Source organism: Cuculus canorus, chromosome 6, assembly GCF_017976375.1.
Source record: "Cuculus canorus isolate bCucCan1 chromosome 6, bCucCan1.pri, whole genome shotgun sequence".
NCBI lineage: Eukaryota > Metazoa > Chordata > Aves > Cuculiformes > Cuculidae > Cuculus > Cuculus canorus.
Window position 1 is genome coordinate 3,893,271 of NC_071406.1, and position 72,089 is coordinate 3,965,359.

At 39.7% G+C, this 72,089-nt stretch overlaps 4 long non-coding RNA genes across 6 annotated transcripts in view; 1 reads left to right on the plus strand and 3 right to left on the minus strand.

Moving 5' to 3' along the window:
* Positions 1-6,234, minus strand: part of LOC128852513 (uncharacterized) — an 11,136-nt gene extending 4,902 nt beyond the window's left edge. For both annotated transcript variants that reach the window (XR_008450388.1, XR_008450387.1), the window contains exons 1-3: positions 6,153-6,234; positions 5,380-5,553; positions 727-847 (exon numbers count right to left, since the gene is read on the minus strand). This is a non-coding gene — a long non-coding RNA (uncharacterized LOC128852513). The remainder of the gene's footprint in view (positions 1-726; positions 848-5,379; positions 5,554-6,152) is intronic.
* Positions 6,235-17,283: 11,049 nt separating this feature from the next.
* Positions 17,284-40,297, minus strand: LOC128852549 (uncharacterized). The gene is made up of 6 exons (XR_008450479.1): positions 39,974-40,297; positions 37,565-37,766; positions 34,735-34,836; positions 23,028-23,161; positions 17,528-17,653; positions 17,284-17,417 (listed from the first exon to the last, which is right to left on the minus strand). It is a non-coding gene; the product is annotated as an uncharacterized LOC128852549 (long non-coding RNA).
* A 7,348-nt stretch (positions 40,298-47,645) lies between these two features.
* On the minus strand, positions 47,646-49,589 carry LOC128852570 (uncharacterized). The gene is made up of 3 exons (XR_008450524.1): positions 49,525-49,589; positions 49,057-49,114; positions 47,646-47,722 (listed from the first exon to the last, which is right to left on the minus strand). It is a non-coding gene; the product is annotated as an uncharacterized LOC128852570 (long non-coding RNA).
* Positions 49,590-51,464: 1,875 nt separating this feature from the next.
* Positions 51,465-58,216, plus strand: LOC128852587 (uncharacterized). Of its 2 annotated transcripts, XR_008450559.1 has the most exons (5): positions 51,465-51,600; positions 52,450-52,527; positions 52,932-52,993; positions 53,768-53,879; positions 54,731-58,216. It is a non-coding gene; the product is annotated as an uncharacterized LOC128852587 (long non-coding RNA). The 2 variants fall into 2 exon arrangements; XR_008450560.1 differs by lacking the exon at positions 52,450-52,527.
* The last annotated feature ends 13,873 nt before the right edge of the window (positions 58,217-72,089 follow it).

Consider the following 72,089-nt stretch of genomic DNA (forward strand, 5'->3'; position numbering starts at 1 on the left):
CTAAAGTAACTCTACTCCTATCCAAAGGAAACCTGAATGTCAGAATACTCAGCCAGTATATTCCAACGCGACCTCAAAGAGCACTGGATAAAGATGCTCCCCAACACACCCTGGTCATAAAACTAAGGGTATCACGTATTCTGTGCTGTAGTCTTATATTGTCATTCTAAAAGTTTAGTACATCTCTGAGCCCCATCATTTCAGAAGCCCACACATAAAGATGCCTGCTAAAAGAGCATTTAAGAAAATATTTGAGCAACAGCTAATATTTCTTCCTACCTATCTTCATGCCCGTGCTACTCAAACCAAGTCACATCTTTATAATGCACAGTAAGAAAACACAATATATAGTAACTCATTTTCTGACCTTTTAATATTTCTGTCATTGATTGTCAGAAGTAAGGACTGCTCTCTATCCTAAGGTGATGGATTATTTAATTAACTATTGACCTTTTCAGTATCAGATGTTGACAATGAATGCGCTCCTATGTAAGCTGCCTCCTCTGGATGCTGTTGAGTTCTCCATCGCACGCAGATTTTTCTCACATTTTGATTTTAAGCTTAACATTTCTATTATGCTCATTTAAAAGCAAGTCAAAGTCTTGTATTTAGTGAGGAATATTTTCGTGATCTACTGCTTTGAATTTTCTTTTGAATGTCAGCTGTATTTATAATAGTATTTATACGAATAATAACATAAATAAAAAAATAATCTCTACTGCTTACCTATTGCTTAGGTTCCTGGCGGGCTTTCAGGACAACTTCTTCTGCACCAGCAGGCAAAGAAGCCAATACTGAAAGGGAAAATGCTCATCATCTGTGCACACGGGTCAAGAGACGTCCCAGACTAAAAATTGTAAGAATCACTTGATATTATACTTTGCCTTTGGGCCCAGCAAAAACTCCAGCCAGGAACATGACATTTCTACCGAGCACCTTTAAAAAGCAAGCATTTCACTCTTTCCCACACGATAGGCAATGCAAAGCCTTGTTTACACATAAGAAAACTGAGACTTAAAACTTTTTCTCCCAAAATAAACAGAAAAGGATCCAGATCTTCATCCTGAAGACCTGGGATCCCAGTGTTCCTCTCTCAGCAATTACATATTCAGCTACAATCTTTTTATGAGTGAACAAGGTATTTTCCTCCACAAGCACGTTGTTGGATCTGAACACTGAACAAATGATCCATGCCTCCAGGTTGTCAGAGAGATTTACATGTGACTACACAGCAGTTTGGGTATTCCGCTGTGATTTCTCACCAGGGCTGAGCGAGATGATTAATCTAACATATTCTTGATAGAAACCATCCAGCATTTCTCCAGGAAAGAAAAGTTTGTAGCCTGGCACACCTTCACAATATCATGTGCTAACTTCACCCGTTCACTTAGAAAACAGTTTTTTGCCAAACACAGCACCAGATAGAATTTTTAGAAGCCTTTTTTGTGTGTGTGCTAAATGCACATTAGTGTTTTTTTCAGCATTCCATTTGCCTAATTATTTTGGCACCTATATAACCATACAAGCATTTCATAGGAATAAAGTCCATCCCTGCACTAGCGGAGAATAACAACTTACAACTCCTAGAAAGGTTGTTTCCAAGAAATAATCACGTTCCTCTCTTTCTTTTAAATTATTTTTTTGCCTGCAAAATTAACAGTAGCAGACATGGCAGTAAATATTCCTACTGCTGACGGGTTTGTTCAGTGGGTTTAATCAGAAGCTTTCCTTTTACATCAATCAGCTTTCCCCAAAACCTAAGAGAGGCCCCTGCACGTGTCATTGATATACCCAGATAGTGGAGTTATAAGTCTGATTTTTTGTGATGTTAATGCAACATTATGATAGATATCTATTAGCTGGGAGAGCGGAGCAGCAGACAGACTCCAGTGCCTTTAATAGCGGCTGCTCTTTCTTTGTCAGTGTCAATCCATGCTGGAATCACAGGGAATGAGCAAATGTGACAGGAGAGGACCGCACCAATTATGGATGAAGGGATACTATCTACTCCCACTGGTTGATGTGATTTATTCGACGATCCTTCTGCATTTACAGAAGAGCAGATTGTAGCTGCTTATGAAGTGACAAATAGTGCTCAATGACATTGACTGACTTGTCTGATCAATTTAGCTTGTCTGAAAAGTAGCCGTGAATTGCTGTCCTTGTTGAATGACTGTAAGAAGGGTCCCGGTTCAACTTTCCCCTATGTGAAACCTCAAATGCCGTTCGAAAACTGATAAAGATAATTTACTTCAAACAAATAACACTACAGTCCCCTACAAGGAATGAAAAATAGTAACCTTTCCTATAGCATAGCTTTGAAATGTATTTCACTTAAAGAACGTTTTGTCATTGAGACAGCGTCAGAGGAACATTTTAATTCTTTTATAAGTTCTTGAATATTTGATATATTTTGGTGGAAAAGCAATGTATCTGACAGAGGGCAAAGAACTGGAGTTTTCTTGCAGGAACCAACAAAGCAACTTTTCATGTTTCTAGTAAGGTTGCCAACTGTCCTGATTTTATTGAGCTTTGAGTCATTGGATTCATTTTTAAATTCGGAGCTCTTGGATTCTGGTAATGATGTAATTCAGCTTTTGTATTAAAATCAAGAAAATTAAAAAAAAAAAAGGAAATTCTTAGCCTTGTAGTCAGAGAGCAACTTGAAAATGTGATTTCAGTGAACCTAATAGGATCAAAATCCAGAAGAAATTGGAAGCCAGCTTACAAATGTTGAGACTTTTGGGGTTTTTTTGTGGGTTCCAACAAGTAATCTTAAGGATAAAGGAGCCTGACAGGTCTTTATAGCACTTGGATTTGACAGCACACGAACATCTTTGAAGTCTTGCTCATTTTGATGGAGCTATTGTGTTAATAACCTAATATTGAAAACAGTCAAACTTTCAGTGATTGGTAGCCCCTCTGACAGAAGAGGTTGTTAAATGTGAAGAGGTGGCAGAGCCAGGCCATCGGGTGCAATATAATTCTCACTGCTATTAGTGAGCCTCGGCGCAACCCTTCTAACGATGCAGGAATTGCACGATAAGGTGTTACTCGGCGTGAGTAAAGACTGCAGAATATGGCCTTTCAATAAACATTGAATTAAAAAACCATTGAAAAACTGTTAACAAATTGTATTTTATCTAGCATGAGATTAGTATTTTTATAAAGTCATAATGTCATGCCCCACCTTGTAAATAATACTTATATTTCTTACACGAAGCAGGCACAGGAGTTGCCTGCAAATGGTAACTCTGTATATAAATATATACAAACTTGTGAGTGGGTCTAGACACACATATCAATATATGTATGGTCATAAATACATGTACATCAATGTCTGCGTGTGGGGCGTGCGTGTGCACTGTTCATTATATATTACAATATTAAACTGTTATCCATGCACAAGTATATTTATGTATATATTTCAATTTATTAGAGCTAGGCAGTCCTTTACAGACTTAATAAAGAGCCCCAGCATTATAAGCCAAGAACCATTTTTCCCTTTCCCTGTATTATTCAAATTTATTAAACAATATTTCACATTTGTTTGACACAATGTCAGACTCGGGACTCCTAAAGAACTGCTGCAGCTTTGGAACTGTTATGCTTTCTTGGACTTTAATCATTTTTGGCAAGGCTCCATTTCCTGTCAGAAAGTGAAACAGCTTAGGAATGTCATTTTCACGAAAGAAAACAGAGAGAATCCGAGAGGAAGTTCTCCTCCACTCCAGAGCCCATAAGATACTCAAACACACTCGCAGGAGGGCTGGAATACATCAAACATTAGCAGAGGGAAAAGGACACACTTTTCCCACATTAAAATACATGGATAAAGTTGAACTTTTGCTAAAAATAGTTCCCATGACTAATCCTATTAAGTTTTTAAAAAATTGGGCCGTTTCTCCCTTGAAGTCAAATTGTTTTTTAACTTCAGAATGACATTAGAAAAAGGCTCTAAAGTGCCTTTGCTTAAGTCAAAGTCCCTGGAAGATTATTTTTTCTTTTCTGTATCTTTTTTTTTTCTTTTTAAGTGAGATATGAAAAATGAGGATGGAAGCGGGGATCGCTTTTCTAAAAGGGCAATTTACCTATTGAAGAGGTGGGGAGGATCAGTCTCTCCCAGATCATCACTTGTGATTTACTTCTAAAAAGAGAGGCTCCCTAAGGAGGAAGGAGGTTAAAAGGAACAAATTTAAAGTAACTCTTAGCTCTGCCAGCTCAGTGCCTGCAGAAGCTGAGCACGGCCTCGGGAGAGTTGTGTAAAGACCCCCCCACTTTTGTCCAGGAATCACCTATTTTCTTCATTCCGAGGGTTACTTAAGTAGAAACCACCTTGACCGGTTGTTATGTTGAGGAAATAAGCAATGGCCAGATGGATTTAGAGAATGCAACCTACACCCCAGCAGGAAAAACACTCCACTAGCAAAGATCGTGGTTCCCACCGCATCTTGGCCACACTGGCAGTAAATATAACTAAGGACTTCTGACAACCACCAGATCCACGTACAATTTATGAACCCTATTTGAGGCTCATCTGGGTGGTTTTCTATCATACTGAGCACTCTGGTTTTATTCCAAGGCTTACTCCGTCCTTGTTTGTTTGTGCTAACGTGCTAGACAGAAACCCAAAGCTATGGCAATACCATGGCTGTTTCAGAGCTGGTTGCAAAGGAGGGTGAGGCTCCATTTCTAAAGGAAAAGCCATTCACAGCGGGACACAGAGAGAAAAAAATACTTAGGTCCTTCAAGGAATTTGACCTAACCCCAAACAACACTCATACACAACCAGGAAAGGCAGGTAAGTTTATCTGTTGTGCTTTCCCTAGAATTAGGTTAAATACCAAGTGATTTTAAGAGCCTTACAAGCATCTCAGCCCTGTTTGCTTTGGCTGCGATGTGTGCTTAAATCTGTATGTTAGCAACCCCAGGGGAACACATGCTGCCCTGTGGGATGAGCGTGTGAGCCGGATGGGACAGTGAGCCCAAGCTGGGAGGATATCCCAGCACCAAGGTCCACAGGACCCAAACACAAGAGGCCCAGAAGAGCACATCCAGCTGGCAAAAGCTAAGCAGAGCGTGTTATCTGATCTAGCGGGACGTGTTCCTGCCCATCACAGGGGGGTTGGAACTAGATAACCTTTAAGGTCCCTTCCAACCCTAACCATTCTATGGTTCTATGACGTGTCTTGAAGCAAAAGACAAAATCCTAAAGGGAAAAAAACAACCCATAGTTGTGCTCAAAAAAGCACACATGCTTCTAGCTCAGGCACAAGAAATGTCAGGATTCAGCATTAACAAATCCCTTCTCCAGCTGAAGCACTGGGGAAGGAAGTTAAGAGAAAAGAAAGAGAAATGAAAATAAAGTAATGAACTCACTTAGCAATAAATCTGCCCTTTCTACAGTTTGCTCGTGGATTTTTCTTCAAATAGATGAGAACAGAGTACAAGGGGGTGAAGAGTGGATGGGTCACAGGAGTTGTCTACTTCCATAAACCTTCACAGCTCCTGGTTTAAATGCATCCTTCATGTACTTTCTGCTCGGCAGAGGTGCTAAACAGAGAGCAAATGTGAACAGCATGATCATGCATTCAAGTTGGGTCAGACAGACACACAAACACGTGCCCTTAGAGAAGGGAAAGAGGAGAGCAGGTTACGGTAGGAAAATGCACCGCCTCACGCATGCTTTTTCTCTCCATCTCTCAGGCAGCACAGGTCAGGTACAATCAGGTGGTCCCAGCTTCTAACACACACACTAGAGGACTGTAAAAATTTCCAGCATCAGCCTACATCCGCTCACATTGAAGCCACACACCCTACCGCCTCTTCAATGGCAGTAGAGTTAGGTCAATACCAAAACACCGCGCTCACCGCATCGTCCCTTCCCAGCCCCCTGAAACCCTTCTGGTGTCATTGTTTTCCTTTCTGCCCCCAGCTGAGCTTTCACGGTGCTCTCTGATGTTTCTGTGAGGAACAACTGATTCCCCCAGCCCAAACCCATGCAGTAGGTACCTTAGTCTTCCCACCACACCACTGCCAATCATCCTGACATTGTCTTCTGCCTCAGACCAGCTTTACTGCTGAATCTCTAATTCAGAACTAGGAGATGGCATTTGTTTGTTGTTAAAAGTATAACTGTGTTTTGCACTTACAATACCGTCTTGCAGCAAGTTAGTCACTAAGGAACATTTCCAGTCATTTCTTTTCCTGCACAAGCTAAAGGTTTCCATGGCTATATTCCACAGGAAAAAAAAAATAGAAAAAAAAAAGAAAAGTTCCAATTTCATGTGTAGATTAAATACTTCAAAGTCTCAAACACTCAAGCCATCACTAACACATGCAATAATATAAACTGGAATGAATTTTCAGGATGTAGTAGGCTAAAACTCAGCTTTCGGAGCGGCGGGGCTGAAGTGCACTTTGACACCGGGCTTCCCCATACCCCCCTCCTCACATTATTCCTTACCTCATCGTCTTCTCATGCTTGGCCCTGTCTGACAGCAGCTGGCAGTCAGCGATTGACACCAGAGCTCATGAATTCGTCCAAGCTACAGCTCAGTCTGCACTTCCGACCCAGGCACTCCAAGCACCACAGTGTCAATTTATATTGTCAACCTGTGAAGACAACTCATTAAATGTTCCTCCAAAAATCTCTCCATTCCTTAGCACCCAGTCTTCATTCAAAGTCATCTTTAATTTCCTGCTGCCTTCTATACTTTCCTGTCTCTTAAGGCAAATGCTGCCACTCGGTTTATCTCAGCGCCATCCAAACCCTTCACCTTCAAGAACTATGATGATAGATTGAGCATTTGTTTCTGCAACAGAGCCCATGAAATGCTGTTCGATAAACCATTGTTAAAAGGTTTGTTCATATTATGGAAGGAGTCTTCTTTCATACTAAGGGGAAGGAATTTGGAGAGTGATATCTAAATCCGGAGCTATACATCTATTTTTCTGCACAGTTAACTAGAAGTAAGGAACTAACTCACTGAACTTAGCAAGTTTAAGGGAAAAACCCAAAATGAACAACACACCATACTTGTTAACTAGTTAGTAAGATATTAAGCGACAATGGCCATGACCACTCTACTTGATATGCTGTGTCACCTAAACCCCAGTCTTTTCTCATTCCTGTTCCTACAGATGCCTGTCAAACAGTATTTCATACATTCCCCTTCACCCTCCTCCCTTCCATTGGGGATATATAGATCAGATCTTAGGAAGAAATATTTTACTGTGAGGGTGGGGAGGCCCTGTCACAGGTTGCTCAGGGAAGTCGTGGCTGCCCCATTCCTGGAGGTGTCCAAGGCCAGGCTGGATGGGGCTTTGAGCAACCTGATCCAGTGGGAGGTGTCCTTGAATATAGCTGGGGGATTGGAACTGAATAATCTTTATGTCCCTTGTAACCCAAACCATTCTATAATTCTATTTTGTCTCTCTAATTATCTTTGTACCTTCTCAATGGTGTTGCATAGACTCATCCGTTTCTCTTCCCTTCGCATCAGCTCACCGAGCCTCTCAAAGATGGTCAGAACTTCTTGCATCCTCCCCCTTCCTTTCCCACCTCCAAATTTCCATTTATGTCTAGATTTTTGCGAGCCCAACACAACGTAATGGGCAGGAGAAGGCCTGAGCCCAGATTGTTTAACAATGCCTTGAGGGGCTTATTCACCAAAGTTCGATGCTCTGATGAACAGCTTGCTGCAGCTCTAATGGTAAGGCATATAAAATGCATCATACATTAAATTTAATGTTGCCTCATTAGTCTTAATTAGATTCCTACATTACACCAGGATTATAGTTTCTTCGTGTTTATGTTTGCTCCTAAAATAAAGTCTACACTAGACAACAGTTTGGTGTACTTTCTAACTTTTGAATGAATATACTCTGAATTGATAATTTCTGGTATTCTTAACCTTGAAGAAACAGAAATTAGGTGATATTACAATTGTCTTTTGGGCAAAGAGGCTATGTAGGGTCAGTCACAAAAGAGTGGTTCTAAAGAAAACAAATCTAGTAAGCAAACATTAGAAATTACTCATCTCATGTTTTAAGTGGGTGAGGAGTGAACGGAAAGGAAAGGACTATTTGTTTCAAAGAATTTGGATGACTTTTCTGTTTCTATGGATGCTTTGATAGCTTGCTTTCATACTTACTAATATTGTCTTCTGGAGTAGGTTTTTCACAGTTTGTTTACTTTCAGCTGTAAAATCTACTTCAAGATGATGTCACCAATTCAGCTTTGGAGCTGGGCTGGAAGTTAATGTAAGAGCGGAGCATATCCTTTGATTAGATCTGATGATCTACGTCAGGACCACGGCATGTCAGAGGCTGGCAGGGAATGGAAAGAAGATGGTCCAGGTCACGATTTCCACTAATGACAAAAATACCATCCTGGCAGGTTCAGAAATGGATCTGCCAGAGCAAAAGCCTTTCAACTCAGCTGTCCTACAATGCCACCACTTTCCCCCATGCCCACTCCAGCTCCCAGCGTTCAGCATCGCCTCTGGTTTGGCTCTGCCTGCTGCATTTCAAATAATTGGTCTTATATGACAGTCCCACTTGAAATGGCATTTATATTTAAAATAAACACCTATGAATACGTGGGGTCTATTTTGTGATAAAATAGTGTATTTTTAGAAGATTAAACCAAATGGATTTTTTTTTTCCATAAAATATTTTTCTCTTAAAAGGAAAAATCCTGGTTACAGGAGAATTGTTTGAAGAATTGTATTTCTTTTCAAAACTTTTTTGTTCAAGCTGTTAATAAATTGTCAGTTTCCCATCTTTCTTCTTGCAGTTAACTTGACAAGCAATTTTAAAACACAAAAACCATTCAAAAAATAGTAATTTTTTAGTATCAAATTGAAGTTTGATTGTTTCAGACTTTGAAAGGACAGTAGCTAGTTTATAAATGTTATAATTCTTAACATTTTGGCCCAGATCTTGCCATAAAATAGTTCAGCGTCTCAACAAGCACAGAATGAAATTCATGCATGTTTATCTGTTTCTTTCCAACTAACTTCTTCGAGCATCCACAGTAATATGGGAGCAAAGAGAAGCCAATTAATATTATTACCAGTTAGTGTTCTGCTGGTATTTTTAAGATAATTTCCTTTTATGTCTCATACCATTAATTTGATAAAACTTACTAAGATTTCATTTGAATTTGCGTGTGGTCAGTCTTACTTGTTAATTAGAATTTGAGAAATATTATGAAAAAGACAGTGCAACTCTATACATTTCATTTGCTTAAGGGTTTAAAAGATATTCTTTTGTCCCGTTTGGATTTTCCCTTTTCAGAAACATTCACAGACAAATGAGTTTTTGAGGAAACATTGCAGTTTTTCACCACTTTAAGGGTGTTTATAGGAGAGCTGGGGAGGGGGCTCTTTATCAGGGAGTACACGGACAGGATGAGGTGCAATGGTTTCAAGCTTAAAGAGGAGAGATTTAAATGAGATATTAGGAAGAAATGTTTTGCTGTGAGGGTGGGGAGGCCCAGAGCACTGGGGGCTGCCCCATCCCTGGAGGGGTTCCAGGCCAGGTTGGATGGGGCTTGGAGCCCCTGAGCCAGTGGGAGGAGTCCCTGCCCATGGCAGGGGTGGGACTGGATGGGCTCTAAGGTCCCTTCCAACCCTAAGTATCCTGTGATTCTATGAAATGCATGTATTCAGTGGTCTCACCAGGTACAGTAAAATATCATTATTTCCCTTGAGATAAAATGCCTTTGCCTTTGAGTAATGACTTTGCCTTTGAGTAATCCTTTCCTTGGCTCAGGAAATGGGGAAATAGTTATGAACATTTTTAAGAACTATCTGGCTTTATAAGTAGATCAAAGTCTAAATATTTGTATTTCAGACCATACTGAAACAGTCATTTAAATGACTAAGACAGAGATTTGACAGTGTCAATCCCCAAGCACGTTAGAGTGCACATGCACTGACTTTATACAAACTTGAATTTAAACTTTACATCCAACTGCGCTACAGTAGCACCTTTTCCTTCAGACTGACATCTTAGGAAAGGCCCATGTAACCCAAAAAGGAAAAAGGTTTACATTTTCTGAAATCCCCTAATCCTGTCTTTTTGCAGTCTCTCCATAAATTTCTTCCTTTTCCTGAGGGGATAAAAAGCTCAGTGCTTTCTTCAGTTCTTTGAGGGCTTTGTCATATTCTATACACCGGCGAGGAAAGAAGAAAAAAAGGGAGCAGGTAACTCCTGTGCAAATTGCAGCTATGCAATAGCTTAAGTCCCAAAGAAACAAATAAAAACCTCAGAAATATTCGAAAATCCTACCAGTCTTCATCACAGACTCAGATAATATAAAAACCTTTCAGTAAATATGGATGAGGGACATATTGATGAGCTACTGATGGATACAGAGGAGGAAGGTAGACTGGATTCACCAAACACATACCTTTAGCAGATAATATCATGTATAATTACAGTACAGTGTAGAGCACCTGAAATAAATTTGGGAAAGGAAGGAGGAAAAAGGCATAACTAGATGATGAGCTGGCATTTATGAAAAATAAGATACTGCTGTCCAAGAACAAATCCTTGCATTCTATCTTAAAACTACACAAAGTATTTCAGAGTCAGTAAAGCCTCACAGAAATTCTGCTTTTGCCAAAAGGCTCAAGAAAAGTCAACTTTGCCTCCCAAGTGCGTTTGCTGCAAGGCAGAATGAGGCCGAGCAGGATATATCCACCTCCTCTCACCGTGGCTAATGCAACCTAAAGCTAAAAATAATAGACATTGTTGAAAAGCTAGGACTTCTTGGTGTCTTTTTTATTGCCTTGCTGCGGTGGCCTGCTGGCACAAGGACAACCAGTCATGCTGGGCTTCACCGGGACAGGCTCTCAGCATGGCTAGAGCTGAATCCATAGAGGAAGCAGATGAACCCCAGGCACCCTGTGCTGCAGACCAGACCTCCAGATGTTGGGAGGAGAGCAGCTCCTGCTCAGCGAGTGAGGGAGGAGGCAATGAGGGTGGTGATCCCGTCTCTAGGAACTGCTCTGCTCTGCGGAGCTGGCAGGAGATGAGAGGTACATTGTGCTCTGCAAAAAGCTGCCTCAACTTCCTCTGGAGCAACAGGGATCTTGGCAAATAGTGGCTGCACACTAAATCACTACTTCAAGGTTTCTGCAGGTGAGGCACAGCTGAGCACTGCTTTGTACAACGGGATAGTGCAAATATGAGTCCTATCTACCTCATCACTATCAGTCTGCACCTCTGGTTGTATCACAGCTTTTTCATTTTACTGGCTGCGGGTGGGGGTCATCTGTTGCCTTCCAGTCAGGTTTCATTTGAGACACGAGGAAAGCCATGGGACATCACCTAGAAGCAGATTAATTAATTTATTCTGCTTTTCCAAAGGAAGTTTGTATGTTTTCAGGCTCAGCCACCCTCCTTGCGTGCACATTAGCTGTTCTGGCAAGAGTGCCTCAGCCCAATTTGGTTTGAGTGACAAAAGTTAATTTTATTGATGCGCAGCCTTCTGTGATGCTAGGTAGGAGGTCCAATGATGCAAATCAAATGGCTTCTCCAAAAATATCACAGTGATTGATAATGAGGCAGTGAGGCAGATTTTTGACACTTTTGATCCCACCAGAAGCAAATGCTAAATTTAGAGATGAGAATTTAAAAAACTAATGCCATGTTGCTTTAAAAGTGATCAGTGAAAGTTATACATAGTTTGACGAAGGCTAATGTCATTCAATGATGACTTTTTTTTAAAACCCTAAACAAAACTATAACAAGGAGGATGAAAAACGGGGGAAAAATCAACTTGAAACAAATCTAGGCATAGAAATATATGTCAAATGTGCTATTATGTTTTAGCTTAACTTTTAATGGAGAGGTCATACACTGCAATTTGATTTCACTGTTGTATATTACTATATACGTATGGATACATGTCGACTATTATGTTAGGTGTATGAGGGATGTATCTGGAAACACTTGAACAAGTAAGATGACTGGCACGTACAAGAAAAGCCTTTATTATATGGCTATATTTTGTTTCATTAATCATGTATGTTCATTAACCAATGATGGCAATTTATTATGCGCTGTTTCAAGACATCTTGCATTACAAAGGTGTCATTTTCACTATGATCACCTAAAGATCTCCCAAGATGACATTTGCAACCAAAAGACCTGGCAGCTCTGTACGTGCTGCATGAACATGTACGAGAGATTCAGAAGTGTTTCAAAAAACCCCCAAACCCTGCAGTGCCACATAGTTTTCAAGATATAAAAATTAATTATGTAGCTCAAAGATAACAACCCACAAATGAGGTAGAAATATTCAGGTGAAGTGATTTGCACAAGATTTTAATAGTGGATAAGCACCAAAAGAAGATGCTATTCATTTTGTCATGTAATATTTGATCTTAAGTGGTTTGCTAGGTTGTATCATACTTGATCTATACAACAGCTTGAAAAACACTCTCCTTGCAAAACAACTTAAAAAACATTCTCAAAAGTCCTGGCTTTCATCACTACCTGCTATTGCATTTGTATAGTAAGACTCTAAATATATGTTTATCGAAAGATGGATAGGGGTACCATTACCATAATGCAGTACTTCCTTTCCCCTTAGTCTAATGGTCACTGCATGAAACGTTGTGAACCTAAGTATTAGATAGAGCCTGATTTTACTGAACCAAGGTTTACAACTTCTTCGCTGTTCGTTTCTGCCTTTTATCGCGCCTTTCATAAACCTACTGATTAATATCAAACAGTGAACAACTCTGACAAGCAGGATTACTAATTCAACATAACTGTTTATAGTGTGAATGAAAAAAGTGCTCCATTTCCAGCCACCGCACTTAATAATAAATTCCTGTTGTACTTAAACGGTGAAGGTATTACATAACGGTCAAAGTTCTTTTAAATGTTAAGGGTAGTAATCATACTAAAGACACACTATACAGAAGCAAAAGCAAATGTCAGTTTAGTTATTATTACCATATTTGCATGGAGTTTTAATATATAAGGGCAGATTCCTAAATATGTCATATTTATGCTGTTTGCGGCTGAAGAAAGCAGCGAGGAAAAGACACCAATCCTGCCTGTCGTGCTGCAACTCTGTGCGCCATATAAGGGTCAGAAAAAGGAGCTTCACGTGCTGTAGCACAGCCACAGGGCTGTTCTGGATTACACCAGATGAAACAGTACCACCAGGACAATTGTGCCAGAAAGACGAAGGGCAATACCACACATTCCTCCTCCCTTTCTCTCTCTCTTCTACTGTGACCACGTCGCGCAGGAAGGCTGTTAGACTGGCTCAATACCATCCTAGGACCATTCTGAAGCACCCACTTAAGACATGTTTACGACAACTGTGACACTCTTAGGATACCTAAGACAGCGATACCCAGGAATCTGGTGCAAACAAAATCAAATATGCACATGCTTATACACGTAATCTTTTGATACTTTTCCGCTGACCTATGCTATTGGCATCAACATTCCATATTAAACACCCAGGAGTCAATTAGTGCCTTCTTAACAAGCAACATTACGAATCGTCAAATATTTCGAGCGAAAATTCTGATAAATTAATTAATATCTTTCTTTAAAAAAACCCCTGCCACCACAAAAACCCAAACAACAAACAAACCCCTCCAAACTAACAAAGACCTAGATCTCAGATTGCACTCTATATTTGCGTCCTCCACTGTACTGGAGTCACTTGCAGGATTAAAACCCGAGCCTGGTGCCTCCCCACACTACGATTGTTGGCAAAGAAACAATTCTTTGACTGTCTTCCAGTCTCTTTTAAAGGACCGGGGTTATTCACACAGAACCACACCCTGCATCCAGCAAGACAAGAGGAATGCTTGCCCATGGAAGTTATGTGCACGCAATGAAACTCTTGTTCCTGAATTAGAAATGGGACCCCATTATTAGCATTCCTGATATTCATAGCACTGCTCACGTTCCACAGCACCCAGCAGCGCCCAGCCAGCAACCTCAATTGAAAAATGCCTAACCATGACTTTTATATTCTCATTAAATCAGTTATTTTCAGAATTGCTTACCTGCAGAGCCCTTTTGCACTTCTTGCTTTGAGTCATAGGGCTCCAGCCTCAGTCTCAACTGAAAAACGAACGTTGGTGATGCCAGTTGGTGCCAACATCTTGGAGGAGCATCAACTCTACAGCTGCACCCAAGTGCCTTCCTCCAGCGGTCACCAAATGGTGTTTCTTGGATGTCACCCACTTCTATACTGCTGCAGTTGCCAGCTTTGGTGTATAGTTTATAGAATAATGAAAAGGCAAAGAGGAACAATGTTATTAATCTGCTGCACGTTAAGGTCCAGAGATAGTTACAACATATTTGACACCTGAGAATTACGTATTGTCTGGTAATCTACTTAGTGCTGGGTGGAAAGCAATCTCCCATGGCTCAAGAATCCTTGAGATGTTGAACATTTTCCTGTACAAACTCAAAAATTCAAAACATTTGCCAATAATATACGTGCAAGAATAGAGATGCCTCCAGATAGGGTCTAGAGAAGGTCAAATTGCTTTGAAACGTCATCTCTTTTTTTAGGTTAGTTATCACTATGGCAGTGATAAATATTTTGTAAAAAGTATAAATAAAGCAGGCTGGATGTTGCATACTCAGAATGGGTGTCACTAGAGAACTGTTTTTTTTTTATTCTCTAAGTGAAATTTCTAGGAAGGATTTTGGCAAAAATACGAACGTGGAAAGCACCATGGGAAGCTCATTAGCCCTAAGGCATTTGACAACCTATGGTGGGTTTTCTGTCACCACAGCTATCATGTCTGGCCCCTCTTCATGTCAAGCTCTTTCTTTATGTGAATTTTGAGGAGGGGGAAGAAATTAGTTGTGCTCTTTTTCCTCAGCGTTCTTTGACCAACTGTTAAAACAAACTGCTTTTTTTTCAAATTAAGTTTTTAGTTAGCAATTCTTTTTTTTTTTTTTGATCTCTGATTTGGTGTTTGTCCACGAAGAGAAGACCTTGTGGCTCAGCAGACGGTCACCTTACATGGCTTCCTGAGGGCTGAGAATGTTCAAAGGAGGAACCCCATTCTCCCCCACTGGATCCTGAGGTCTCCCTGGCCCGTTGATATCTACCATCTAATGCCTGATGACAGGGCAATGGAGACTGCATGTTTCAGCTGCATTTCTAACACTATCAAAGCCCCTTTCCCTTGTAACTGAACTGTTCTAATTATGCACATTTCCCTTTGCTGTATTCCTCAAGGTCTTGTCTCACCAAATGATGTAACTCTTGATTACAGCTCTTGTATTCAGCTCGTACAACGAAGCTGAAATACTCCTGAACACCTTGATGACAAGTACATGGATTTGCCTGGCAAAACAATAACCACGCTAAAGCTCTTTTAACATCCCGGTTTCTTTGCTGAAAGCATCTGCCTATACTGTCAATTCATCCTGTGTCTCTTGGGCGCCTGAGTTAAGCATAAGTATGCGAGTCCTATAAATGAATACATGCCACTGGGGGTAGCACTTACAGTAGAAGAGTATCGTCTCATGAGTGATAAGGGTGACAGAAGTGCAAAGCAGAGCTGAGTGGATCTGGCACTCACGTTGCGAAAAACACAGCACTCGTATGGGAAGATTTTCCCACAGAATGACATGCAATAATTTATTCTAAGCCCTTCCAACTTGCGTGTGGTTGTTTTTTAGGTTTGGGTGGTTTCTTTTTACCCTCCTCTGCGAAGCTGCTATCTTCTGCATCTTCTCTCTAAAGATGCTGCTGCTAAAATGAAGCATCTCATTCGAAGGAAAACTAACCAGTCCGACCAAGTAAATAATTACTACTCAATAGTATTCCCACATGACTGCATTCCACAAAAGTGTACCCCTGAGAAAAAAAAAGGTCGCCTTTTAAATACTAAAATACTGATGGGCTAAGGCAAAAGTTTTAAAAAGTCCCAATCTTTAACAACTAGGTTATAAGTATACAAGCAAAATAAAAAGATACCTCTCAAAGTATTTAGCAGGAAATGCCATTTACTCAACAACAACCCTGCTCTGAGCATTTCAACTTCCTGAAGGTCAGAGAATGAAAGGATTCCAGCTCCCCCGATGCTCTGTGGCACAGAGAAGTATAAAAACTCGTAGTCTGAGCCAGACTGGTTCCCCAACACATCTACTGTCATGTCTCCAACACTAGTCACCACCAGATGTTTCAGTGGATGCAACAGTGGGTGGAAATGAAGGTAGTTGTGGGACATTTTTTCTCTTATGAAGGAGATAAAACACCTTCCAAGCCCATATGACCTGAGACCAGGTAGGTATGGGCACTGTCTTGTCACCATTTAGAGACATATATTGCAATGGGACATGTTCCCATATACCGCTGCCCCGCCTGTGTTTCCAAAAAGGGCAGTATCCAGCGACCCGGGAGTCTAAAGCCATAGTGGAAAAGTCTGAAACTTCCCTGGTCACCTATTAACAACCTTTTCTCTTTCCCCTACTTCTCCTATGCATCCCACCTATGTTCTTTCCTTGTCGCTGCTTTGCAGTATTGTTAGCTCTTTGGTAAAAATAGCTATAAAGTAGAAAATACATCATTACGCTTATCCAATACATAAAACCAACAGACTAAAATTAATATATTTTACGAAGATTTGTACAAGCATTTAAAAATTTCCAGTCAATGTAACCACAGAAATTCGAATAAAGGCAACAAAAATCTGTACCTTTCCGCTGGAAACTTCTCCCAGCCTCAAGCCTATGGATACACATCCGTAAGACGTGATCCTCTTGCCTCTCTGCTGCCTGTTCTCCAGCTGTCAGTGGTTAGTGCAAAAAAAAGACAAGGAGAAGAGTACTGCTCTTCAAAACATTTCTGCTTCTCTGTTAGCGACTTTCTGCCTTCAGCAACCTGGTTAGAGAGCGGCTCTTAACCGTACACCTTTAGTCTAAAATTCCCAGCTGCAAGACCAGGATTAAAATGAGGGAAACGTTCAGAATTACAGTCAGCATAGTCAGTCTTGTTTTTTCTAGCCAGCAACCTCAAACTGTAAGCACGGCCTTCAAAACACAAGCTTATAATGGCAACTTAAGATCACAATTTTATTATTTTTAAACTAGCTAAGAGTCTTAAAATGTCCAAAAGGAAAAGAAAGAGTAACGTTGTTGCAATCTGAACTATCTAACAAGGCTAAAATATGAAAATCCTTTAGACGTAGGAAAACCACGTAGTGAATGACAAGCTCTCACCTCGCTCAAAAGGATGTGGGAAGGAGGGGAGGACTTACGTGAATTTTAAGAAAAGTGTCTTAAGAAAGGTTATATACAGTGGTTGGTGTGTCTAGATTTGAAAGGCAAGCTTATCAGAGAGATAAGAGTCCACCACCGAGATCTGGTGTGAATTTAGCACACAGCTTCTCCGGGTAGTAACCCTCACAGTTCACAACTGAGGTAACATAAGAATAACATATAAATATATATGCTGGAAACTAAGATTAAAAAAAATACCAATATTAACAACCAAAATGGTTTGAGAAACAACCTGTGAGGTGCTGAACCAGTCCTTTCCATCAGATATCCACCGCACTTCCAGGGCACCACAGCAGGAACACAAGAGTCGCTGCTCTACGTACATGCAGATCTTTGTGAGACTCGTCTTAATAAACCTCTGTAAAACATACGTGATTTAAAAACAGACTTTCATGTAAAAGTTCAGTTTCTTAAGGGCATCAAAGCTTTGAAAATGTAGATCTATGTCTTTTAATAATGCATATTAATAATATTGATATAGTGATCACTATTCATATTTGAAGACTCTCAAATAGAAATTTTCCAAAGTTTACTTGAAATTCAGAAGGGGGAGTAAAGAGATCCATAATTTAGTGGGCAGAAGTGGAAGTCAAGTTTTTTTGGAGCCCAATTTTCCCAGTGTTTAAATATTGCAGAGAATCAATGCAAAGTTCTGAAATGAACATTGGAATAACTGTTAATTCTCATTTCTACGCTTATCTGGTACATAAACTGAATAGGCTAAAATTCATCTACTTCACAAAGGTTTGGTGTGGTTTTATAGAGCGCTTTGAGATCTCAAGGTGAAAAAGTGAACACAAATACAAAGAAGTGTAATAAAGATAGAAACATTAACTGGAATTACAAGGTTTCATACATGAAAACCTATAATCTAAGCAATAGGTACCAAGCAATTCATAGGTGTTTAAAATAAGGATAAATATTAAGAATATTAATTTGGACAACTGAACCTGACACGTCAAAATTGGCCTTTTGGTTCTGTTTGGTCTTAGGAGGACAACAGATAAGCTCCCATATAATAAGAAGAATACAATGCTGTGCCTATATAATTTATTTTATTTTATATTTTATGATGGTCAATTAGTTCAAAACAGCAACTGCTAAGTAAAACTCACCTTCTTGGAAGCAACCAAAGATGTGATGGGGAGAAAGATATTTATTGTTGTGTTTCATTTAAAAGGTGGAGACCAACAATGTCACTGTCATGGAGAGAGGTTTGGGGCATTGAGCAAGGAGATGAATGCCAGTAAGTGCCACAGACCACTCAGATCATAGAACCATAGAATCATGGAATGGTTTCGGTTGGAGGGGACTTTAAAGACCATCCAGTTCTAACCACCCTGTCATGGACAGAGACAACTTCCACTAGATCAGGTTGCTCAAGGCCCCATCCAACCTGGCCTGGAACCTCTCCAGGGATGGGGCAGCCACCTCTGCTCTGGGCACCCTGGGCCAGTGTCTCTCCACCCTCACAGGAAAACATTTCTTCCTAATGTCTCATCTCAATCTCCCCTCTTTCAGCTTAAAACTATTCCCGCTCATCCTTTCCCTGCACTCCTTGTTAAAGAGCCCCTCCCCAGCTATCCTGGAAGCTTCTTTAAATACTGGAAGGTTGCTGTAACATCTCCCCAGAGCCTTCTCCAGGACGAAGCTCAGCCTCTTAGCCTGGACTCGTATGGGAGGTGTTCCAGCCCTCTGATCAGCTTCGTGACCCTTCTCAGGGCTCACTCCAACAGATGCCAACCTGTTATTGTCCTTTCCTCAGTTTTCAGACTTTAAGCCTCCTTGTTAATGCTCTTGAGAAAAAAACGCGAGGAGCCTCCACGTGTAATATGTCTAAGCCCCACCTTGGCAGCAGGGATGAACAGCTGCCAGGACTGTGCTCCTTTTTCTCTCCCATCCTGTCATATCCTTCCAGCCAGACCTTGCTCTGGTGGGCACAGAGCGAACATATGCGTAGAAAGCTCTGCTTAGAGGCAGTAAGATCATCCGGCAACGCAAGTGTCCAAACAAAGCTACAACAATGGTCACATCAGCTATCTGCTGCCAGCCTGGGATCTGTGACTAACTTGCGCATACATTTGCATATGTTATATAAAAATGAATGTATAAAGTTATATTTATCTGTACTTGTATCTTCTTTGATATGAGTGGATGTTGCTTGTCCACCCACAGTAAAAACTTACAATATTGTAGGCTTATAAATACAGAAAGGAGGAGAGAAAATTACAACAGATTTCTCCTAGGCTACACTTCATATATTGTTCAGAGGATTGGAGTTGTGGACAGCAGCTATGGCTCATAACACATCAACGAGTTGGCCATCAATTTGGCACCATTTGCAATGCTGTTGGGTTCCCATAAATAAAGGAATTGGCCTGATGAGGTGCGATAAGTAATTTCACTTTTTCACCTTTGTCTCCCACCGCATCCAAGGTCCTTAGACTGATGCCACTAGTTACAGATCTCTGCACACACTGTACCTTGCCATATCCCACCCCAAACTGGGCAAAAATATGAGCCATCAAGGTCTGGATCTGCTCCCGCTGGAATTTTATGGGAGTTTTCACACTGACTTCAAAGAGAGCTGAAGCAGATCCTCACTGCATAGCAAGGAAGATGTTCGTAGAGATTTATAAACATGATTTTCTGTTCATCCTTCTACTTCCTAATCTCAGTTCCCTGGACTAAAGCCATGGGCTGCTGTTCTGTAGCTGATTAACAATAAACAGAAGAAAAACTCTGTAAACTTGTATTTTACTGCCAGTGACACACATCTCAAATTCTTCCTATATTCTCAATGAAATAAATAAAAAAAAAAAAAAAAAGAAAGGAAAGTTACTACAAAGATCTGGAGTAAATTCAGTATCTGGCTTAATCCCTAACTGAGGAAGAGTTAGAAGATTGTTATGGGGACAGAAATTATATCGTACATAAGGAATTTCATCAGAATATAAATACAACAATATTGCTTTTTGCCTTTCAACTAAGGAACATAATATTTTAAACTTGGGAACCATTTAGCTTCCAGATTTCTCAAAGTAGTTGCAAGGAGACTTGGAATTTCAAAGTAATTTGAAGGGTATGTGAAGCTTAAATCCAGCTTAATGACAAAGGGGAAGGGAAACTTAGAAATCTCAATTAGTGTAACCAGCGATAACCAGACTCTGTTTCTGGGTGAACAGTATCGGATTAGTACAAGGAAACAAAACAGTAGTTTAGGAAATACCAAGGTTTTGTGGAAAGAAGGAAAAAATAACCAGATTTCGAGTTCAAGGTGCCATTACCCCTCTGAAACGTCACAGCTTAAAGAGGGCCAAACGGCCCAAGATCACAAAATGACAGTCTGAACTTTCCTTATTGGGGGCAGTTGTAGTTATCATTTGACTTTTAGTTCTGCATTAAAACTTGCCCTGTGGGTAAAGCTAATATGTTTAGTTTCAGGAAAAAAAAAGAAAAAGAAAAACAGCAAGTCCTACTAAAAATACAATTCACTCTGATTTATATTGTGCATATATAAATATATATACACATACGAACATGGGCCTCTAAGTAATCCAGTAGGTAATTGTACCAGCACATAGAGATATATTTATTTGCAGTTGTTCTTCTGTAACCATGCACTGATCCTGCAAATACAGGATTAACAACTTTTCTTGAAACTTTCATTGTGCATCCAATTGAACAAGAACATCTTCTTTGGATAACACAATATAAATTACTTAATTAGGACACAAGATCTACGTAATAAACCCACAACATATAAAACATGTGCAGAAAACGTTTTTCCGCCCAAATGTGTTATTAGATTTTTTTTATTATTATTTTCAATTTAGGCAAAAAAATGTATACCACATGTAGACTAATAGACTCCCAAATTTCCTTTTTCTTTTTTCTTTCAATTATGAAGGCATTGTCATTGCACAAGTCTAAAACCGAGTTCCTCACGCTGGGAGATTTGAGAATTAATTTCAGATTTTAAATAAAAAAAGGATGATATGCTCATCTTTAAAATCCAATACATAACTGTGATGTCAAACTTGTGTATAGGAGCACTATGGATAGTTCTATATCACCATTACAATTGTCGCTGAGCAAAAAATTAGCATGATACAAAGTAAGCGTAGCACATCTAATCCCAACAGCATGAAGTCCCTAAAAGTGAATGTGATCCTTCAGTACATAAAATAGAGAGTAACACAGTTGAAAATCACCGTCTACTCCACGTGCAGGATTGGGGAATTCATTACAAAAACCCAGCATTCAGTTCTGGCATTCACACAATAAAAAGTATGGTCTAAAAAAAAGGAATTTACTTAGTAAAAAAAAAAACACTAAGTTTTTTTAAGAACTCACCTTCCAGTTTAAACTCCACCTCTTTGGTTTATAAAAGAGAAAGGTTGTCATATGAGGTCAATCAAGCGTAAAGAAGAATTATCAAAATCCAAATGTTAGAAGTTAAAGCTAAAGAAATTTAAGTGAGAAATAATTTAAATACTGGGAAAAAATAGTATCAGAACAACATATTAAAAAGTTATTCTTTATTGAGGAAGAATATTTCTCGAGCTGAGGCTTTAGGAAGTATTTAGACTGAAGCATAAATTAGAAATATCATGGTGGTATTACTGAACAAAGCCCTATGGCCCATAGATCAAGAGGTCAGAGTGGTCCCTTCTGACCTTTAAATGTAAGAGCAGCATTTTATTATTTGTATTTTGTTAGTCCTGAGAGTTTCCAGTCACAATTAAACTCTGCATCATGGAAGATCCTGACTAAACAGAAGGATTTCATGGGCTGTCCCCAAGAGCTTACAGTCTTAAAGCTCAGTTTTCCAACTTGCAGCGAATGCAGTTCCACGTAAGTGGGATCATTTTCCCAAATTCAATGATAACACAATACTTGACATTCATTATAATGGTATTTCTTTCATTTTGCCATCACAGCATTTGGGAGTTTGACTGCATTCCTTGCTAAGCAGCCTATTCTCTTTTGCTCATACGAGACTCCAAATTGCCATTTAAAATTCCCGAGTTTATTAACTGAAAAATTCTGGTGCCAGCCATTTTATCTGGCAAGCTGGAAGGCAGGAAGGGGCTTGTGACTGACATAGCACGTACGTATTCCTGGGGAATACACTGGAGACTTTTCTCTTTGATCTGAACTCTTGTAACAGAGAAAGGCTCATCGCGCTGGCTAAACAGACTTTATTTTCACATTTTAAGGCTTTAAAGGTCCCTGAGTTACCCAGGAAAAGATTTATTAACCCTCATTTTGGCATATTTAATCTAATGGTGTGTCCCAGTTTCAAAGTCATCTGTTGAAATAACCACACTTTTGAGGTCTCTCCTGTTTGTTTGAGGGCTACTGCTGATGCGTGTGCTTCTGGCTACCGGTGCCAAGAAATTACATGAACCGTGTTTATGCAGTGCAGTTCATGTCCCCAAAATCGTTATATTTTTGATCACCACAATAGTTACTAAAAGCTTGTGCTCCAGACTGGTGGGTTTCTGTTTCAATTTTTAGCACACTATTTTCACTGCATCCTACACCCAGCCACAGCTTATCTATCATTTGATTCTGACAGATACATATTTTATATTTTGACAAGCAGCCCACTTGACTGCTTTGCTGTGACATCATCTTATCTCTGAATGTACCAACCTGTTAATAACTTCATTTTCTGGTTGAATTTTTCCAAATTAAATTAAGCAGGCGAAACATGTTAAGCTTACCAAGTCCTCTTAACGCTTCTGCTGAAGGGCATCTTCTGATAACTTGATTTTGAAAAGGGCAGCATACAACCTGTTCAGTGAGGGATTTGGTCCAAAATATCAGGTTTCTGGAAGGTAGAAGATTTCTCTCTCAGCTAAGAAATACAAAAAAAAATGACAAAACACAAAGCCCAACAACAAAAATTAAATATTTATCAACCGTTAACTAATATTCTAAAGATTATATCATTATTTAATGGCACTTGAAGGAAACCCTTACTAGATAAAAAGGAGCAATACAATCTAACATAAACTAATGTTCAATTTTTCTTCTATAGATAGAGAGATGGAAGCTAAATATAGTCCAATGTTAGCATGAAATAATTTTCTCTCTATCTTTCGATAATAAAAAGTCAGCAGAAGCTTTTCTTTCATGTTAATTAAAACAATTTTAGGAAAAAATCTTCTTCCTGGATATAGAATATAATATTCTTAATTAAATATGGGCACTTCTGTAGTTATCTTTTTCCACCATTAGCTATTCTGTGGAAGCAGTACTGCACTGGACATGAAATAACAGGACAGTGACAAAATTTAATTGGATAATATGGAAATAAAATCAGACTCTTTCCCCAGCTGTGTAGCTCAGAACTTTTTTTTCCCATTCTGCGCCTCAGTCTGCTGCCATTTAAATTAAAAATGTTGCACCAAGAAGAAAGAAAAATATGAAAAACACAGAACAACTTACTTATTTTTTCCAATTGTGTTACAAGCTGAAACACAGCACTCTATTCCTGGAGGTTTCCCAGGCACACAGGTTGTTTCAAAAAAGAAGCTGGCATGCATGGAGCGTGGTGAGGAGCAACCTCATCTCACTTGGCTTCCAAGGGTCAAGAAAGAACCCAAAGCAGCAGAGCCACACGGTGCCCAGAAGTGACTCAGACTCTTTGGTCATCACCCCATCCCAGGGACTTCCCCAGTGATGGAACTCTGCTCCACACACATCCTGCCTTGGAGAAAAAGGTCCTGGGATTTGCCCACCCAAAGCCACATAGACCAGGACAAGAAGAAAGCCCAACCGGTCAGCATTGGAGAAGAGCCAAAAGGCTCTGTACTTCTTTTTTGTGTTGCACCTACAATTTGCTCTGCACTGAGAGGATGGATGAGAAGCTGACAGAAAGGCTGATGTTATTCCCCTGGAGTTATGCCTTACAAAGCCTGTTCAGAGACCTGAACTGCATAAAATGCCATTGCATAAATTACCGCTGTGGTGGGACTTCATTAGCATTTGGGGACCGCAGCGCTTGATATATCTGCATCTATCTATTTAGGGCCAAATGCTCGTTCTATTCAATTCAAGGAGTATAACTTTCAGCTCTAACAGGGTGTCAGACTCCAACAGGGAGTTTTGAAAACACACTGTATCTCGTTGGGCTTCATACCAGCAATCTTCAAAGTCGCCTCGTGTGAGAAATGCCACCCAGCACCGGAGAGAGCTGTGAGAAAGTGTGAGGAGCTGCCAGAGCTCCCCATGCTTGTGTCTTTCCCTATCCCACTTCTCTCCACCACGAACTTTAAAGCCAACCTTATATTATTGGAAAACACATTAGGACAAAAAATTCAAGAGGTCGACTTATAATAAATGCTCTCATTTTCCTTAACTAATGCTAATTTTTTTTTTTCTGGTGGTGCTAACAGTGGCCTGATCCCATCCATCATATTCCTGTAACAACCCTATTTTAAAACATTGCAGGTTTTTCCTAGGAAAGAAATCCAGAGCTGAAGCAGGAGTAATCCGAGAGCAGCTACTGAAAAGACTGAGCCTTTGAAGCAGAGGTCTGTACTACTTGGGAGCTACAGACAGCAGCTGAAATATATGCCATTGTAACAGGGAGCGAAACAAACAATCTGTAACTTCAACTTGTTTAAAATAGACTTAATTAGAACTAATATAAATGCATCTTTCCTACATGGCTGGTCTAATCAACAATGGCAGCTTTAATTACAAGTCTATTTAAGGTGAACATACTGCATTACTGTGAAAAAGATGCATTATTTTACATTGTAGGTGTACCTCCTACTTCTCTATCTGTCACACAGGCAGTATCTTTAATAGCTGTTATGTCTCATTTTCCAAGCTCAGTTTTTGAAGTTTCTAAGCACAATCCGATGGAATCCAACCCAAATCTAATAATTGCAATCTATTTTATTTTTTCTTCACTATTTAGTTTTCACCACAAAGAGAATGACAGGTCTAATATGAGGTTCCTGAAATGTAGTTACATCTAAGCTTCAGCGCTCCAGAGCACATAAAATAAATATATGATCAATGAAATGAAACATGACAAAATGTTTCATACTGATGTTATTTTTCTTTTCAAAACGTCTTTTATGGTTAATGCCCTCAGTCACTTTTTCCATACATTTTCTTTTTTGTAATATATAGCTTTCCTAGTTCTGATTTCAAGTTCAGGGTGCCTGGGGAGAATTGGAAGATTTCTTCAAACCAAGACTGTTCCTTCAGCCTTTCACATGAGAAAATTGTTAGGCGCATTAAAGTATTCCTGACTATGTTGCATTCCTTTGTTCAGAGTGAGTTTTGGGAACACATCCTTTTCTCATTATATTTCCATAAAATATATTTGATCTATTCTATTCTTAGAATACCTCTGATGTGGTCTGTGAATGGAGCACAGTATAAAAATATTTCTTTTTTTTTTTTTATATATGAGACAAAACGTTTCCATTTCTTAGACACATAAAAACTCACTATATAGCACTCCCCGAAAGTAAAACTTTACAGAAAGTTTCGGTATAACTCAGCGCAGATCACAAAAGGACTCCATCCTCGTAGAGTCCAGTTGTAAATCTGAGCCTCATCAAATGCACTCAGGAGGAGAAGTAGAAAGAGAAAGAGGAGCAGAAAAAAGAAAAGAGAAATAGAGAAAGAATGAGACCTGGATAATCCTACTGGGAAGCAAGTTTATATTTAGAAGCACAGAAGGATGTTAACCATGTGCCTCCTAGAAAAACATAGATCTGCCGTAATAGCGGTTGACAATAAAATCACCTTTGGAAAAAAGTCTTAATACTTTCAGAGCACAATGGAGGATATTTCCAAATGCAGACAGATGTTTGAAATGTTTAGACAGACAGATCGTTGCAGCACTCTAGGCATTTCCCCCCCCCCCCTTCACTTCCCTATCTTCTGACTGTTGTCTTTAGGACCTTGAGAAGCACCAAGCAGCAGCCTCTCCGGGCGGCTCTTCTCTGCAGCTCGGGCTTGGCTTGGCTCTTTATTGCTACACCCATAAAATTATGGGTTTGATCAATCTCTTCAGAACCTTTTCCTCTGAAGTTTTCCCTTCGCCCAAGGAGTATTGCTCCAACCTGACATGTTGGAACCACAAGGATAGAGAACACAAGGTCATCTCTGGTCTTGATTCACCCCGGTTGGGCCGGGAGTGAAATGCCCACACTCACGCGGCCGGGGCAGAAATCGCCCTTTCCAGCAGTCAAGCATGCCCCTGATTTTTACTCCAGTAATGTCATCTGATGTGAAGCGGGAGCCTGCAGCAGCCCAGCTGCATTGGTTACTGACCACAAATGACTTAATCCCCAGCATAAACACAGCCTAATGTTCAAACTCATCTGCCGATTCCCTCGCAGCTTCCCACTCACAGTTCACGGAAGACGACTTCTCCTTGTTCCCACGACTGGAGAGTCGGGATCAAAGGCTTGCAGGGAAAGAATATGAAGGGGTTTTTTTCTGGCTGTTTTATTTTTAAAAAACAACCTCAGGTTGCAAATATCTCCACTGTATTGAGGTGGCATAAAAAAAATTAAAACATCATAGAAAATGTTAAAATCTTTAATTATTAACAAACTTATTTAAGTACCGGCAGCAGTAGCTGCATGGGATGCAGTTTGTGTCTCTCATTAACTTTATAGATACATACATATATATATATATATATATGTATACGGATATTTGATTGTTTAACAAACTTACTTTCCCCCCAGATACTATTTGAACAGCCATGGGAAGGCTTCTATCAACTAAGCCAGAAAGCAGGTAAAATTGGGTATGGGGTGTATTGTTTAGTTTTCTGTTTATTGTCATCACAAGTGAAAAATATGAGGGGAAGATCAAGTAAGCAGAAATGTAAAATCTGCAAAGAACAATCCATTTTGGTTTTTTTTTTAAAAATCAATATTTCACTTTAAAGGAGTGAAGTACAGCTTACGGTCCCAAAATCAGATTGATGGTGTCTGTCTGAAAGCCTCCGATGTATCAATAGCACAAAACAATTCCCGATCCTGCACAAACTGCAGAGACTGGAAACGCGGGAATTATTCGTGTAGGTGTGTTGGCAGGGCTGTGTTATCTACCCCACAATGCACCTGGTTGCTATCACTTTTACTTTAAAGACCACTAAAATTCAGCTAATAAAATTTAAAAAGAAAATCATATAAAGTGACACATAAGCAGGTTTCACATGTGAGCAAAAAAGTCTTCAACATGTTCTTTGACACGTAAAGTGTACATTTGCTTTCATCAGGCTTTTCCCAATTAAAAATAATGAAAAACATGCACTACCTAAAAAAAAAAAAATCATAATATTAATAACAAAAAACCCAAACTCACCCGCATTAATAAGTACTGCATGTGTAACAGGATCATTCAGGCAAAGGAAATTTTTTCTTCCCCCTATGAAATATTCTTGGGTAACATACAACAATGCATTTTCATCACACTGTCCACAGACTTGCACGCATAAGGGGACCTATACGAAGGCAAGCTATTTTCCCCTAGGAAATCTGCATTTCCAGCAGTTATTTTAACTGCCAGGCATCACTCCTCTCCCTTCAGTGTCCTTGGCTCTGCTACTGCCACCCCAAGAGTCCTTCAACCCAAAGACCTCAGCTCTGCCCATCTCAGGGGGTCCCAGCCATGCAGGCAGATCCGTGTCCCAGGCAGATGTTCTGTGTCACAGTTGTAAGGACACTGTATTTCTCGTCACCGTGTTAGGGAATGGCTCTGCGAGCACTGGAGCTGCTGACGGAAGCCAAGAATACCCCAGCACACACCTTCTGGTTGAACCACTCCAGGAAAAATGACACAGTACCCCTTGGGTCATTTAAATTAATTAATTAAGCTCATCTTAAGTTCAAAAGGACAGATAAAAACGCTTATGTGGGCTTCCCTTTCTGTGTGGTTGAAGTTCAGACACTTTTTCCATTGAAGAGGCCCAGGGGCTCCAGCCCTCTCTACAAGGATCTGAAGAGCCAGCATCTGGTTGATACCATCTCCTCGCTGAGGTTAGGCTTCATAGCTATGTCCTCTCTCACCTTTGCTTATTGTCAGCCCTCCCCAACATTTACGGTTGTCCAGGTGTCCATGCACAACGGTTGGACACACACAAGCAGCGTCAAGCACAAGATGGTGCAAGAACAGCTCCTTACAGACACCGCACAGGAAAACGTCCCAATGTACCCTTTGGGTATTTTCCACACTGCAAAAAAAAAAATGTTCAATCATTTGTCCAGAATAAAAATAAAGAAAGAATTGTAAGCTTAGCTTCCCATCTAGAACACAAAACCTGAAATCAGTGGGATCAGCAAAGCTTTACTATCCTGGTTTCCTCCATCGCATGTTGTACATCTACTAAAGAGCAAGGTAAAGACCAGTGACAAAGTGAGCACTTTGTTTATCGACATTTCTTCATATCAGCTCAGCAATCTACAGGGTCAATCCCTTAATATGGAACATCTTTTAAGCATGTCAGAGATCAGAAATGAGCCATATTTTGCTTCTTAATAAGTTTCTATATAAATCACTGCCTTATTAAAACCCAAATGTAGTATCCTCCACTAATGATCAATTCTGCAGTTTAGCAATGTTAACGAATCTTTGCTGTGGAACACTGAAATATTTTTATAATAAAGGTTATGACTCGTATTGTATTTATTGTAAACAGTGGGGTTAGATTTTAAAAAAATCAATATTTTAATATGTAACACCTAAATATACGACCTTCCTATAGCTACATTTCAAAGGCGATGTGTGTGTTCCATTTAACTTTTTTATTTTTAAAATAAAAAAGCTCACTTCAGAAAGTTGTAAATATTCTAGAGAGCTTGTTAATCATGAAAACTTGTAAACCGAAATTTGTTCAAGGCATGGCGAATCTATACGCTTTTCAGCAAACTGCCTTTGTTTCAGATGCACTGGTTCACGTGTCAGCACGCCAATGTGTCATGCCTGGTTACATGTGTCTTGTTGTGTTAAAATTATGTTCCTGACATACCCAGGCTCAATGCCCCATCCCCGTTACGTGTCAGGCTGCCAATTTTGAGAGTGTTAGATTTTAATTTCCTTATTTTTTTACATTGCACGCATTTGCCAACTGGAGAGTAAGGTTGATGCCCTCTTCCATCACTGGTCCCTGTAGAGACTGCCCAGCAAGACTCTTGCACCCACCAGGACTTCAAACACTCTTAAATCACATGTGGCAATTGTCCAGGAGAGGCTGGACGACAAACAGCTGTATCAGCTGAATATGACAGTATGGCTCGACTCCTTTGCTTTCCCAGGACCTTCCCTGAAAGCTCAGCTCTTCACAGAAAAAATAACGAATGCTTACATTTGTCACCTGGGCAAAATATACTTTCATATTGAATGTTCACAATCAGCTTGCTGCTGAAGGGCTATGTGAGTGCAGGGAGGTGGCTGGTGTTGCATTCCGGTGCCATGGACCTTTCAACTCGGTGGCATCGTTTCCAGACTGGCAGGCAGAACCACCATGGTTAACTAAAAATCCAGGGTAAAAAATCAGCAAACGTGGGCTTTAATGCTACTGAAAGCCATTTAGGTAGGATTACTGTTCTACAACTCCATTCTCATCCAGCAGTTAGGAGCTCAGACACGTGCCAATCTATAATATTAACATTTACTGCTTCTAAATTCAGTTAAAAATCATCAAAATATTTGCCTCTCTCTTCCTCCAAAATACTGCATTATGAGCAGTCCAGTACGCAGGACTGACTTCGAGATAGACAGAAACCATAAGCAAAAAAACTTTTCCTTACAAGGGCATTTTTAATTTCTTTTCCTTCTTACATATGGGTATTGAAACATCAAAATTCTCATCTCGCTGGGCTTGACCTAAATGTAAATTTTGGTAAAATTCTAAGTTTTTCTCTTTATCATGGATATGAAATAGAAAAAAGACTTGTAATATTAATTTTAATGGGGCCAGAATGGTAATGGCAGATGTCAAACAAACATTTTGTGCATTAGAAAGAGATTTTTAGTTCCCTTTTTAAGTGGAGTACAAGGAAGAGGCCCATGGTAAAGTGTTTCATTGTGGCAGTGGGAATAACTCCCATAGACACCCAACTTTTGCTTTATCATACACGCGTCCTCTTCATACACTTGGAAGTAAAAAATTGGAAGTCTTCTTGAGTAAGACAGACTAGAAAGCAGTCATCTGAAGAAGTCTATAGCTCTGTTTTTCTATAATATTCATTGACATTATTGATCCCTTCAAGGGAAAAGCGAACATCATTTAATATCATATGAAGCTGCACAGCCATGGTCAGAAGCACTGATACATTAACTTTTTGAATTCCTGTAGCAGGACGACTACTGCTCTGGGAAAGGGACCCTAGACCTCAGAAATTTACATTATAAATTATTTATAGAAACACAAAAGCAAAGTAAACCTCCTCATTAAGTGAAGACTTTTGCATAGCTGACTTCGCAAGTATCTTCCATGTTTGGGTCTCGAGGTGACGTACTTCAAAACTGACAGAAACCAATTTTATAAAAGCAAGGAGTGACAAAGCAATGAATAATCAAGCTATCGAGCATAATTATGTCACAAGGCAATATTTCGCCGACAACAGCAGCTGATGTACACCATATTATCTCATACACTCATAAAAAGTAACAGATATTACCTGTGGTGCAAAATTTTAACAGTAAGTCCTGACTTCAGAAGGTAACGTAAATACTGGCATGTACACGATAGGTGATGATAAAGGTACTTAAGCAGTTAAATATGAATAAGTCTGAAAAATTCACCCTTTGAGAAGAGTCAGACTGGACTAAAAGACACTTCATAATTCAAACTATAACTTTTCCTTATTACAAGGTTCCATTTGGCTGCAAAGTAGACCATTATCCCCGTTTCTCAGCTGTGTTTCAAATAGCCAGGCAGTTTATGACCGGTGAGACCCTGAGATAACACGGGGTTTTATTGTGGACTTTCTGAACTGTACTAGAAGATTTCTGAAGAAAATTTAAAAGGCAGATTTGGGAGCCTGAAACAAAACATGGGTTTTTTTTTAATGAAAATGAGCAATTTACATCTTGCAGGGTTCCAAAATATTAGAAATAATAAACGTCTCAGACTTGCTGCCTCTTTAGCTGGACAGGTTTCCCACAGCTAAATCCTTTGATGATACTCTTTGGACTTACTATTTTAGGAAGTCATCCCTTTCTGCTTCTCTCTGGAGGCAAACTCTTTTGCTCTCCTGCCAATCTTCCTCTTGACCTTTCTGTCCTGTGTACTTGGCCCCTCCATCTCTTTTCCAAAGTCCTCTCTCTCTCCTTCCACACTGCTAGACCCTCTTTATTTCCAGTGCCAATAATTCCTGCTCAGTTGTATCCTCTTCTGCCCTTATTGACAAACTATTTAGTCTTCTAGCTCTTCTTCTTCACTTTTACCAGAAGACTTCTCCAACTTCCAGAGAAAGCCTATTGCCAAGACCACCCCACGTATTTGCAGCATAACAGCCACTATTGATACAACTGGATGTATTAACTGCAGGAACCACACGTAGCAGTAAAAACCTATGTTATTATTATATTGAAGCATATGTAAACATTGACCTTAATTGCACACGAAAAGGAAATTACTTTTCAAATGATACAGGTAATAATTTTAACTCAATCTCTAATTTCCAAACCAAAATATTATGTTAAAAACACATAAGGATATAACAGAGTGCACTTTTTTTTTTTTGTGTTTAGTAAACACCTCTTTATCAGGAACACCATAACAATAGCAATATGGTTAGATCAGCTGGTTTGTGGGGGTTTCGTGTGACCTGCCTGTTTGCTGCAGTAGCTGTAAGACAGCATCCAACAACCTCTCGCTCTTCAGCACACTCGTTGACAAAGTTCTTAACTATAACTCTCACTGAAGATTATTTATCAGACCGCTCTACACCACACATCAGACCAAGAAGAACTGTCCATGCGTAGGGACTAAGGATGGATATTCTTTTTGGCTTTGGACAAAGGCCTTATCTATATATGCATATTGTTCCCCACTGGCTACAGCAGTATATCTCTATCCACTCCAGCCAGATTACTATTTGAACACAATGACGTTGTCATTCAAAAGCTTCAGGCTTGATTACCATAGTTCTCATAGTCACAGTAGGAAACCGCTAACTTTAAAAGAACACAAATCTTTCTGAGTACAGCAAACAAGAAACAGAGGTGGCCTCCAAGCTCATCATTGTTACACGCAGCCCTCCTCCCATGAAATATCAAGCTAGATATTTAATTTAATTTCATTTTGAGTTTTCAAAACCCTCCAAGGGACAGACTGGAATGAATACACTAGAGAATTGCCTTCAAATAGGAACATAACCAAGAATCAAACTCATGGAGGCAGACTGAGGGGTTCAGGCAACAAAAAAAGACTTGATCCTAAAAATATAACAGTGATTAGAATACCAGTATTTCTAACAGATGCTAATAATCCTTGCTTCATTGACCCACAGCAGTCTCACAAAAATAACACCATAAAATAGACAACTCCACAAACTCCTCTTCATCAACTGAAGAAAAGGGGAGGAAAAAAAAAAGAATAAATGCCTCCTATGCAGAATGTTGAGACCAAAAAGATGAATGCTGCATAAATACTTATACACAAGCAAGTCAGTAAAACCAGTTATGAACTTAGCCAAAATACCTCAGAATGTACTTCTTGCCCAGTGTAAATTGTCCTCGATATACGGACACCACTCGCTCAGCTCAGAACATGTCAGCCTACAACCCATTCTCAACCTCAGACCTGTAAAGCCTTGGAAGCTTATTGTGGTTTTGAGGGCCTTCAAGCTCTCCCTGTACTAGTTTTCACCTAGAAAAGGTACCCATCCGAATCCACAAGTTCACATATTATGCAGTAAAGTAGAACAGCTTTCAACTTGGGGAATAAAACACCCTGCAGCAGAAAAAAATTCTCACATTACAGTACGTTAAGAAGAATCTACTTCAATTGTGGTCAGTTGTCATGGAGAAAGAAGAGGGGGAGAGGGGAGAAGTATATTCCCATGTGGAAACCTTTCTTATTTAGCAATAAAGAAAGGAAAGAAAAAAAACTATGAACAAAACCCTAACTCCCCTCTTGCCTGTGCTTGATATTTTGTTCAAAGTAGGTGAATCTGGAATGAGAGATGATTTAAAAAATACTCATTATGCTATTTATGTACATAAATGTGGTTGTGTAAAAGTATAACAGGAATGCATTCACAATTGGTTTAAGTAATTTTCTCTTGGCAAACCACCATAAAAAACAGGGGCGTCATGGCGCCACCAGAATCCTAAATTGTGGTGGAGAATCATCAGTACACATGGCATTAATCTCTGTCTCCTTGCAGGAGACACCCTTGCCTGCATTACTGGCCTGTCTCTTAAATCTAAGACGTCGTAACTTGAGTTTAAAATGACACCATAAATAAGATAAACTCCCCCCCCCCAACAAAAAAATACTGACTTTATTAAAAAGACACATATTTCAGGCAGCTTACTCCGGTTAGCATCCTTCGTTGTCAAAGCCCACCGAAAGCGTAACACTAATGAGTTAATAATAGATCATGTAATCTTCAGTGTTCATATTGGACATGATTCAGACTACTGAGAGACTTTTTAAATATATACATATAATTAGTTAACCCATTGGTATTACATTCCTGTTACTTTGGATTGATCACAAGACTGTAGGGATCTCATTATACCATACCAGTTTATTCTCCCTAGTGACCAAGAACGCTTAGCTCTCTTTTAACATCTTACTATGAATCGCTTACTAAGTTTTCAAACCTTCGTTTGCCTTCTTCCAAATTTAGGCAAAGCAGAGTCGCGTTAATAGAGCAATTTAAAATATCGCCATTCTCTTTGCAAATTTCTCCGTGACTCGTAAACACTTTTAAAATGTTCTACCAGATGAAATTCATGTCTTTTAAAGGAAACTGTCTCTCTATTTTGGTGGGAAAAAAAAAAATAAAAGACTGATAGTTTGGGAACACCCACTCAAGATAAAATAAGGATCCTGGAAGATTTCCTGTGGGGGTTAATGGAGGCCAGGCCAATGGTAACTGACCTTGAAGTCCCCAGATGAAGCTTCATGTTTGTCCTCAGATTATTGATGTTATTTTTTTAAAGGATTCTTCAGGATTCAAAGCTAAGTTTGTCAACCCTGATATGGTGAGGCTCCAAAAAATGTCACTGATAAGTGCCACCTTTAAACGTACTTACAAGAAAAAAAAATAGGGATCTGAATATGGAAATATTTTTAAGTTAATTTTCTTATATTCTATTTAGAGCAGCATTGCCAAAAACATGCTAACATAATCCAGAGACAGTACAGAAGCACAGCATTAGGATATTAAATAATTAGCAGATATAGGTATTTTAAATGAAACTTACCCACAATGACACATGTTTAATTCAGACTGTGAGCCATGGTGTGTCTTTCCCAACAAGCTATATGACTGTAATACTGTCTTAAAAAGCTATTATTTTAGGTACCTTGGAAAAAAACAGTAAAAAAAAAAAAAAGTGTTAAAGATCCATACAGAGGGTTTCTGCAAATGAATATGATGTATTCCAGAAACAACATGCATTCACACAGACACTCAATAAGAAAGGGACTGTTTACTCAGTTTATAGCTTGAAAACCACTAGGGACTGTGTTCCAGTATGGGAAATTTTAGTGCGGTGCATTGTTAATACAAAATAAAAAGCAAGCCTGGGAAGTTAGGATTATATTTTTTTGAAAATGCTTGTTTGGACCATTAAAAAAAATATTGCCTTCTAACGTCAAAGTACGAACAAATACTTTTTCAGATGAATAAAATCTGTAATCAGTTAGATAAGAGCAATATGCCTTTCTTGGCATTTAATCAAACAATGAAATCACATACACATTTCCTGACACAAAAGACAAATGATGTAATAATCTGAAGGAGTTTCTCTATCTCCTTGGAACTTTGCATACTTGACTTGTTTTCCATATTTTGTGACTTTAAATGGTGGGAAAATTATATTAAAATGCTTGTAGCAGTTCCTCTAAACTAGCATCCTTTTTGTTTTATTGTATTTAATATAAAAGGAGCAATTATTTGATTTCAAAGTTATGAAAATATGTACCTTATGAGAAAACAAGCAATTTAAGCTTTAATTGGTGTCATTTTTCACAGAACTGGCAAGATTCTTGCATCCCTGGCATGTTGTTTTCTATAAAACTGCAGAGCTGCTTTCAATGAATGTTTTACGAATGTATAAGTTGTTACATGAAGGTATGTGAGTGGAAGCCTGGAAATATGAGATTTCTGGGGGGATTTATTCACAAAAGATGCATTTCATTTCAGTGTATATACTGTAATTTTTCCTTAATATTCCTAATGTGCTTTGCTTCCCATTAAGCATTTCTTCTTTTCTTGTATGGGAAGGAAAGGGAGGTATGCAAGAGGGATATTTTGCACAGGAGAAATAGAAATAAAGAAGGGAGAAACAATGGAAAAGAACTGCTTTGAAAAAATTATTTTACATACATTTCTTGTATAAAACTAGACACTCCAACCAGATGGGGCTTTGTTGGTTTCGTTTTTCTTTTCCTTCTTAGTTCGGCTTTCCTCTATGAAGCTTACAATACTTGTGCCCTTACCTGTTAGGGCTATGATTTTCTTTGTTTAATTTGTTTAAAATGGTACCCACAAGACACGAACTAGAGATTCTGACAGTGGTTCCTGTAAAGATGTCTTGCAGGAGATAAACCCAGTTGAAGAGCTTGGCCTGCGTGTACAGCCATCCAAAAGGTTTATGACATCAAATAGCCCTCAGAGTATTGCGATGGCGCAGCCTTAAGAAGAAAGCTTCTGCAGACCGAGATATCACTGCAAACCTGAAACATGGCCATAACTTTTGTCAGCATTGAGGACTTAGGAAGGAGCAGGAGCCTTGTGGGTGTTATGTCCTGCTGTATCATTCATCTCCAAAGGCATCCAAGAGGTTTGTAGGACCAAGCTAGGAAAGGGCCTCGCTGATCCATAGGGTGATAGGCACCTTCAGCGGGAGAGCATTTCACCGCTGGCTTTGTCCAAGGCTCAGTGCTGTACTGGTGTAAGAGAAGGAGCAGTACTATGTCGAGAAAGATGTGGAGAAAAGACGTCAATTTGGATCTACCAGCCCCACCAGAACAAGGAGCAGCCCTTCCTCCCTATAGAACCCTCTTTCTTTTAGCACAGAGGCTGTGGCCACCACTCAACAAATACACATAACACAAGGACTTGGGTGCTTTGCTTTAGCAAGCAAACACTTCAACGTGACATCATCCAAAAGGATTTCAGTGAGCAAACCTTTCACCTCACACATGGGCCAAACTGGTGAATTAACTTGCTCACATACCCAGGAAATTATGTCTTCCAGAATAACTATGTTCCATTAAAAGCCCACCACTGTCACTGATTTTGAAGTCCACTCTGTACAACCAGCCACACGTGAGGTTGTAGGTGTCTGAAAGTGTAAGAACGCAAGAGACCAGAGCATTTTTTAGCCTTCTTAATAACTTGGAACACCATGATCTGAGGTGTCTCAAGCACCACACTGGGAACACCAACACATCTCAGCCTCACCCAGGAGGGCACATTGGTGTTGAGCACTTAATCAAGGCTTCATAGCCATTTAGTTCATAATTTCTCAGTTCTAGATTTTACGATGTAGACATGAATGTCTTTGGCTCACAAATGTTTCTACTCAACCATGTGTTTACTGGAACCAGTAGTTGGTACCTGTGAAATACCCAAACACGGTGACAGGCTCTGCAGTCTCTCCCCATCTGCCTTCTCACACATTCCCTTCTTGTATCAAAACACCTACTACTGTGACTTTCTATCTGCCTGTGACCAGTCCTTCTTTACACTGAACATTTTAATTAAAAAGCAATAAAACACTTTAATTTGAGGTTTGTACATAAAAATACAAGTAAAAATGGCCTGAACACTGGGCAAATACTATTGAAATTTGAGCTGAAAGGCAGTTAGAGTAACTTTAACCACCTGAGAAATGCAATAATCACCCTGAAATGCACAGCCTGGAGTGTTTTATTGCCATTATAAACTGCAATTTATACATTAAAATAAGGAAAACAGTCAGACCCATCCATTTATGAGCTATAATAAATATGGTTATGACATCACTGACAACCAGTCACAAACTTCCAAACACATCCAGAGCTCTAAAGCAATTTCACGATTACCTTTTAAATCTGTTTTCTATCAACACGTGTGTATTTCTTGGGTGTGCAAGTAGCCACAGGCCTGACTCAGCAGCTGTGTCTTCATGGATGTGAAGGTCTCCTGCATTCTGCAAGCGCTTGGCTTGACTTTGTTTTTCATGTCTTGTACCCATCCAGTCTCCCACTACATTCACTACATTTCATTTTCCATCTTCTACCTTTCCTGTGACACACATGCAAAATAAAAAAAAGTAGAAAAAAAATATTCTAATACAAAATATTCTAATTGTTAGAGATTTTTTTTTGTAACTATCTAAAGTCACCTTAATAGAATTTGAAAGAAATTGTGCTATTGGGGAAACCTCTAAAATGTCCATTTCAGTTCTAATGAAGTCCCTGTTTTGGAGGGACAAGCATTTCTCAACTATTTACACTAAGTGATCGCAGCCCAGAAGACTTAGCCATTGCAAGGAGCCTCCAATACAACTGCTCAATCACTAGATTTTTCCTTCAAACACAGCCCCAACCTTTGTTCTTTCCACTGTTGCAAGTTTCTTCAGGGAGAAGAGTTTCTAAAATGAATAAACTGTACCACAGGGAGCAGCTCTTCTCTAAGAACAAGCTAACAGGATAAGCCTATAATAGAAATATAAATCAACCACAAAACCTTTTTTTTTTTTTCGGAGAGTGTTTTTCTCTCAGAAGCAGCAGTGCAACAATTTCCTTCTGCACTGTTCAATCCCTTTCCTGATGAAACCTGTCCTAGTCTCTCTGCCTTCTAGCCGTTAATGCATCTGTCTCATGCACTGCAGCTTCATTGGGATCAAAGGTCTTTGCCTTCATCTTCAGACCTCGTCGACCTGAAGCTAAGCTGGAGAAGACAAGCTGTGGTAGCAGTTGCATGGGCCTGATCCAGCAGCGGCTGCCAAACACAAGGGCCCCCTACAAGGAGGACGATTGCTGAAATAGTTCAGATCAGAGGGAACTCGCTGTGCTAAAGCCAGGAGGAACTGGGAGTCACAGGGTGAGGAACAGCCATCAATTTGGTGTCAAGCTGTGTGCAAGACAGGCAGGAGCAAAGCACTGGGGTGACCTGTCTGATTCACCATCACAAGCAAAGGCTAAATACCAAGTGAGGGAAGGAAGGAGCACACATCCTGCTGGAGAACGCACAGCCTTTGATATGCCCAGTTAAACACAAAGTCTTGTGAGATTTAACAGTACTGACCCTATTATTTTACATTTTATCCCCTCAACTCGATGCATTTTATTTTCCTTCAGTTCTTGTCTTCATAGCACAGTGGTGATTGCTTTTCCTCTTCCCACGTTTTCCCTTAAATCAACCCAACCTTCCTGCAGAAGATGCGTCTGATTCTCACTCTGCTCAGAAGGATTTCATCTCACCAGGGACTGCTCTTCAAATCCTCCACCTTCCCTACCCGGGCATTGATCTATGCCCTTAGTGGAAACTTCTGGCACAAATGTACCAGCAAATGGACACTGGTCAAGCAGACAAACAGACTTAATAAGACGCTGTGAGTAGCTTGTGGCCAGAAAAGGTAGGACAGCATGGATAGTGTGACAGGAGAACAGGAGCCAGATAAGATAAAGCCCTTTCACAGGCTTCTACGGCTATTTCCTCTGAAGGCACACTAGGGGTTATTTGCATCCAGGAGGATCTTAGCAGTTACCAAGACTCGAGATACTTGTCTTTACAACACCCCACTGAAACACATGAAATTAGTACTATTTTTACCACTTTGAGGAAGTAAAAAATGAAAAACAAGCATATTGTGTCATTTTTTTTCCCGTGGTTACAGAAACCATGGAAAACAATGGCAAACAATTTTCAGGTGACTTATTCTGTTCTCTACTGCTTGTTTTTATACTTCAGAGTAAGCCATTAACAATGAGATGTACTTTTGTCCTTTCTGTCTTCCTCTTTTAAAGTAATATGGATGCTTACTTCGTTCCTGAGCACAGAATTCTTGTTAATACCTGAAATGCAAGAACCAACATTTTCATCTTGACTTGAAGGCTTAAAAGAAGAAAGCACAGAGCTCTCAAACTTGACTCAGTATTTTAAATTAAGCCAGTAAAGAGACTGAATCCCAGATCTAACCTGCTTCCAAGCTTTCAATATATCACATTATTCTCATTGTAACAACTAGAAAGGAAATAAAACCAAGTATGACGGATGAAGTCACACTTCAGATGAAGATTAACTCGGCTACCTACATAAGCAGAAATTTCCTGGATCAACCACAGATAGTAGGAAAGGTTATTTCTCTTCACCACGGGAGTATCACCTCTTCCCTTTAGCATGTTTTGAACAAAAGGTGAGGCTTTGACTTTTGTCTCTGTGACTTCACCTGTCCATCAATGCAGGATGTGAGCTCTCTCTTGTTGATATTTGCTATTTTACATTACCTTTAGCATTACTGGCAGAAGTGCAATCCATTCCAACAACATTTTGTTTTCAATTGAGGAAGATACCAGCCATTTCCTCACCTATGTTGGGCAACACCTGTTAGCAAAAACAACAACAACAACACATACATGAGAGGAAGGGGATAAAATTTCTCCTTTCAGTTGCAATTCTCCCTGCAGCACATATAGAAATGCACATTTCTTCTGCAGTACCATCCTGAACTGCGTCAGATCAGTAATATCACATGAAAGCCCAAGGAAACCTTCATAGTTTGACAGCAAGCACGGTGGCAGGCACAAAGTTTTGTAAGGAAAATCATTTTCTTGACTGCAGAGGAGACCTGGGGCAGGTCCATCAGGAGGATCAGAGCAAAACAATGGTCAGCACAGGAAGATTGCTAGAAGATGCTGACCTCTTCAAACCTCTTCATGACATGCTTTCACCAGGCACTAAGGAAGGTTTTTCTTTCATTTTGAGCGTACGTTAGTATTTGAAAGGCTTCATTCTGAGTAACTGAGTGGATTTGGATGACACGCTGCTGGTGGGGGAAAGAAGAGAGGAGAAAGTGGTTAAAAATAATCAACACTGATGGTTAGTAAAATGCTACTGGGAAGACACTGAGAAGAAAGGAAGATGCAGATGATTTCTCACTTGAAGTAAAGGTTTCTCTAGCCTTCATTGTGCATCAAAACCAGGAATGAAATGCATTTTTAAAATGCAAGCAAATTAATATTTCTCTTTGTGTTCATAACTGAGCAAAGGCAGATAGGGGACCTGGCAGGGGAAGCGCTGCTCTTAATCTGGCATAATACGTACATATATATATATATATACATGAACACACACCCACGCCCAATGCTTCTCACCCTTGCTTGTGATCTCGGTGCTTCTAGTGAAGGAGTCATTTTGATAATCTGAATTTTGAGAAAATTTGTAATGCAAATTCAAAATTTTGAGAGTGATTATAAGAACAGATGTGTGCAGGTTTGTATCATGCATGTATTCATATTCAAAGAGTATAAATCTTATTTTATAAACTGGAAATTTATTTAACTTTATGGAGATTTCAGGGACAGTACATACAAATTTTTCACTGATAGAGAATAATTTTTCTCACTTCCATCAGAAAATCATTTCTTGGTTGGAAAAAACCTCTTTAGTGCTCCTTATTAATACTTTTAATAATTTAAAATGTTTATCAGTTTAATGTATCCTAGATATCTAATTATTTGCAGACTTTCGCTTACACATTGCTAATGGGACAAACATCTTGCCTCATTTGTTTTTACTTGGGAAAAGCATTAAGTTACAACAAATGCAGTGTGGGATCTAAAATTCAGTGTATTTGACCATTTCATAATACCCAACTGATAAGCACGGATTACTCTCTCTCGAAACAGTGAGATGCTGTTCCTCTCAATATTTGATATGTGTTATTTGCAATTTGAACCAAATATTTTCTCACTGTAGTGCTCTTGTTCTTCAATTAGATGATCTAAGCTATATAAGCAGGTGGCTACTCTGATTAATTTGTTTTGGCTTTGCTTTTCTCTGAGAGATAGTGGAAACGTTGTTGGTATGAAGGGTAGATTTTGAGAGGGTAGAAATGAGGCCAGAAGAATGATAAGGAATTTAAATCTTTTCTTCTGTACAGGAGCAAGCACTCTTTACAGCTTAGTGTACGAAGCAACAGGTTAATACCCCTAGACCTTTTCTCAATAACCGGGGCAATAAAACAACAAAAGCAAAATGTATTTTCTACTCTGAATCTAAGCTTCTCTTTTTGACATCTTTAGTGAAAGTGAATCTGTCTGATCGTAAGCCAAGCATTAATCCTGCAAGGCGATGTTTATATGCTTAGCTGTACCCTGGTTGAGCAGCACCATTTTTATCAATAGGATCCCTCACGGCACTACTTAGAGACATTAACGCTAACTAAACACAAGCATAAAACTGTTTGTAGGATTGAGACCCAAACGACTTCAATTTTCACTAAAAATTATTGTCACTTTATAATCACAGCAAATTTTTGTTACCGGCATGGTAACTAATCTCCACTTATATGTAGAGATAAAACTCTGTTGGTGCAAGTGGCTTTCAGAAAGTCAATAAGAACAATGAAATTATCTGCATTTTAATTTCTAGGTAAAATTTGGTTTCAGAGTTGTTCTGATTTTTTAATTCTTTGCCATTCTTCATCATTACCATGACTCCCCTACTAGCCCTATACATAGTCTGGCTATCATTTATATTGGTTTTATGTCTTACGGTCTGCTAGCAACCAGTTATAATATCCATTTGTGTCCTACTAAGGCAACACTTGGGCATGCCTCCTTGCACAGCAATGGGTTTTTCAGTACCCTGCACTTTTCCCCTAGTGCTTTGTTGTTCCTCAGGATCCTACCCAAAACACCTATCAATCCCTGCTAAATCCTGGTGGGTTGGGGACATACTCTTGTGCTTCAAAGAGCCCACTTGATCCACCTGATCTCTGCAATTAGGTGGGATCGCTGCCAGATTTACAACATCCAAAAAAAGACATGTGTCTATTAAAGCCTATCAACCGACAAAAAATTGAACAGTCCAGTCAATATAAATTCTCTCTTCCTAAACAAAAGTTACATCACACAAGGAAGCTCCTAATTATTAACATCTCTACAAAGGCAGATAATATTGTTATTTATCGAAGCAAAGCTGTCCATTACATATAATCTATTTTATCATGGGCAGACCCAGAGTCAGTTCTGGAAGGTTACCAGTTTTAGGTCATGATCTGCAACTGCTGAAAAGCCAAGAAAAAAAAAAGAGAGAGAGAAAAAAGGAGTCACTATTACATCACACCATGGTATTTCAATGGAGTCTCTCTTAAAGAAAAAATTCTACATGAGAACGAGCACAGACACTGTGCATTTTCTGAGGTCAAAATCAGATTCCTCCCAAGTTTGAAAAGTGAGTATTGGACTCACAATCAGTCTTTTGTGGTTTAAAATCCAAGAATGCTTAGCTAGCTATTTTGCCAACACTTTCAACCGCAGCACAGAAACACATCTTAGGAGTGAGGCAATGATTCTACTAACATCAGTGTGGGTTTGCTTTAGTGTTGGGTTGGTGGGGCGTTTTGGGGGGATGCAAGGGAGAACTAGTAATCCCATACATAAAAACACACTGCAGAGGTGAGTAGCAAAAGCCTTTCTGAAGATTATAACGAGTTTAAGTCATTAGCATAAACAATTGCATTTTTAACATTTATTTCCCTCAGAATACATGTATTTTAATCATCTCGTAGGCCTTTTCCAAGCACTTTTCTAAAATGATAGCAGGAAGCCAAGGTAAAAACTTTGTATGTCTGCTTAAACCCAATAGAGAAGCATTATTATTAATATCAACAAAAAGGCTAGGAAATCTAAACAAACCATGGAGCCGGGTGCCACAGTGAGATGGTGCGTGTCTGGGGAGTCCAGAGGAGCAGCACAGCTCTAAAGGTGGCCAGCACGGCTCTAAAGGTGGCCAGCATGGCTCTGAGCCTTGTTGCCATTGCCGCCCCACTACGGGAATAGTGAGGAGCCAAGCACAAGCTATTTCTGATTTGAATGCTGTTTGTACTACTCACGTCCTATTTTGAGCATTTTGAGTTCTATTTTGAGAATTTTTGAATACTCTGTTGACTCTACTGTATGCATAATCCGGGAATATCAGGAAATGTAACGTTAACCAAAATATCCCTTCAAAGAGGGTTTTTTTAGCCTTCTTTCTGAAGCTGGACTGAGACAAATGCAGGACTCCTGCTGCCATGCCTTTCCACAGCACACCCTGTTACCTCCACGGCACTGCCGGCACAGAGCTTTAAAGCATTGATGCAGACCTCAAATGATGAGATTTGCTCAAAAATGCCTTTTTTTTTTTCTTTTTTTTTTTAATCAAAAGTAATTGAGAGAGTGGGAATGTTTGCTTGTTCTTCATTATGTATGTGCTTCATATATTTCTTTAAATCTCTCAACATGGGGAATTCATCAGGAGAAATAAATTTTTATATTTTAAAAATGAAGAGAGCTGAAAATTTCATGCCCCCGAGACTTGAAGAATGAGAGGACCATTGCTGTACTTCTTGAGGCTGACATCATCATCTGAACCAGGAAAAGAAGGAAAGTACAGCAAATCCTTTCGACTGAGGAAGGGGAGGAGAGACAAAGACTACTCTTCCGGTCTGGATTTTAACTTTCTAAGGCATAACCACAAGTTAAATTTCTTCAGTAATAAATGTTACAGCACAGAACTCATTTCCCTTTTGCCGTGCTTAATCGTTTCTGCATCACTGGAGGCCTACTCTTTGACTTCACAGCTCTACTATGACATTGGACTACAACGACCGATTTGAATTTCCAAAAAGGAAATTGTTTTCAAAAAAATATATGCAGCAATAGAGTCTAAACAGCATTCCCTTAGTAACGCACAGTAGCACTTTTCAAGCCAGCTAAACTTACTGAGCCATCCCCTATGTTTATAGCATGCTTCAAATAGTTCTCTAAGAGCCCAGAAATTAAGCAGCAGGCACAGTTGATGTATTGAAAATTTATCCTTTTAGATCTTAAAGTTAATGGCTATCTTTTATGTTGTTGGTGGTCCACAGGTGATATACATATTAATAGACAAAATTACCAATAATAAGGCACAAGAGGAGTAAAAATAAAATATAGTCACTGACAAAATAAAAGCAGATATGGAAGTCTTGCTGATTCTAAGCTGCTTTTTTTCTCTTAAAAAAAAAAAAACCAAAACCAAACTTTCTGGAAGACGTTGATAAGAGTCATTCAAAACTCCTTGTTCTACTCCTGACCAGCTCAGCTTGTCTTTGACTTGGTATCTCATAACACCTTGCTAATGTTCTCCCTCTTTGAGCTATTGGGAAGCCAACAAACAGAAATGTCAACCTGCAGATCCTTGCAGGTTCCTACCTTCACCTTGGGCCGAATGCACTGCGGATCAGCACTGTCACAGATGGCTCATTCCTGCATCCTCGGCTGCTCATGGATCACAGTCCATGTGTTCTCGTGGCACTGCATTTGGTGGCAACACAGGACACCGTAAGGTAAAAACGCCAGTCTCTGCTTTTGTCAATGTCCAAGAGCCCTGCTCTTGTCCTGAGCATAGCAGCGTAGTGCCTTCCTGCAATGAAACAAAGCTGTATTAAAATCAATTTGTATGCCCATAAAATAAAAGTTAAATGATGACAAGGCTGAGAAATAACATCCCTTACCAAATAAATCTTCCGAGTAATAGCCATGTTTCACCAAGCACCCAGGTATTGGCTGTAGACTTGGCAATAAGATAGAACTCTATAGGAGTTGTACTTTGTTAACTCATGTAAGAGTTGGTCACCTTTGATCTCTTATAGTTGTTTTGGGAAAATCAAGATCAAACAAAAAACAGAAGGTAGGTACATACCATCCACCACTAAAGTTTTCTAACATCTTAGGGAAATCTTCCCACCATGAGTCTCAATGATTTCTCAGTGCATTAGTGAGTCATTCAGAGTTAGATCATAGAACGGTTTTGGTTTGGAAGGGACCATGAAGGTCCTCTAGTCCTGCAATGAGCAGGGACATCTTCGACTAGATCAGGTTGCTTAGACCCCTCCAACCCATCCTTGAATGTTTCCAGGGATGGGACTTCTACCACCTCCCTGGGCAATCTGTCCCACTGTTTCACCACCCTTACCATAAAACATTGCTTGTTAAGATCTAGTCTAAACCTCTCCCTCTCTGAGTTTAAAACCCTAACCCCTTCTCCTATTGCTACAGGCCCTGCCAAAAAGTTTTCCCCCACTTTTCTTGTAAGCCCCCTTTAAGTACTGAAAGGCCACAATAAGCTCTAAAGATAAAATGCTATATATAGCTAGTTTTATTAATGGATGTACAACACTTTATCATGTAATACCTTCAAAACAAAATATCTTTTTACGTTAAGAGAGCCATTCCTTAGTCATGACAGAAACATGATGACTGTCAAACAGAAAGATGAGGAGAACAACAGTAATAAGTTTGTAAAGGAAGTTATTTTTGGAAGATAATTTTTACTTAGGGAAGGAGAAAATAAAGTCCAACTGAAGTAAACAATTTAGTTCATAATCATCAACATAGGGACACTTTGCACAGACATTTCCGTTCACAGGTCACTACATTCATGGGTTTAGAATTGGTTAGTGAATTGAATTTAGTAAATGACAAAAAATACTGTAAGGAGAAGCCCAGGAAGCAAAATACAGCCGGCTGAGGCAAAAATTAGACCACATTATGCTGAACCTCCTCCTACCTGTCCTGTAATTCAAGATCCAGTTTACATCTTTACAAGTAGCAATAATAAAGCATAAGGTTTGTTAGAGATTTCAGCTGTTTAAAAATTAGCTTGTAGAGTTTCTGCAAGAAAAAAGAAAACCGAAGAATGCTTTTTAGGTCAAAGCTTTTCGGTTTCCTGGTTTTTTTTTAATCAACTCCTGCATAGCTTTAATACTAGATAATACAATGTAATGCATCAATACACTATAGCAAATTTTCTCTGCTTTAAATATCACTCTCATTCATACTGTGATTCAATTTAAAGAATCATTCAAAGATAAATCTAAATAAATAACAAGCTAGCTTTCAGGCAAACAAATGAATTTGCATTGTTTTATATTCATCATAAATATTTCACTTAATTACTGAGGTACTATGTTCAGAAATACAAAACAACATTATAAATTTATTAGCACTGTCCCTGCTGGTTTTACAGAAGTTCTGTGGAATGTAAAAGCCAAAAGTAGAAACAGGCTCAAGAGCATAACCAAAAGAGCAGAGGCTGCATTCAAATGCTAAACTGGATTGACACTCACTGGTTCGCTCTGTATATTTACCCCAACTAAAGTTTCCTGTCTTGAATCAGGTGTTATCCTATTTATTCTCAAACCCCAAGGTCAACGAGAGCCTTTTCCTTCTGTTGACTTTCCAAACCTAAACATCTGAATCAGGCTAGTTCAAGCATTATCTTGCAGACTATCACAGGAGTTATTTTTCCCCTCATTGTAAAATAGTGAAAACGTAAAAGGATGTAACAGCATTTTTCAAAGGTTTAGCGAGGTCAGTTGTGTGAAGAAAAAATAGAAAGCACTACCACAACATAAAAGCTACAGTACAGAGTATTTATCATCAAAATTATTTAAGTTCTTTTAATGGCTCCAAAGGCTATGAAAAATATTTTTTAAATGTAAATATGTGGGTCTTTAGAAGAAGTTATCCTTCTTTGTAAACCACAGTATCACTGGTGATTTATAATTTTCAGAAAATCTTAATCCCCACAGGAAACGCAGAAGAGTTGCTCTTTATTTTTAACCTAATGCTGGATCTAACATGGAATGCAGCTTTTGTTATTAGCGAACACTCTATTATTTTTATTTTCTTATAATAAATTAACATAAAATTTGAAAGTGCGCAAGAACAAAAACAGTGTTAAAAACAGATTATTTTTTCCCCGCTTTACCTTTGAAACAACTTGAGATGTAAATAAAATTGTGGCTATCACATTTCCCTAGGGATTAAGTACTCTTACCATTCAAATGTCATTAATTACCCTTAATGCCGTTATGAACTATTTGGAGATTATCATTATTAAACTGTTAGAGTATTTCTTATTTGCTCACCAGAAAGCCACAGAGTAACTAGCTGAGCCCTTCCTCTCTCTTTTGTTGAAATAACCATAGCCTGGAGGAATTGTGTCTGAAAAGAAAAAGTCAAGAAACAACAATAAAAATTACTTTGCTTGACTAAATGAGCAGTAGAGAGAAGAGTTTGGGTTTTAAACCATATGCTCTTTCATAAGCAGAGTATCTGGGGCTGATGCAGCCTGATTCAAGCGGCTGAGTTTCTCTGAGGTACCGGGGAAGCAGCATAAATCCCTCTGACACATGTATCTTCTCGATAGTGTGCCTGCTTTAGCTATACTGGAAAATACGTAATAAACCCCTTTCCCAAATGAGAGCATCAGCTTTTCATAGCCACAAAGGATAAAAAGGTAGAGAGAGATCTTGGGGATGTGTGTGCGCTCACCTGTGTGCAGTTGTACCTCTAGCACAACCGCACACCTGATACGCGATGCTTTTCTACCCTACTTGTAGGTTGAACCCATGGGCAAGGGTTAAAGAGGCAGACTGCTGTGAGGAGGGAGTCAATGTCAAAGCAGCTCATATAGATTATATTAAAAAAACACATAAAAGAAAGCAAAACGAAAAACATTTAAAAGCTGCTTGGTCCGAGGCTGTAGCATAAGAGAACGGTAAGGTCTGAACGCTTTAATTTTGGGATCCTAAGGAAATTTAATTGCTGTAAAAATTCTTCACTAGAACAGAATATGGATATTATATACTGGATTTGGTATCAATGATATGATATATTTCATACTTAAACATTCAAACTACATGCCCTTTTGTCTTATCGTCATCCTCCTCTTGCAAAATGAGGATTTTCACATAGTTATTTAGAAGGTATCGCTTGGCTCTTTCTCTGACTAACCATTGGGCTGGGAGGATGAGTTTGCTCCATCACAGCGTGCCAAGTGTTCCTACTACAATTCAGATACTCATCTCCTTTTTCAAGATAAATCACAGTGCTTGCATTCATATTTTGAAGTCTATATTTTACTTTGTTACTATGATTCAACTTGTATTTTTCATTCAAATACACATCAGCATTTTTACACTGGTACGTTTTGAAAACCGATGTAATAAATTTGCCCACAGGTAGATTTGAGCACTGTTTATAAACAGAGAAAGGGCTGAACTGAAACTTTTTAATGACTACCTGGAGAGATCAGAGCAGACAAATATTTGGAGCTTACTCACTTCTGAAACTGAAAACCAAGTTCTTTGTCAGCTTGAAAGCACACATTGAAACACATACTCCTTTACTTTCTGCTTATACCTCAAATTAACTCCTTGGTGGTTTCCCAAGTGTAATTCTTTTTAAGCAAAGGACTGTGGGGTCTACTCCAAGGAGGCAAATAGAAAGCCTTAGGTGATCCTGCTTTCTTGGTTTGCATCTCTGTCTCCCCTCACCTCTGCTCTGGAGGAGTTCCGTATCCATGCCTGGAGCACAGTGGGCCAGCTCTGATATCTGAATAGGACAGGAGAGATGGAAGGTGAAGCTACCAGCTGCCAGCTTTGTGGGCTACCCCCTAAATCAGCCAAAAGGGTTAGACTTTGAGAGCATTTGTGCTAACAGAGGGAGAGGGACACCAGAAAAGGGATTGCTGAAAAGCTGAGAAAAGTTTAAAGCTGGAGAAAGAGCCTCAGAAGGGCCATCGCCAAGAGTAACAATTATGAGATGGTGTGGTCTGTGAAGGGAGACGAGAACAAGGTTTTTTTTCTCTGTCCCTTTTCCAGGTCAGAGCTACACGTTGCTGGGGCCACGGCTTCCTCACTGAGCTCTGCTGAAAGGTAACGCAATGCTCGGGATCTGTTACGAGTTATGTCAGTGAGGAATGTCTGTCTTTTTATGGTTATTTTAATTGGTGACATACTCACTGCTTAACATGCTCAATCTGGCACCGATGTTCTCTCTTGTCTTGCTCCATCCCGATCACTCATCCTGTCTCACGGCTGCTTTCTCACCCTCATCAGAAGCTGCTGTTCTGTTACTGTCCTTGCTCAAGCATTATCTGGTCTGGTCTGTGTAATACCAACCTACAGCGAGGACTGACATATTTCACTGGAGATTAATACCTACACTGCCTGTCCAGAGCAAATGGAGAATTGATCAGTGCAACAAGCTTTAAAGAATAACTGAATTCAGACCCCTCTTTAATATTTCTTCAAACCAGTAACTAACAGTTCAGCCTGTTCGTTCGTGCATAAAATAGATTCTGTATCAGTGAAAAAGAATAGCTGTCAGACATCCAAGTCTGAAAAGGGAGACTAAGTTATACACCTTGGCATAATAATTCTTCTAAGCGTCTTAGGGGCTTTTACTACCAATAGGGATTTTCAATTTGCAATACCTCTAAAAGAAGGTAATTATTGTTATGCTTTAAGAAGTGAGGGAGGATCACTTAAGTATCTTGCCAAAGGACAAAGAGAATAAGCAGTAATAAAGTCAATGTCTCTTGCCCAATGGCTTAAACACAGCTCTTCTGCTCTGCTGGGCAATGAAGTCTCTATCGGCTTCATATCCAGGGCTTGCTTCATCGCGTGTAGGGCATGTAAAACAAAGCCGATGTGGTTCACCTTCTTCCTCTCTCGTTTTGCTAGAGGGTCAGAAGATAAGATCACTAGTGCTCACCAGAGAACTTGTCTTTCGTCTCTCCATAATTGTGGAATAACTGTGAGCTAGTGAAGATGAGCAACCCCTTTCAATTAAACTTAGAGGACAGGAAGGTCAGCTCAGCAGTTACCTCTTTCCATACATCCCTCACAGCAACCTCCTCCTTCTTCCATGGCTCCCACACTGGGACACCTCTCTGGTCCACTCCTTATCCTTTTCGGAGAAGCAGCACTGTTATTCAGCCATCCGAGCACACTGCATGGAAAAAAAATCTTTATTTTTTCTTTCCCAGATTAAACATAGAAAATGAAATGACAAGGCAAGAGACACTACCTGGGGGAGGAGAGAAAATACTGCCAATCATCCAACCAGCGGTATCGTGGGACAGCAGTCGTTGGAAAAATAGTAGGAGGCTGAAGATGGGAGCACCATCTCTCCTAGCTTGTGTCCTTCAAGATACCATGGCTCACAGCCCTCATTCCCTGCTTTACGCTGCTCAAAGTCAGCCCACATATTATCCTTTGCTGGAGCTTGGTTGGCTGCTAACCTCCAGCATAGGTCACGGAGAAAGGACTTTCCTTTCATCCCTGCAGGCAGCCTTTTGCAAAAAAAGCCAGGGAATAATCACAGGGTAGTAGTGACTCACTGTTTCTGTCAGTGGAAAGAATCTCTGCTGCCCAACGCTCCTCTTTTCCCACCTGGCATTGCCACCGAAACCACCACACCGACGAACAAGGAGGTTACGCAAGGCTGCGAGGTCGGAATATTAACTTACAAAAGTCAGGAACAGTGGGAAAGGGCTGCCAGCTAGACTGTAACAGCTTCCCTAGCCTGCTAGGAAAAATAGGCCAAGGTTTTTCCAAGGTGACCGTCAATTTTGGATGTCCAGCTTCATGCATGATAAAAAAAAAAAAAAGAAATTATTTTGGAAAAAAACCACTAAATTTCTATCATGGGGGGAGAAAAGCCCAAAGGAAGCCAGGCAGCTGTATCTTTCAAGGTCCTTGCAGTTGAGCACCCTTTTCTTTTTGTCTTTTTTTGCAGAAAAGACAAATTACCTTGAGCCATAAGATCCCAGGGAAAAAAAAATGTCAACTGCTCTGCAAAAAACAACGGAGGAAACCCCGTGGGTAAATATGGTGATAGCTCGTAAGAGCACAGGTCTCAGGATGCATGTGTGTTTCTACTGCAGGAGAGAGAACAATTGAATTACGAGGAGCTCTTAAGCAAGTAAAGTAAACATCTTTTGGCAATTTAGTGCTGCACTTTGAAGCCTGGCTGTGTCATACAAATGGTGAAATAGCACGGACACCCTTCTGCTGGCTAGTTTGTTTAATATGGTGAGTCGGGAGTTTTCGGAGCGCAGCATTCTTTTATGAGCTCACGAGCTGGAGGAGGGAAAGTGTGGAAGGAGCAGGAGAGGAATGTTTAAGCTATAGCTGCCTGGAGCCTATGGGAAAGAACGCGAGCGGCAAGGGTCTGCGGTGGGAGCCCTGCAGCATCCGTGGGGCTGCCACCGCGGGAACCAGCCCCAAACATCCCCCGCCACGGGGAAAGACAGGGGGAGAGAGAGAGAGGTATGGGACGAGGGGATGAGGATAATCACATGAGCAGGGTTAATTGCTATAAATATCAAGAATCAAATCAATATGTCAAGATGTGTGTTCCACTTTTCACATATATGCGGTGTGTAAATGAGAAACGGAGAGAGAGGGAGGAAGAGCTAAAAAGAAAAAGGAGAGACTACTAAAGAAATAAGCCCCCCTGTACAGACAGCCTGACGCCAGATGGCTTCTTCTAATAAATATTCAACCTTAACTCAGTTCCCATGTAACTTTGTTGTAAAGCTGCCAGCACACCCACACAGATCTGGGCCAGCAAAATGATTACAGTAGTACAAACAAAATAGTGCAATAGAGGAAACAGGCAGACAGGGTCCTGTATACAGAAAGACAGAGCTGTAAAGATGTGAGTTGATGAACCTTTAGGTTTAATACCAAGAAACTTAAAATAATGGCTTGGGCAGAGGGGAGAAAAATCTTGGGGGGGTGGCGAAGTGGGCAAGGGAAGGACTTATTTTTTTCCTTGCTGTTGCTTTTATTGTTGGGAATACAGAGAACATCATTTTGTTAAGACAGTAAATGAGGCACTATAAATCAGTTACCATTCTGCACATTTTCTGTTTTCAGCTAGAATTCAGATACCTTGCCTGAAATCATACTCTACCTTAAGTTTCTGTTGTCTGTTGTACTCACATGGGGCACAAGGTAAGAAGGAAAATTTCCTGCATGACATTTGTTATGCAAATTGGGAAGAGAAAGAGGAGATTTTGTGTATTTTTTTTTTAAGAAAACAATGTCTCAGAGCTCAAAAATATGCATTTCAGTTGTGCGAGTGTTTTTGCCCCAAGCTCTTTAATTTCAAAATTGGATTATGAGATCTGAATATCAGAACACACCATGTTGGCAACCCCAAAACTATTTAAATAGGACCCTGACCAAATCATGATCTAGTGCTAAGATTAGGGCAGGGGGAGAAAAAGGCAATGAAAAAGGACACGTTTTGCAGGCAAGCATCAATTGATGATGTGAAGCAAGAAAAAAAGATCCAGATCAGAAAGGAAATTTTTAAATGCTAGAATTTATACTGCTGTTTTTTTTTATTCACACAGGATACCTCAATTTTAGAGGCAAGGAAAATGCAGATAATCTAACTCAAAACTTCTACCTGCAGGTAAGGGAGTTATTTAGCAAAGATTTCTGGGCCAGTAATGGGTCAGGTAGCTAAAATTATGCATTAACTTCAAGAGAGCATGAGTATAGCTCTTCTTTCTCAAAGATGCAGCCTTTTGGTGTTATAAGCTACCTTGTGGCTTTGCTGGGAGGACATTATTTTGGATGATACAGAAGAGTATAAATAGAATTAATAAGACAGAATTTAAAAAAAAAAAAAAACCAAAAACCGGGGGAGGTGGGGGGGGGGAGTAGGCTGAACGTCAGAAAATATTTCCTGGTTGTGAGAGTTTCCCTCTGCAAAGCAGATCGACAAGGAGATGTAGTAGGCTGTAGAGTCAGGCTTTCACCACTTCCCTCAGGAGATTGTCACTGTGGAGGTTTGAAAAACAAAGCTGAACTCAGCACTAGTAAATATGCTGCAGGGAATAACCCTGTGTTGGGCAAGATATGGACAAGATCAATTAACAGATCTCTTCTGTGTCTACTTTCTATTATTTTTGACTGTTAGGAAGAAAACTTTGCTAGAGAAAAGCTTAAACCACCCTTCACCAATCCACCCCCCCTTTTCTTTTCAAAAGAGAACAGACTCTATCAAATTGCAAGATTATGTCTGAAGCTCTGTTCATTACAACTGCTTAGTCTCTCCCACCAGTTTTGCTCTGCTCGCCCTCCTTTCCCACTGTTATTGAGAAGAACTAGAAAGAATTTCCTGGAGAGAAAAAAAAGAAAAAAAAATAGAGATTCAAATCTCTCTTATTTCTGATATTTCCAGGCCTTCCTTTATAATATTCATCTATTCCGAGCAGTGTTTGACACTTCCTCCCCACCCACCCCCATCAGAAATCAGCTGTGGATCCCCTTCTTCGTGCTTCTGCAGCCTGAAGGTACGCATTACGATTCTATTCTTATCCAAAGCACGACAGCATCAAACAAGGGAGGTAGCCAAAGGCAGGCAGGCGTCTTGGTAAGCTCCATGCCTGAAGAAACGCACACCTTTTGTTTACGGCTAGCAGGATAAAAGCCCTGCGATGGAGCCGGACACAAATCTGTCAGCCCTTGGGAAAACACCACTGCTGAAGCTGCTAACAACACACCTCCTCGGCGCTGCATCCTGCGAGCACATCAAACAAGTCCTTCATTGGCTATGCTGGCTTGAAGTTCAAGATATCTATTCTTACCTTAATAATCCAGGTCTACAATATGGAAAAATTCCTGTATCAAGCTTAGATCAGGGTCACCACTTAGACTCCTCCGGCACTAAGCTTCATTGCGCAGACAAAATTGGATCAAAACTAGGGCTAACTTCAAGATCAATTTAAATCCTCCCTACACTTTTTTTTTTCCCCTTAAAATATATGCCATACATTTAAGGGATTAAAACCAAATCACATGGATTTCTACCTGGTGGAGAGGCAGAAAGATAAGCCTATGCCTAAGATGGCCATTTCCCTCTGCAATCAGGTGCCACAGGGTGACCATGCAATTAGACGGCACAGCCCTGCCCTATCGACACATGGACACAGAGATTTAGATCTGCTCGATTCAACACAGCGCCAAGTCTCTGTTGGTGGTGTTTGGTAACGGAAGAGACAGAGGCAATGGGAAGCCAGGAGAGGAGTATGGAGAAAATTAAATAATAAAGAGAAATTGGCAGAAAGAAAAGGGCGTGCTAGAGTAGAGTCTACCCATCATTTCCATGTCGTCTCTATCACTGCTCCCACCCCTTTTTCTATAGATGTCCCATGGCCTGACCTGCAAGGAAGGCTGGAAGCAAGTCTCCACCCTCCGTGACTTCTCAGCTAAACACCAGAATAAATCAAAGCAAGGAAAGAGCAAAGAAGGAGGTGAAATCTGGGCCCAGGGAGCAAAAGGAGAAGAGGAGGGGAACTCTGCAACATCTGAAGGCACCCAGGATGTAGCTAAGAGTAGGAAGAGCAGAATGTTCGTTGTGAACTAGTTTTTACTGCATCTCCACTGAGGGTGAATTAGCCCCATGAAGACCTTGCCCATATCCCTTCCCTTCCTTTCGTGGAGCACGGAGGTCAATTTTGTCTCCACTGTAGTTGCAACATCTGGAGAAATTAGGGGAAGGCAGGTGGGACTGAAGTTCTCCACCACTAGCTCTAAACAGCAGCAGCGTGCCAGCGGGGTGCTGGCTAGGGTGAACTTCTCAGCTCGTTTAAGTCACCTGGATGAACACTTCTCTATCACAGAAGCCTTGGTCTTGCAGCTTCTGAGGGCATCCTCCTGAGCGATCACGGAGCTGGCATGCTCAGCACCTTGCTGGAAACAACAGGATTCATTAGGAGATCGCTCAGCCATGTCTGCACAGTGCAATTCCCATCACGCTGGATTTCTTCAAAGCAGGGTGTACATCTGGCTGGAACAGCAGCAAATCTCACCATCAAAACTAAAGAAAAAAACCAAACCAAAACAAAACAGAGCCAGGGTGACAAAACTGGTCCAAATTAATTCATTATTTTTGTAAAATTCTGTGTTGTCTTAGAAATGCAAGCAGTGATTATGGACATGAGACCAAGCAGATCGCAGTGTTGATGCTCTCAGCCATTAGTTTATAAATTGAATAAGATAAATGTGTTCATTCATATGAACTAATGTAGTTTTTCTTATGAAGGTTTCATATTATACAAATCCATTAGCATATTTACAAATTAATCTTCCCTTAGGAAGAAAAAAAGATCAAAGATTTACAGAAGGAAGTGCTTTATTACTTTTAAACTGCCTTTTTTTTTCTTCAAAGAAAGAGAAAAAGAAATGAAGGGAAATTATGTTGAACCATAAATGTTTCTTTATGACTACTGTACAGCAGCTTTGTGGGAGATTTAAATTTACTAAAGGGCAAGGGGGACTTTAAGCCATCTATACGAGTTCAGTATTAAAAATATATATACATGACAGGTGCCCATATAAGTTCATGCAGTACAAAATATTCCATAAATGAGCTCATTTATCTGAGTAATTTAAAAAGATCTTCTGCACAAGGGGAGATATTTAGTATGAATTATAGTCCGTTTACCTTTCATAAGTTTTTTCATCACTTCCCATACCTCCTTTGGTACTACTGAAAATATCTGTAGTTATCAAGTGTTATATTCAACCTTGCTATTCCCTATTCCCAGGAAAGCCCTATTGGTGAAGTGACTCCATATTCTCTTCAAGAAACAGAGTTTGTAAAGCCCTGTATGCACGATTATTCCTTCTCCACAGATGTGAGATAAAACAAAATCGGGCTAAGAAATCTTTTATCTAAGCAAATAGCTTGAATAATAAAGAGTACTACAGGTAAAGAAAAAAATCTGTAGGTTTGCCCTCATCATTTAGATTCAATTCTGTTGTAAAAAATTCCTCTTTATGTTTTCAGCACGACTTTGTACTATGATTGAAAATACAGAGTAGTAGAGCAGCAAGGAAATAAAATGAGATGCAAACCTTTAATGATTTATTAATAACCACTTTCTAAGACATTTCTAACTACTAAAGAGAAATCAGAACACTAAATACATTAAGATCTTCAGAGGGGAGAAATAATGAAACTATTGAAAAGTTATAAAAATACAGAAAATTTCCAAGGGGAAAAAACACACCTGACAACCAAATTGCATTTTAGTTCTTGCTGCTCCTGCCTCGGGACAAAAGTTGGAACTGTATGACCTCTGAAATCTCTCACAGACATAAGTTTTGTACTTCCATGCTGAAATATTTGAAGATATTTTTCAATGTACACCGTATAAACTTATATACTTTTTTAGTATTTTGTATAATCATAGAATGATTTGGCTTGGAAGGTACCTTAAAGATCATCCAATTTCACCCTGTGCCACAGGCAGGGACACCTCCCACTGGATCAGGTTGCTCAAAGCCTCATCCAACCTGGCCTTGAACACCTCCAGGAGGGGAATAACCATGATTTTTCTGGGTGATCTGTGGCAGTGCATCACCATTCTCATAGGAAAACATTTCCTCCTAGTATCTAATCTAAATCTCCCTCCTTTCAGCTTAAAACCATTCTTCCTTGTCCTGTCCCTGCACTCCCTGATCCAGAGCCCCTCCCCAGCTTTCCCGTCGCCCCTTTCAGCACTGGAAGCTGCTCTAAGGTTTCCCCAGAGCCTTCTCTTCCCCAGGCTGCTCACCCCCAACTCCCCCAGTCTGTTCTCAGACAGGAGGTGCTCCAGCCCTTTGAGCATCTTCATAGCCTCCTCCTTCATGGCATCCACGCCCTTCCTGTGCTGAGGACCCTGGAACCAAACAGAGTCTCATGAAAGCAGAGGGGCAGAATCACCTCCTTCAACCTGCTGGTCACGCTTCTTTTGAAGACGTATTTAGGATATATTAAGAAACAAAAATTTCAAAGACCTTCCACGGACTAAGGTTAAATCACCGTTTATCAACACAATACTCACTTTCTCATGGTCATTGCACTCACTCAAATATAACTTTTTCCACTTCTTGGAATTTCCTGAAAAATCTGATGTTACAAGGACCATTACCTGGATAACACCCTCCTCTCCTCCCCTTCGCTCCACACCTGACAATGCATAAAGCCTTTTCGCAGCAGGACAGCTGTGGTTTTATTACACTGGAGTCAAGGGCACAATGAAGCCATGTACAGAGGTCGTGTACATGATTTTACAAGATCTCATGCCAGAAGAGAAAGAGGACCCCAGTAAACACATTACTAACACAACAGAGATTTAGACACAGTTTCAAAAACTCTACATACACTCTTCACTGCTTTCATCAGCTAAGGCCTAGCCTGAAGCCTACATGTGGAACCAAACCAAAGGCGTTCTCCTCCCTAGCCCTCCTCTTCTGGAAATCTTTTTCCCCTCCATCCACACTCTACTCATCTCCACACTGAGTTTAACTGTAAAACAATTTCACGTTCTTCTGGTTTCATTCAGGGATGCTCTCCTTAAATAACCAGCCAACTTCATCTCTGTGCTCTTTTCCTCTGCTTTGCTGAAACTGTCAGAAGGAAACTCTCCAGAAGGTTTCTCTGTAATAGTTAGAGGGGAAATTCAGTGTCAATTTTAGTTTTCCTACAGACATTGCATTTGGCTATCAGAGTGTTCACAGTTAGCAAACCATAACTCTTCAATGTCTCAGCCTATCCATCTGGGAAATCAATAAAAGATAAGACTAGCCATGCTTCAGGGTTATGAGGGTTGGCAAATGTTTCTAAAGGTGCAATGTTTTTATAATGGCCTTAACGCTTTGTAGTTCTACAGCTTATTTTATTCCAAAATCTCAAGTTTTTACAAATAAGTAACCTGAACTGTGACACTCCTTTGAGAAGTCTGTAAATAAACAATAATGTTCGGAGTAACGCTTAGTCCATCTTATCTTAGTTCAAAGTAGTAATATCAGATAGTTTAATTTGTCGTTCCTATAATACTAATCCTAATATTAGGACTAATACTAATACTTATACTAATCCTACTGAAGTCTATGAAATATTTTGGTTGAAATTATTGCCAAATCTATCCAGCAGATTAATGCTAATTATTTTAAGGTGGGAGACTTATGTATTACTTGAAATTTGGATCACAAAGGGGGAACAACAAAGAAGAGAGGTATACTATAGAGTCAGCAGAAGAGAAGGCAAAAGCTATGGTTAGGCTAGAGAAAAAAAATATACATATCAACAGGAAAACCCCTTAGGCCAATATTTCTCAAACCAAGAGGCATTTAAGGTTAGCACCCTACACTTTTCAGGCATTCAACTCTTCAGCCATCACCACCTTGTTAAGGATGATGACTACATCACAGATGTGAGAGGAAGTTTAGCACCACAAGATTTTCAGGTGAAAAAGTGTGTCATCAATGAAGAAGAATTACAAGTCATTAAACTGGAGTGCATGCTGTGCATGCCTCTTCAATTCAATATAGGGAATTAAGAAGTCAAATGCCTGTGGCATTAAATATGAATGATGAATGTGAGAAATAAAATAAGCAGAAGAGAAATCTATGTGTTTCATTACATGAGGTAGCTGTGCCACTGGCACCTTTTCCTTTTGCAGGAAAAAGAATGGTCTAAGATTAGAAAACAAAGGAAATTCAACCTATTTTCAAGGAAATTTGAATAAAATCTTGGTGAGATTAAGAAATAAAACATTTTCCAATTTGGATGCCATTCTGATAATCTAGAAAGACAACGGTGTATGCTACTTTACAAACCAGGAATTAAGGATAGCACACGTTTTTCTTTGTAATAGTCTTCTAAAAGAGCAGCCAGCATTTAAAAGAAGAAACACACAAACTACAGAAAAGGATAAATGTCAGAAGTGACAACATTTTCTCATTTTAAGGCATGTGTCTGACTCCTTACAATATGAAGGATAAACAACACGAGCCACAAAGGCTTCTGTGTGTATCATAAAGCACACGGCATGGGAAACCACTTCTCTAGCTCTCTGAAGGAAATGGTTTCTTTCATCCCTGATCAAGTTTCAGAGGTATTATTATTTATTTATTTACACGTGAAGGGCTGCGAACCAAATTCACCTCATCATTTTGTGCAATAGTTTGAAGACTATGTCTACTCAGTAGCCTCACTAAGACTTCTAACTTTTAGAGTTATGTCCCCCACGTAGTTAGGTGCTGTCTGCATCTGGGGCATCTCCCGTGTGGACATCTAAAAGAAAAGTCTATCAACTCTCTGGAAGTGGTAGAACAAGCCACTCTGCCACAGCAGAATGAGAACTGGCAACAGCCGTGTAGCATCTAGAGGTGCTATGAAAGAAAACAATAGAGATTGTTGGATGTTTTTTTCAAGACACTGAAGATGATCAGAGAAGAAAGTCTATGAACTGATCACCAATCTCACCAGAGAGACTGAGATAAAAAGTGAAGGAGCTTTAGGGGCTATTGGAAAGAAATGCCCAGAAAGGGGAAAATAAGATTGCTTGTCCGTTTGGAAATTACAAGATTCCAAGACAATGAGACACCCAAGCAGCTGATTACCAATAAATTCTAATCTGTTTCATATTATATATGAATATTTTTGGACACATAATGAAAACATCAACTGTACGGAGACCTGCAAATGTGTCTGTTCCAACTGAGAAAATTTTGGAACTCTCTTATTGACACCTAACTTTTTTGTTGTTGATAAAATGGAGTTCTGTGGATTTTTCAGGTTAAAGGCTTGAATTATACATGTGTATACACATATATAAATAACGTGCATGATGTGTTTTAGCACACAGTGTGTTTTCTATCCCACATACTATCATCTAGATTTTTCTCAACTTATATTCAGCCACAAAACACGAGAAGTTTGTGTCATGCTTTTTTTTTTTTCCCCCCCCACTACACTGTTATGCGATAGATCACAAAGTGGATGACGTGGATCTCATCTCAGTTAACAAAACTGCTATGGAGGTAGGATCAACAACTTGAATAAGACATTCACCAATCACAGAGCACCCAACAGTGGCAGTAAATCATACAGAGGCTCCACCGAGTCACTCGGAAGGGTCTGTCTTTGTACTGGCTCCTAGAAAGGACAGAATATTACAATCAATCCCTTAAACTTCAAGCATTACACCTCTGTACAAGCGCTGTGTCCTTTTATGGATCCACCATGGTTTTTGACATCTAGCTTGTGCTTTGTTATGGGGACTGGGTCACTGGAAGTTTTCACAGGCTCCTTAAGCTAAACAACCATTGTGGGAAAATCACAACTGTCAATCAACACTGTCCACCCCATACATAACGTGGTAGAGCCGGGATAATTCAGGTGGAGCAGGGATCCTTGAGAATTTCAATCTGAATTAATCTTTTTGAAATAAGGTTTCTTTCCCCCGGTGCAACAAACTAAAATGATGTAAGTGCAAAATCTCTGCAGTAAATTAGCGATAAAAGAATAAAACTGTTAAACGAATATATTTTTTTCATGCTTGAGGGCTGTGTGTTTAACAGTTTTCTAACTGTTCATTCATTTATATAAAAATACTTCAGTTATTATCTACTTGAGTTGAAATTAGATATTTAATTGACTGGAGGGAATGAAATTCGCTCACTTTTAAATAAGGCAATGATTTAAAAATATTCCTGTAAAGTGATTTGTAAGACCACACCAGCACTAGTTCTTGGCACACATCCTTGTCTGTGTATATATTTTAAAAGCATGGTTGTTTTTACAAATGTAGTACTGTGAGAGCTAACTTCTTCAGAAACACGTTTATCTTAATTAGGAAAGTCAACAGACTTCTAATGGGAAGAAATGCGTATTTTTCTCTGTGGTATCTAAAGCATCAAAGGCCTCGTTCTCATGCCAAACCAATCTTCCTTCCTGCCTGCCTTTCAAACCCAGGTGATTGCAGACAGCTGAGCAGACATTTTCCCAAAAGCTTCTATTGACCTGGCTCCGGTCCTTTCCCGTGCTCTGTCTCCTTTTCTATCCGCATGTCACTTCTCTTTCTCTTTCTGTGTATTTGTTGTATTTTTGCCTGAGGAAACCTAGGGATATTCATGGCACCGAGGCAAATAATGTGGAATTAAAAACTAAATTCTTCAGGCCTTATCCTAGCAACAGGACCATCACCATCTGTTCAGAGGACAGGACTGCCATTATCCGCTGCATTCTTTGTACGTACTCCATCACCTGTGAGGGGAAAAACATTGCCCCTTATCCTGGGGTCTTTGTTTAAAAACAAAGTCGTCTGCTTCTTTCTGGTACCCATACATTTCATAAATGTGATATACAGTACATTTAAAGGGATTAGGCAGCAGTAAAAACCTTAAAAAAAAAAGTATCTAAGGGAGGACATCTGCATGATAAACAACAAAAGCAAATATTGTTCCATTTAAATAAACAGTTCAGATTAATTGTCAAAGTTCATATGAATTCCTCCAGCTACTACCGATGCCAGTAATTGAAGCACTACACCTTTGACTTTGGGATAATTTTACAGCACTAATAGAATTGTTATTAGGGTGTTTTTTGTTTTTTTTTTTTTTTTTATTTAAATGCCTAATTTAAAACCTGTGTTCACCCATATGCCTCAAAGGCCATTTTGGCTGCTCACAAGTGGCTCTGCAGCTGAAGTCCCAAAATACAGTAACAGAAGCTAAAGGGTTTCCTGCCTTTTACCTCAGGAAAATATGAAGCTGCTCAAAGAGCTAAAATACCCCATAAATTAATTTGAAGTCATCTACTTCTCCTCTTTTAAGGATCAGAATCCTTATTCCTGATTTATTTCTGCTCTGTAAACTTGATCAAGGGGAAAAGTGCATGAGGGAGGAGGAGGTAAAAATCAGTGAATTAAAAACAAAATTCCTGGAAATCAGAGCAGCAGTCGTGACCTCGTATTATGTTTTCAGTTAAAAATTATAATTTAGAAAAGCTGTTTGACTGGCATTCTCTGTTGTTTTTATGCCACTTATAAACAAAGCTGCAGTCATATTTCTTTCTCAGGGCTAACAGACACATTTGTGGTATGCAGCTTGGCAGGGGAAATTGGTAAAATCTGCCTGCTCCTACCAAATCTCCAAAGGGCTCATCCCATCCCACCCCATGCAGCCATCACTCTGAAAGTCAAGGATGCTGCATCCCCTCTTCCCAGGGACGAGAGCAGAGCAGAGTGAAGCATCCCCAGCCTCTACCACCATTCTCTTCCTCTCCCTAAGACAACAGCAGCAAATATAGGCCCAGGAGGAGCAAACTCAGTGCAAACATGGCATGTCCATCCCAAGGGAGCAAGAAGGAATCAGTAGTCACATCCTTAGAACTGCAAGTGAATTTCCTCTTCTCCTCCCCCTATCTTCCCCTTCTCACTTTCTACGGCCTTTATCACAGTTCTGATTTCGTTTATTATCTTAATTATCTCATTCCTGCTTTATTGCAGGCTGAGGGCCTGATGGGTAGAAGCTACATCCCTACTTGCCGGATCACAGAACAAGAGTTGTCCTACACGAGCATCCAGCATCACCTGGACACAGAGGCTGGGCCAAGAATGTCATCCTTTTCAAGTTAAAACTCAAGTCTGCTCAGTTCTGTTTTCTCACAAGTACTCACAAGGACTGAGAATGCAAAAGGATCAGAGGGAAACAAAGGACAAATGACCTACTGAAAAAAAAAAAGAAGTTGCCCAAGACTATTAATTTTTTGTACTAATGACTTTCCCTCTTTTGTCAGGCAACAGCTAACACTTTGGCTCAGCTCACTGGGTACCCAAGTTTAGAGGAAGCTAAAAAATTCTCCCACCTCAAAGGATTTGGTTGATTGTACTGTGGAATAAGTCCTAGGCTGCCATCAGCTCCTCTGTAAGATCGTGCGTGAGTGGGAAGCTTCCTTGGAAACTAGAGAGATTCCAGAGTTCCTTCAGCTCCCAGTAGAAGCTGGTACTTTAATTTAGCCCAAGAGCATTCAGCTTGCTCTGCGTCTAGGTGGCCTCAGAGATGACACCACGTTGGCCAAATAGCAATATAATTGTGTTTTCGAAATCGCCTCTCAATGGAAAATCCATCTCAAGTGGTACTACTTCAGCTGAATTATCCACAGTTTTGTCAACACTGACATAAAGATTTATTTTAAAAGTCTTTGAAGTATTGTTTGGATCTTGGCTTTCTTACCAAACTACTAAGCTTCTCATCTTTGCATTCCTCCCATAGTTCATAAAAGTAATAAACTGTTGTACATATTTACAGAACAAAAATGATGTTGCCTTCACTGTAGAGAATACAAAATACATGTATTAGTATTCACAAAGTCTTATCATCATTATGAAACAGCCTTTAAAGAGAAAGGAAAAATAGAAGCATTGTATTTCATATGAAAAATTAGGGGGGGAAGGTTAGCATGCAAATGTGTGGTACTAAAAGTAAAACTCATTTTTCAGTAACAAACAAGTATTTCTAGAAGTCAACGTAGAGACAGAACTAATGAGGTTCTCCATTCTTTTCTAACTTGAGTGGAAGCTTAGTAATTTAAGACAGATAAAGAAATCGACTAACTAAAATATTCTGAGAAGAATGGTAGCTTCCAATACTTTCCTGATTTGACACAATCTAATAGCAGCATAACATAGCAATATTTTATGCAATATGAAAGGATTTGGTAAAAAGAAAGCACAAACTGAATTGGAACTTTGAGGACAACAACAGAGTGCTCACAGACCAGACCAGCGCTAGATTCATCACACTGAGTAACTTAAATGAATACAGAAATGAGTAGAGGCAAGCCTGATGTTGAGAAATAACTGTCTTTTCATAAGAATAAAGTTTTCGAAGGAGAACGTTAAGAGGTGATAATGGTTGGGATGGAAGTAGCACATGAATTGGATACTGTGCACTTTTTTATCTGTGTTTTTTTCTTGATGTTAGAGGTGCTCCTCTTTTTTGTGCCATCTACATGCGTCTCATTTCCCATTTCTAAATATCTAAAAATATAATAAAGCATAGAGCTCAAGCTTTCCCACTCCAAAATCCATCACAAGTCAATAAAAGCTTTGCCATCCAACTTGATATCTGAATATGAATGGCTGTAAACTTCCTCTCATCTCGAGTGTAATTTAACGTAGCACCACAATAACTGCTGAGAGCACATCCAAGGTCATTGATAAGTGAACTGAAGTGTCTGCAGGGCTAAAAGTTCGGCCGCTCTAGCAGCATAGGCTGGTGCGATACGGATCCAACAGGGCTGCTACCCAGCTAGGAAAGCACTTTCACAGCGTAATTCACTTGGGTTTAGCTGCTTAAGACAATCTGTATCTCAGTTTTACCACTAGTAACATGGATATTAAACATTTGTCTCGATCCTGACGTATTGCCAAACATTTGTGTTGTAGAAGAACATTTTGAAAGCTATAGAGAAATACAGATGAAGGCTGTGACTATCAACCCAATGCTAGAGCTGCTGTTGTAGTATGTAAGCATAATGATAATGAAGAGCGATAAAGACATTTTAAAAGCTACTCACTACTTCAGTAAGGTGACAGCTTCAGGTTTCGATTCAGGTCTCCGAGCTCCCAGCCAATCCCTAAGAAAAGAGGTAGGAAAAAGTAAATAAAAAGCTTTTTTTGCCACATAGTGATTCCTCAGATAGACCAAATAGTCCTACAGGTTAATAGAACTCATAAACAGTAGTATGAGAATGGGGCAAACAAAGGTAAAAAGGCAAAAAAGTTATTTGGGGATCGTATTTTATTGACAAGACCACAAGGACCAAAAGGCAGAAGATACAAGAGCAGCTGATGGGGTAGGAATGTCAGACAATAGGTGGAGGCTGGGAGCCGCAGGTGCTCGTCAGAGTGGTGCCAGGGCACCACCAGCAGTGGGAAGGTGGGGGGCCTGGCGAGGTGAGGCTCAACGGCTGGAGTGGTGTTATCCAGCCATGGCTAGGCAGAAACTGCTTCTGTTGCTACTGCTAATGATGAATACCATATGCTTGGCTCTTGCTATTACAAAATAAGTCACATTGCTACTGCCTATGAGTGAATCAACTCTTTTCTTTCTTTAAAACTAGACATTTATGCCCACGCATGTTTCCTCAATGCTAGTAGATGGGCAGTAATGTTTTAAACTTGAAATACCCTCCAACTATATTGGTTTTCACCTTTCACCATCTTATCACCTTGATCCATTCCGAGCTTTCTTTCATATACAGCACTTACTCTTTCACTTCTCCCAGAAAATAATCCTTAAACAGAGAAGAGAAAAAAATGAATATGACCGTTCATGTATCGTTTTATTTTTCCTTTCAATTACTTTGAACCAGTTCAAATCACTGTAGTTACAAACAAAACACGTACTTGGTTGCCCAGATTTGGTAAAACCTTTCTTTAGGCATAGGGAAAAAAATATTTGCCATACATTTTATTCATTCTCCCACTATCTGAAGAATCAGGTGGTTTATGAAAGTCATCTGGGCCAACACTTATTAATTTACCAGTGGAAAGGAACCTATTGGATCCACTTATTTCCATTTATAGCTTCACACCCAAACAATTTATTTTGAGGTGCCACTAAAGAGGATCAAATCAATGGACATGCAGTTAATTTAATTAACATGCACCCTGCAGGCCTATCTGATCAAATGATGTAGGAAGTTTCACCACTTAAAATTGTCGCCTTCACAACTGAGTACTCTGTGCAGCTGTGAAACACAAAACACGTTGCTTTTATTTTTACTTTTCAATTGACATCCCCTTCCATTTTGTAAGTAAATTAGCATATATGTAAATATTGTAACAGGCCCTAGCTCTTGGATGGAGCCACAAAAGCAGAGCTGATCTAAGATTTTGCCATGTCTTCTGCTACTTTCTGGCATTTCACTAACATCAGTTTCACCAGGCTACTGTCAAGTGAAGCAAAGCTCCTGGGGAACAGTGTGGTGTCAGCGCAGGTAGGAGGAGAGTGACACAAGTGAGTGCCACAAAAGACTCCTTTTTCATTCTCCTTCTGACAACAGAAACCTGCATATTGTTTCAAAGCCTGCTATAAAAAGAAAACTAAAGGGGGAAAAAAAACCCCATCCACTGGCAGCAAGCCCTTCACACAGAGATAACCCATTGCAGCACCTCTCCCTATTTATTTTCTGCCAAAACTATTTCCTATCCACCTGTTCGTAAAAAAAGATAGAGCTAAAAGTATCCAGTTATTGTGAATCAGAGTCACAGAGAAAACTAATACCTTGGCACACGGCCTGTAGAGAAAAAGAACACAATATATTATTTCCGTCATACATGTAAGAACTACAGGGGATCGTTTTCATACACTTGAATAGGCCACTGTTAACAATCAGCAGTTGTTTGGCCAAATTAACCCCAGGTCTACCTCCAAAATGATTATGATTGCATATTATAATTAACGATGACACTAAGGATATTAGGCTCAGAAGGGGTTTTGTTTGTTTGAATGAATGATAGATTCATTCCATTCAAGGGTAGGTGTTCATGGCACGCTTTTGGCTTATGCATCTACATGAAACCCTTAAGATAATCTCACGGCTGATGGTAATTCTGGAGAAATGGGAAAGGGAGGGAAGTCCCTTCTGGATTTTAATCTTGTTTCTTCCCTTATGGAATGAAATTATCTCAACACTTTTTGGTCGAACTGTAGTCTATCATTTTAATTAAATGTATCTGAGCAGTCATCGTGAAGCCTAGATGGGAGTAATAGGTTGGCAAGCTTAAAACTGGCGTCTACAGGCAGCAGGGAATGTCTGCAGCAGGTATTTATAGCATGTGTATGTGCCCGAGTCAAACATTTAGAAGTTTTATGCACATATAAGAAATGGAAAAAAAATAAAGAGGGGGCTAAATTACCAGACCAAATCTGAGCCCTGACTCCAAAGTTTAGGAGTCTGAGTGACTACAGATCTAAATCTTCCCTGTCACCAGCTGCTATCTCTAAAATAATCCAGCACCTGAAGTCACATCCCTTGAAGTTAAGGGCTTCTGAAATTTGGATCCAGTTCCAAAACTTGGCTATGATCACTTTCTTTTTGTCCTCCCACTCTCTTCTCCCCTAAAAAGAACCCTGCTAAGAGCAGTTTAAAAGTTTGAAGCTCAATCTGTAAACAGCCCCAAACACGGTGCTGGCTTCATGTCTAACCCGACATCGCCCCAGCAGAGATGTGGCACACATTGCTCAATGGGGTTGCAGCAGCAGGCTCTAGAAACCTGAAATGCAACAAGATTTTACTTCTCATCTTTCTTTCCATTTGTGTTTATAAGGTACAAAGTGACAAATAACAAGAGACGAGGCTGGGAATAAGTTGTTCCTGGACAGAACATTCAAAGCAAAGATTTTTTCGCAAAGGGTATGTTTTCAAAATAAGTTCTTCCCTCTTGGATCCAAAATCGGATTCAAATGAACAAAAAACAAAGCCCTGAAGCAGTATTTTCAGCTCTGAGAGTGGCCTTCCTTGGGATCCACTCCCACTCCCATTACAGATTTATGGAGTCACAGTTCGCTCATGAAGAACCAAGCAAACAAGAACCTGCCCCCATGGCACAACAATCCTTAAACTGATGCAAGTTGTTAGAGTAACACAACGTACCTGTTGAAGGGTTGACAAGGCACGTTCTTGCATATGCAAAGTATAACCTTCAACATTGGACCCTTCAAAAGGTTTGTGCACATTTTTTGGGGGAAAACCAACCAGTTCCAAGTTACCTTCTTTTTTTTTTTCATTCTCCCCCAACAGTTACTTTCTCTCCACGGGGGTAGCTTTAAAAGAATTCCTTCTAATACCATGGAAAAGCAAATTAAAATTCCTTTCTGTAAAGCTGCCAGTTACAAACTTGGAAACCGAAATCAACATATTCATCACTGAGAGATATTTTGGCCTATGAAGGAATTACCTTTCACCTGTTACTGGAAAACTGGTAATAATAACCTTTTCACTCCTTATTCCATTACGACTGCATGTCACATATGAAAAAACAACAGTCAAGTGAAAAAAGCCGATGCTGAATGGCAGTAATAACTTCATTTTCTTGTCTGTATTTTATATTTACTTTTACAGTTTAGAAGTCATATAAAAGTTAATATATACAATTAAGCTAGAGTTTTATTAGGCAAAATCCAAACTCTACTATGAGGTATCTGTCCTTTATTTTCTTTTCCATTGCTATAAATGCATTGTATTGCATAAGTATGTTATAGGCATTGTTTTTATAGTCCTCTTATCTAGCCTGAAAACAAACAGCATAATTAGTTTACTCAGTCAATTTTTCCACTGCTAAGATCTGTCCACCTGTACTTTTATATATAGGAGCTACTTGACAGAGTATATTGATGGCCTTTAATCACTGCTGAACATTTCCTGTCTGTTTGTAGGCACTCGGAGAAACCCAAGGGACATAATTTACAAGAGTCCAAACTGAAGTCGTTTGACAGGATGTCACAGGGAATAATCCTAGAATTACAAGTGTAAAAACAAGATCCTGAATAGCGCAAACCAGTCAAGTCCTGGCAGTTTAGTAATCCAGAAAAATTGCAACGGTACTCGCTGACCAGAATGGCACAGTTAAAACAATTATTTAGGAAAGCTTTGCGGAAAGCTCAAACATCACTAAACTTCAGCTGGAGTGTGCAGACAGGTTTGAAAGAAGGGGAAAGAAGAATCACTCATGTCCCGGTCTTTTACCATTTCTCAGAAGCAGCACTTTGAGTTTTGAAAACTAGCTAAAATTCATAAAATAGAATAGTTTGGGTTGGAAGGGACCTTGGAGATCATCCAGTTCCAACACCCCTGCCCTGGGCAGGGACACCTCCCACTGGCTCAGGCTGCCCAAAACCCCATGCAACCTGGCCTTGAGCACCTCCAGGGATGGGGCAGCCACAGCTTCCCTGGGCAACCTGTTCCCATGCCTCACCGCTCTCATGGTGAAGAAATGGAGAAATGCATTTTCATTTTCTAGTTAGGAAGCTTTCTTCAGTGTTTTTGTCTCACACAGGATTAGGAAGCATAGCACAAGTTGGAAGAGATCATATTTGCTACTCAAAGCAAATGAGGATGAGCTGTGTGCATGAAGGTAATTCTGCATTGCTTCACCTTGGCACTTTCTTCCCCAGGGACTTGGAGGCAAAGGAGTGCCTTGATGACAGCAATAGGCCAATTTTATCCTTCCTGGCCCTGGAACACATTGTTTTACATGCGTGGCAGTGGCGGTGGTGGCAGATTGGCAGGAGGGAACTCATGATAGAACCAAATATCTATGGGAAAAGAAACAAGTCAGAAAGGTCATAAGGTGGCTCAGGAGCTTGGGGTGATAGGGGAAAAGAAAACAGGAAAGAAAAAGTGGTTGACAAGAGGAATGCTGACTCTGGAAAAGAGTCAGGGCAAGAAAAAGGGAGTTGGGAGAGAAAACCAAACTGAATCATATTGATTAGGGAATATGAACACTACTTGCAAATTATATGAAATGTGAATATTACTATTCTCTGTGGTCCTGAGAACCTTGCCTTCCTGTTTACAGAACGCGTGTTCCTCGACTGCAGACTGACAGGGAGCAGGTGAAAGGGAGAAGGTCATGAAAAACTGGGAAAGGAAAAGTAGCTGCAGAGATGTATTAGTGAAACTGGATTTTGACAAGGTATTGTGCTCAATTCAGCGTGGAAATGCACGTGACAATGTCTGAAAAGAACTCCAAAAAGAAGTCCTCCTTGTCTGGTTACAGCTCTGTTCAGCAAGTTTCTGAGCCAGGGCCTCAGAGGAGGGAAGTAGTGTCACTTGGTAATGAAAAATGCCTATGAGGAAGACATGCATGCATTGTAAAGAAAGACCACAGCCCCTGGATTTCTTATATACATAATAATTAATGATGACCCATTTTTCCCTATCTCAAATTTTTAAATTCCTCACTCACTTTAATTAAGTCCACTCTAAAAATAGGGTGCTGTAGAACAAAGAACTTTTTTACTACTTTAAAAATGCAATCTTACTCACTAGCTAAGATTTTTTTCCCAGCTCTCAGTGCTTTGGTACAAAGAGCTATTATGACATGATATAAATGGGCTATCAGGAGAAGACATTTTTAGATAAAGCTTGATAATGTAACATTCACTGATTCCATCTGTCAAGCCAGAAAAAGAGTATGAGACTTCATAGCAAAACACACAGGAAACGTAACGGCAACAATAAAAACAAGTACAGGCAGTATAGACACCACTTGGTGACCTACAATCTGTATTTGTCGAATTCATTCCTGTAGACACAGGACTTGCTTTCTTCACCAATATGGTTCTAGAATCTCCAGTTTTAGCAATACAATTACATATACTTGATAGCATTCAGAATTTATTTACATTATGTATTTTTAAACCCCCTAATTCTGTCTTTTGTACACAACTTTAATGATTGTGATGAACGTGGGGCTATCTGGTTGCCTAAACACACAGCCACTCCGATGAGATCTCCTTCTGCTGTAGCACTGTGAAGCCCATCAACAGTGTTTGGCTCATAAACACATCTCAGAAGCCTTACGTTTCCCTTCTGCGTCACGAATCTGATTTAAATTCAGAGCAAAGACTAGCATCCCTGGTGAAGAAGAGCAGTTGCTCTTTAAACAACTTTTGTAAATGCTTCCTGTGCTAACAAGGGAATGTAGAGTTTGCTTAGGTGAAATATAGCAGACGGACAGACCCCCCCTATATCCTGCTTTGGTTCCAAGATTCAGTAATGAACAAGGGTGTGCAAAGAAATTAGAGCGGTGGAAGTGCCAAAGGTATCCCTTGGAGATGCGTATATCCTGTTGTCATGTAAAAGAGCTCTTGGATAATAAAGAAGCGGAACCCGATTACAACTAGTTTCATGCTAATCTGAACCAACAACTAACTGTAGACTTTGGATAGTATCATGGTGCCCGCAGCAATTAATTCACCTCTTCCTTCCCAAAACACGCTAGGAAATTTATTTCCAATGCTAGAATTAATTTGGCACTAGAAGATACGAAAGTGTTTGGAGTTACCTGGCAATCACTTTGAATACTTGTCTTGGACGCAGCACAGTAGCACGTGCTACCTTGCAAATGCAGAGACGTGGCTCAGAAACACCATTGCCATGAAAAGCTATGCTGTTCCATGCCTGTCTTTGGAGAATTGAGCTTATTCCCAGAGGTCTTCTTTTGGGAATGGGGGAAACAGCACGTGAAGGAGGAGATAATATCCACCTTAAAAATGAATAGGCTCTTTTCAGTCCATTATATCACTAAAGAAACATCAGTATCTCACTGGATTTGTGAATAGGTTGTGATAACTATGAAGATAAAGGTTTCAGATAATTATCTCAGCTGTGAGTTTAAAGTGAAGTTCACTCTGTAAAGAAGTTAAAGTTAGATTTTAAGTGATTATGGATACATTTTTGTATGTTTGGTCACTGAATCATTCCTAAAACGATATACTCTGAAGGTTGAATTCAAGTTAAAGGGTAGAATTTCACATGCAAACAACCTTAGACTGTGCAGAAATACTCACTAATTATCTTTTTTACTTCTATGGCCAACATTTATAAAACTACATGCAGAAACACCGCCAAGATTTTAACACTCTCAGCCTCATGTACTTTCTGATAGATAATATCGACATGTCAGTTAGGGTTAAACTTTGCCTGGGATTTCATC